Source organism: Triturus cristatus, chromosome 7 (assembly GCF_964204655.1).
Source record: "Triturus cristatus chromosome 7, aTriCri1.1, whole genome shotgun sequence".
Classification (NCBI taxonomy): domain Eukaryota; kingdom Metazoa; phylum Chordata; class Amphibia; order Caudata; family Salamandridae; genus Triturus; species Triturus cristatus.
The window spans coordinates 1,778,220,567-1,778,292,655 of record NC_140590.1 but is presented as its reverse complement, the minus strand read 5'-3'; the positions used below and the strand labels follow the sequence as shown (position 1 = coordinate 1,778,292,655).

The 72,089-nt window shown below is 47.7% G+C and overlaps 1 protein-coding gene across 1 annotated transcript; it reads left to right on the top strand.

The window, feature by feature from the left end:
- The first annotated feature begins 34,744 nt into the window (after positions 1 to 34,744).
- On the top strand, positions 34,745 to 63,480 carry LOC146813087 (DELTA-thalatoxin-Avl1a-like). The gene is made up of 2 exons (XM_085614701.1): positions 34,745 to 35,071; positions 62,921 to 63,480. The coding sequence occupies exons 1-2, from the start codon at positions 34,962 to 34,964 to the stop codon at positions 63,333 to 63,335; spliced, it is 525 nt and encodes a 174-aa protein (XP_085470827.1). The 5' UTR covers positions 34,745 to 34,961; the 3' UTR covers positions 63,336 to 63,480.
- The last annotated feature ends 8,609 nt before the right edge of the window (positions 63,481 to 72,089 follow it).

Genomic DNA, 72,089 nt, shown 5'->3' with positions numbered 1-72,089 from the left:
TTCGATTCTGCGTGGATTACCGGGGGCTCAACGACGTTACCCGAGCCGATGCCCACCCCATCCCACGAGCGGACGAACTTATTGACCGGCTAGGGGCAGCCCGGTTCCTCAGCACTTTCGACCTCACCTGCGGATACTGGCAGATTGCGCTCACCGAAAGGGCCAAGGAGCGGTCCGCCTTCTCCACCCCCGACGGGCACTACCGCTTCCGCGTAATGCCCTTCGGAATGAAAAATGCCCCGGCCACTTTCCAGCGACTGGTGAATCGGGTCCTGGCCAGGTTGGAACAATTCAGCGCGGCGTATCTGGACGACATCGCTGTCTTCAGCTCAGAATGGAGTGAGCACCTCCAGCACCTCCGGAGGGTGCTAACCGCCCTGCGCCAGGCCGGCCTCACAGTAAAAGCCAGCAAGTGCCAGATCGGGCAAGGATCCGTAGTCTACCTGGGGCACCAGGTTGGGGGCGGCCAGGTCGCCCCTCTACAGCCAAAGATCGACGCCATCCTGGCCTGGGAACCACCCACCACCCAGACGGAGGTCCGAGCCTTCCTGGGACTCACAGGCTACTACCGAAGGTTCATTCGGGGGTATGGCAGCCTTGTCGGCCCTCTCACCGAACTCACATCTAAAAGACAGCCCAAGAAGGTGCAGTGGACGGCTGCCTGCCAGGAAGCTTTCGAGGCGCTAAAAAAGGCCATGTGCACTGCCCCCGTCCTCCAGGCTCCCGACTATGCCAAGGAGTTCATAGTCCAGACCGATGCCTCCGAGCATGGCATTGGGGCCGTCCTGTCCCAAGTGAATGACCAAGGCCTAGACCAGCCCGTCGCCTTCCTCAGTCGGCGGCTGTTGCCCCGAGAGCAGAGGTGGAGCACCATCGAGCGCGAAGCCTTTGCCGTGGTCTGGGCACTCAAAAAGCTACGACCCTACCTATTCGGCACACACTTCCGAGTCCAAACTGACCACCGGCCCTTGCGATGGCTCATGCAGATGCGAGGAGAAAACCCCAAGCTACTGCGGTGGTCAATCTCCCTCCAGGGGATGGATTTCACCGTAGAACACCGCCCTGGTACGGACCACGCCAACGCTGACGGCCTCTCCCGGTTCTTCCGCCTCAGCGAAGAGAACCACCCAAGCTGATGGGCAGTTCTCTCCGGCTTTCAGCTGGGGGGGACGCGTGTTGGACCCGGCCTCGTAGAGTGGCCCTCCGTGCCTCCGCACCACCGCAACCTGGTACCCGCAGCCCAAACACACGGCCTAGCCGATCCTTCCTACCAGAACACCCGCACCCGACCCGGGCATCCCCGTCCATGGCCTCTCTCCTTTCAGCCACCCCGGGCCCGCGTGCCCACTTCATGCACCAAGATGGCCGCCCGGCCCCAGCGCGACCCCGAGCTAGAGGCGCCACTCCGGCTGGAGGACATCACGCTTCCAGGGGATGAGAGAGGGAGGAGCAGTTTCTGTCGCACCTCTGAACCCCCCTGGGACGATGGGTTTCGATCGGCCCTCCGGCCTCCCTGCGGGCTGGCTCCGTGCCTGCTGGGTGTCTGGGACTCCTCCCGGCCCGGCCCTGAAGGGATCAAAAGACACTGGCAGGAAATCCCGACAAGTGACCCCCAGGTGACAAGACCCCTGCCTGCACAGACTCCGGACATCAAAGAGGGGTCGACCTATAACAAGGGGTGCTCTGGGTCTGTCCGGCAGATTCGACGCTGGAACCACGAGAGCCTGCCGACGTGGTCGCGGCTCCTGGAACCGAACCCACCTGAGCCTGCTGAGTGACTCGCGGCCCCTGGAAGATCGTAACAACTCCGAACTGGTACCTGAGCCTGCTGAGTGACTCGCGGCTCCTTGAAGATCGTAACCCCTCCGAACTTGCACCTGAGCCTGCTGAGTGACTCGCGGCTCCTTGAAGATCGTAACACCTCCGACTTGCACCTGAGCCTGCTGAGTGACTCGCGGCTCCTTGAAGATCGTAACACCTCCGAACTTGTACCTGAGCCTGCTGAGTGACTCGCGGCTCCCCGAAGATCGTAAGACCTTCGAACTTGTGCCCAAGCCTGCTGAGTGACTCGCGGCTCCACCAACGCTCACGGTCCCGCCGGACCCCGACTACAGCAACGTATCCCCCAGCTCGAGGATTGTGAGCTGTGCGCCGGATACATCCCTGCTCTGAACCTTTACCAGAGACTGTCCCGCTACCCCCTACCTCTCCGAGACTCTTGAGCCCGTGCTCACCTTGTACATATTTGCAGTGAAACTTACTTGATAAAGATTGTTTTCTGAGAAAACCCGGTGTGGTCACTCTGTGTCGTGTGGTGCTAGAAGTACGATCCTAGCTGCGAGATTCCTCCCCCTGGGGAGTCTCCCGCCAGTGCCCGGCTACGATACTACGAGGGTGGGTCTCAGGGTAGTCAGGACCCCTTCCGGGCTCCTCTGAGGTCGCCGTCTAACACTAACCCCTCGCCAATTCTGGCGACGGGGTTAGCATTTCACCCTTCTAGAGGGACACGACATGTACAGTACCTGAAACCCGGGTAAAATCAGACATAGCCTCAGCTCCACAAAATGGATGCTGCCACCATAGACACAAGTCTGCCCTCCTGCTGCTGGGAGTCCTTCCAGCTTGGGAGATGTGGACAAAGGGTTTCCTGCCAGGGGAGGTGCTAGCACCATCCCAGACAGGATTTTGTGTATTGGTCAGGTAGGGCTTGAATAGAACTAGACATGCCTGTGGCTCACAAGGAGCCTCGGTGCATATGCCAGTTCAAACCGGTCCTGGGGCACACCAGTCCCGGGCCTGGGGCGAGCTGGACAAAGGATTGGGGGTGTAACCACCCCCCTTCCTGGTCCAACCCATAGGGAGGGACCTAGCAGGTAGTCCGGCCCCTAGAATCCGAATAAAGGTAGGAGCTGTGTCCTAAGACTTCAGACATCCTGGAATCAACTTACAACAAGGAAGAAGAAAGGAACTTCGACGCTCTGCTGCACAGAGGACTGAAGGACAATCTCCCCTATGGTCAGGGAGTGACCATCTTGCTAACGCAAGCACCATCCAGCAACTCGACGTCTGCTTTGCCGCCGCCTCCCGCCGGAGCCCGAGCCCAGAGACTGACCAGACCTGGACCTCCAGACCTCTCACCGCCCGATCCACAGTCCCTGAAAAGAAGGAACCTGTGGAGGCACCGAGACACGTGGAGCCAGCCACCCTGGGAAGACACCCGACGAGCTGAAAGCGCATCAACAGAGGCTCCCTCCAAGTTGTGCTTTGGGTCCTGAGAAGCCCAACATCCGAGCAGCATCTGCACCAAAGGTGAGCCTTCCAGCATCTCCACGATCTGCGTGGGGCCCCTCTGCATTTTGCCACTCGACGCGCCTAACCGGTTGCTGGCCCGTTGGCTAGTGGCCATCTTGGCGACCTATTTGAAAATCAACACTGCTGTGGCCCCTGCTCCCCTCCAAAGGAGCAGCCCCTCTGACCTTGCTGGTCAAAACCAACAGCTTACTTTAATCTCGACCACAATTGCTTTTGCCAAGGCTTGTTTACTTCGATCAAGTCGCCGACACCGCCGACAGCGAGAGCCTGCGTGGGACAGCTCGTGAACCGACTCCTGGACGTCGTCAACCTTCAGGGACCACGTGGCTGCAGAGACAAGCTACACTTCTTTGCCTGTTTGCACCCGACATCAGCTGGTACCCACCTGGTGCCACCCTGGTCACTGGCTAGTGACTGTGAACACTGTCCCCTCTGCTTACAGGTCCTCTACAACTCCGATCCACCCTTGGATCCACCGCATCAGTTCTGAACTGACCGCCTGCAGCATCTTTGTCATCAGGCTCCATTGAATCCATAGGAGAAACCCGACGCACTTTGAGACCTATGCACCCGCTTCCTGTGGGTGAGGTAACGTTGGCACTCCGGTGCCCAAGTGTAGTGATACATCTCTAGTGCCTGTGTTTTAACTCCTAGGTTCGTAGTCTACCCAGAAGACCCTCTTTGCAGTAACTTTGTAACTTTTACGCACCCATTGTAAACCTATGGGAGCCCGCGTGTGACTTTCCTCACTGCACACGCGACCCGTGGACCTCCTGGTCACTAACTGAAGTTAGCTCCTTGTAGGCCCAGCGATTCTACAGGCCCTAGGCCTTTTCCCTTTCCTATTCGTGGTTCTTATACCACTATTTTAGTATATGGTTTGAGTGGCCACCAGGGCCCATCCATATAAAGTGCAACTTCTGTATATTTTAACACTGTCTTGTTTTAACGATTTGTGACCCTGTGCTCATAAAGAGTCTAGGGGATACTTTGAGAAATAAATACATATATATTTTGAATATATATCTGTGTGGTGTCCTTTCATTGGTATAAAAGGGGGTTACATATGGTAAAACAGCAGCTTCACATGCCAAAACGAGTTTAGCCTGAAAGACTGCTTAGCCTACGCTACCACTAGGGCAGCTGGTCCGAAAAGGTTGACTTACAACCACACCATAAGGGTTGCTTGGCATGGTACAGGGTGGTTGTGAGAAGTTGGCCTGGTATATGATGTTCACTAATTAAAGTGACCACCTTGTACCATGCCAAGCAACCCTTATGGTGTGGTTGTAAGTCAACCTTTTCGGACTAGCTGCCCTAGTGGTAGCGTAGGCTAAGCAGTCTTTGAGGCTAAACTCGTGATGCGTGTTAAGCCAGCTGTTTTACCAAATGCAACCCCCTTTTATACCAATGAAAGGACACCACACAGATATATATTCAAAATATATATGTATTTATTTCTCAAAGTAACCCCTAGTCTCTTTATGAGCACAGGAGCACAAATCGTCAAACAAGATTATCACAGAATACACAGAAGTTGCACTTTATATGGATAGGCCCTGGTGGCCACTCAAACCATATACTAAAATAGTGGTATAAGTACCACGAACAGAAAAGGGAAAAGGCCTAGGGCCTCTAGAATCGCTGGGCCTACAAGGAGCTAACTTCAGTTAGTGACCAGGAGGTCCACGGGTTGCGTGTGCAGAGCAAATAGTCACACGCGAGCTCCCATAGGCTTCAATGGGTGCGTAAAAAGTACAAAGTTACTGCAAAAGGAATCTTCCGGATGGGCTAGGAACTCAAGATTTGGAACACAGGCACTAGAGATGTAATACTACACTTGGGCACAGGAGTGCCAGCTTTACCTCACCCACAGGAAGCGGGTGCATAGGCCTCGAAGTGCGTCGGGTTTCTTCTATCTGTTCCGTGGAGCCGAAGACAAAGATGCTGCAGGCGGCCGGCCCGGAGGAGATGCAGTGGATCCAAGAGTGGATCGGAGATGTTGAAGACCTGTAAGCAGAGGGGACAGTGTTCACAGTCACTAGCCAGTGACCAGCGTGGCACCAGGTGGGTACCAGGCGATGTCGGGTGCAAACAGGAAGAAAGGTGTAGCTTGTCTCTGCAGCCACGTGGTCCCTGAAGGTCGACGACGTCCAGGAGTCGAGTCACGAGCTGTCCCACGCAGGCTCTCGCTGTCGGCGGTGTCGGCGACTTGGTCGAAGCAAACAAGCCTTGGCAAAAGCAATTGTTGCAGGATTTGAAATAAGCTGATGGTTCTGACCAGCAAGGTCAGAGGGACTGCTCCTTTGGAGGGGAGCAAGGGCCAGTCTGGAGCAACCAGACCAGTGGTGTATTTCGTAGATTTCGTCGCCAAGATGGCCCCTAGCCAGCGGGCCAGCAACCGGTTAGGCGCGTCGAGTGCCAAAATGCAGAAGGGCCCCACGCAGATCGTGGAGATGCTGGAGGGCTCACCTTTGGTGCAGATGCTGCTCGAGGGTCGGGCTTCTCAGATCCCAAAGCACAACTTGGAGGGAGCCTCGGTTGTTGCACTTGTCAGCTTGTCGTGGTCGTTTCAAGATGGCTGGCTCCACGTGTCTCGGTGCCTCCACGGGTCTCCTCTTTGCAGGGACTGTGGATCGGGCGGTGAGAGGTCTGGAGGTCCAGGTCTTGTCAGTCTCTGGGCTCGGGCTCCATCGGGAGGCGGCGGCAAAGCAGACGTTGATTCGCTGGATGGTGCTTGCGTTAGCAAGGTGGTCACTCCCTGACCACAGGGGAGATTGGCTTCAGTCCTCTGTGCGGCAGAGCGTCGAAGTTCCCGTCTTCTTCTTAGTTTCAAGTTGATTCCAGGATGTCTGAAGTCTTAGGACACAGCTCCTACCTTTAAGCGGATTCTAGGGGCCGGACTACCTGCTAGGTCCCTCCCTAAGGGTGGGACCAGGAAGGGGGGTGGTTACACCCCCAATCCTTTGTCCAGCTCGCCCCAGGCCCGGGACTGGTGTGCCCCAGGACCGGTTTGAACTGGCATATGCACCGAGGCTCCTTGTGAGCCTCAGGCATGTCTGATTCTATTCAGCCCTACCTGACCAATACACAAAATCCTGTCTGGGGTGGTGCACGCACCTCCCCTGGCAGGAAACCCTTTGTCCACACCTCCCAAGCTGGAAGGACTCCCAGCAGCAGGAGGGCAGACTTGTGTCTGTGGTGGCAGCATCCATTTTGTGGAGCTGAGGCTATGTCTGATTTTACCCGGGTTTCAGGTACTGTACATGTCGTGTCCCTCTAGAAGGGTGGAATGCTAACCCCGTCGCCAGAATTGGCGAGGGGTTAGTATTCCAATTCGTATGACACCTTACTCGACATGTTTTGATAAAGCCAAACCAAAGATAGCATTTAACCGCGAGGTTCATAATGCACTTAAGAGTATATGGTATGACGATATCTGGAAACAGTAGAAGGAAGTTGTTCCGACCACTGCAGACAGGCTCAGCTCATGCCAGAGCACCATCTCACATGGAACCAAGCACTCTGCCTTCAGGATTGTTAAGGCCTGCCATAGGAGTGACTTATAGGTTACCAGGTGTCCCATTTAAGGTTAGGTATAGGTATACTACACCTAAGTAAGAGGTGGTTACACCAACTTACCCCAGCTGAGTGATCAGCCAGTTGTGTCAAATTTGTTAGGCCAGGCCAGGGGTGGCATAATACATGCTTCAGCCCCTGGCAGGCCTTAGATACACCAATGCCCTGGGTACCTAGTGTACACTGGTACAGGGGCTCACAGGGTGATCCAACCAATTGGGTATGTACCTAGGGTACATGGAGTCCATTTTAAAGAGAGAGCAGATAGCCTGAGAGCCTGAATGGCAGGATCTCAGGCCAACTAAGTCGAAAAACCAGCTAGACACTAGGCAAAAAATTGGGGGTAACCATAGTCAGATATCCACCTTCCTACAGTGGTCACTTTAACTAGTGAACATCATATACCAGGCCAACTTCTCACATTGGTGAGCAGCGGTTGGATTTGAGCTTGCTGTGTTTTACCTCTGTAATCTCTTTGTTACCAATTGAAAGATCATACAGGTACCTTTAGGTACATATAAAACAAGATAGATATACTTAAGTTCTACTGAACTTAGTTGTTGTAGAGCAAAGGGAGTAGCACACCCTGACTACAACTCCTAGTAAGGTTTAGTAGGAAAACCCAAGTGTAGGTAGTTGCAACACATCCACCCACACTTAAGAGCAATGGCTGGGGCAGAGGGGTCCAAGGTACCCATCTCTGTTGAGAGTGACCCCAAGAGGGCACCATCCATCTTTGCTACCCTAAATCAGAATGAGCTCAGGCATTTGGCAACTCTTAGAGGCCTTAAACAGCCCAAGAACCCAAACTCAGCTGAGCTCAGAGAACTCTTGCAGAATGATGAGAATCAAAGAGAACTCAAAAGAGCTTCCCAGTTAGGCCCCTCAGGGACTGGAACAGGAGGCCTTCCTTCTGAAGATGCCACTGAAGCACCCCTTCCCAATAGCAACCCCTTAGATGATGAAGATCAGCATAGGGATGAGGAGGACAAAGGGGGTGAGTCTGACAGTAGCAGTAGTTCAGATGGGAGAAACAGCCCAGTGCCAAGTGTTATACTTGGCACAGCTAACCTAAGAACATTGGGGAATGACAGTGGGTTTCCCCCACTAACTCTCCCCAATGAGCTTAACCAGGGGTTTGGGAGGCAGAGGAATCACTCAGGTGAGTCTAATACCTCTCATGCCTCTAGAGGCTCTCAAGGTCACTCCAGAAGGAGACTGACCAGCCCTCAGAGGAGGGAGCATGAGGCCAGAATGCAGGAAGCTCAGTTGAGGATCAGGAGGCAGGAGCTAGAAGTAGCCCTGATGGAAGAGAAACTGATCAAGGCTAGGCAACCTAAAGAGAGTGGGTCTATACCCACTGGTGGCAGCATTGTCCCTAAGGACAAAGATAGGGTGTGAGAAGTTGGCCTGGTATATGATGCTCACTAGTTAAAGTGATCACCTTGTACCATGCCAAGCAACCCTTATGGTGTGGTTGTAAGTCAACCTTTTCGGACTAGCTGCCCTAGTGGTAGCGTAGGCTAAGCAGTCTTTGAGGCTAAACTCGTGATGCGTGTTAAGCAGGCTGTTTTACCAATAGTAACCCCCTTTTATACCAATGAAAGGACACCACACAGATATATATTCAAAATATATATGTATTTATTTCTCAAAGTAACCCCTAGTCTCTTTATGAGCACAGGAGCACAAATCGTCAAACAAGATTATCACAGAATACACAGAAGTTGCACTTTATATGGATAGGCCCTGGTGGCCACTCGAACCATATACTAAAATAGTGGTATAAGTACCACGAACAGAAAAGGGAAAAGGCCTAGGGCCTCTAGAATCGCTGGGCCTACAAGGAGCTAACGTCAGTTAGTGACCAGGAGGTCCACGGGTGGCGTGTGCAGAGCAAATAGTCACACGCGTGCTCCCATAGGTTTCAATGGGTGCGTAAAAAGTACAAAGTTACTGCAAAAGGAATCTTCCGGATGACCTAGGAACTTAAGATTTGGAACACAGGCACTAGAGATGTAATACTACACTTGGGCACAGGTGTGCCAGCTTTACCTCACCCACAGGAAGCGGGTGCATAGGCCTCGAAGTGCGTCGGGTTTCTTCTATCTGTTCCGTGGAGCTTGAAGACAAAGATGCTGCAGGCGGTCGGTCCGGGAGAGATGCAGTGGATCCAAGAGTGGATCGGAGATGTTGAAGACCTGTAAGCAGAGGGGACAGTGTTCACAGTCACTAGCCAGTGACCAGCGTGGCACCAGGTGGGTACCAGGCGATGTCGGGTGCAAACAGGTGATGAGGGGTAGCTTGTCTCCGCAGCCACGTGGTCCCTGAAGGTCGACGACGTCCAGGAGTCGGCTCACGAGCTGTCCCACGCAGGCTCTCGCTGTCGGCGGTGTCGGCGACTTGATCGAAGCAAACAAGCCTTGGCAAAAGCAATTGCAGGAGGATTCGGAAATCAGCTGTTGGTTCTGACCAGCAAGGTCAGAGGGATTGCTCCTTTGGAGGGGAGCAAGGGCCAGTCTGGAGCAACCAGACCAGCGGTGTTTGTCGTAGATTTCGTCGCCAAGATGGCCACTAGCCAGCGGGCCAGCAACCGGTTAGGCGCGTCGAGTGGCAAAATGCAGAAGGGCCCCACGCAGATCGTGGAGATGCTGGAGGGCTCACCTTTGGTGCAGATGCTGCTCGAGGGTTGGGCTTCTCAGGACCCAAAGCACAACTTGGAGGGAGCCTCGGTTGTTGCACTGGTCAGCTTGTCGTAGTCGTTCCAAGATGGCTGGCTCCACGTGTCTCGGTGCCTCCACGGGTCTCCTCTTTGCAGGGACTGTGGATCGGGCGGTGAGAGGTCTGGAGGTCCAGGTCTTGTCAGTCTCTGGGCTCGGGCTCCGGCGGGAGGCGGCGGCAAAGCAGACGGTGATTCGCTGGATGGTGCTTGCGTTAGCAAGGTGGTCACTCCCTGACCACAGGGGAGATTTTCTTCAGTCTTCTGTGCAGCAGAATGTCGAAGTTCCCGTCTTCTTCTTAGTTTCAAGTTGATTCCAGGATGTCTGAAGTCTTAGGACACAGCTCCTACCTTTAAGCGGATTCTAGGGGCCGGACTACCTGCTAGGTCCCTCCCTATGGGTGGGACCAGGAAGGGGGGTGGTTACACCCCCAATCCTTTGTCCAGCTCGCCCCAGGCCCGGGACTGGTGTGCCCCAGGACCGGTTTGAACTGGCATATGCACCGAGGCTCCTTGTGAGCCACAGGCATGTCTGGTTTCTTTCAAGCCCTACCTGACCAATACACAAAATCCTGTCTGGGGTGGTGCATGCACCTCCCCTGGCAGGAAACCCTTTGTCCACACCTCCCAAGCTGGAAGGACTCCCAGCAGCAGGAGGGCAGACTTGTGTCTGTGGTGGCAGCATCCATTTTGTGGAGCTGAGGCTATGTCTGATTTTACCCGGGTTTCAGGTACTGTACATGTCGTGTCCCTCTAGAAGGGTGGAATGCTAACCCCGTCGCCAGAATTGGCGAGGGGTTAGTATTCCAATTCGTATGACACCTTACTCGACATGTTTTGATAAAGCCAAACCAAAGATAGCATTTAACCGCGAGGTTCATAATGCACTTAAGAGTATATGGTATGACGATATCTGGAAACAGTAGAAGGAAGTTGTTCCGACCACTGCAGACAGGCTCAGCTCATGCCAGAGCACCATCTCACATGGAACCAAGCACTCTGCCTTCAGGATTGTTAAGGCCTGCCATAGGAGTGACTTATAGGTTACCAGGTGTCCCATTTAAGGTTAGGTATAGGTATACTACACCTAAGTAAGAGGTGATTACACCAACTTACCCCAGCTGAGTGATCAGCCAGTTGTGTCAGATTGTTAGGCCAAGCCTGGGGTGGCATAATACATGCTGCAGCCCCTGGCAGGCCTTGGGTACACCAATGCCCTGGGTACCTAGTGTACAGTGGTACAGGGGCTGACAGGGTGATCCACTTCCAATTGGTTATGCACCTAGGGTGCATAGTTTTAATTTAGTAGAGAGAACAGCAGGCTGGGGGTCTGATTGGCAGGCCCACAGCCTCAATATGTCAAAAACCAGTGAAGCAAAAAGCAAAAATTTGGGGTGACCATAGGATAGCAGACCCTACTCTCCTACACAACCCCCCCCCAAACGCTGGGACATTAAACTAGCCTTGACCAGTCTCGTCTTCATGTCCTAAGTGGAAGTACCTGGAGAGACCATCTGCATTCCCATGGTCAGTACCTGGCCGGTGCTCCACTGTAAAGTCCATCCCCTGTAGGGAAATGGACCACCTAAGCAGTTTGGGGTTTTCACCCTTCATCTGATTTAGCCACAAGAGGGGCTTATGGTCGGTCTGAATCTTGAAGTGAGTGCCAAACAAGTATGGCCTCAGCTTCTTCAGGGCCCACACCACAGCAAAGGCCTCCCTCTCAATAGCTGACCAATTCTTCTCTCTGGGGGTCAACCTTCTGCTAATAAAAGCAATGGGTTGGTCTTGACCATCTACATTAAGTTGTGACATCACAGCTCCCACACCCAACTCAGAAGCATCTGTTTGGACAATAAACTCTTTGGAGTAGTCAGGACTTTTCAGGATAGGTGCAGAGCACATGGCCTCCTTCAGGTCATCAAATGCCTTTTGACAGCTTACTGTCCACTGAACCTTTTTGGGCATCTTCTTGGATGTCAGATCATTAAGAGGAGTCACAATGGACCCATAGTTCTTAACAAACTTCCTGTAATACCCAGTCAAGCCCAAGAAAGCTCGAACTTGAGTCTGGGTGGTTGGAGGGGACCAATCCTTGATGGACTGTATCTTACTCTCCAGTGGTTGAACTTGGCCCCCACCTACAAGGTGGCCCAAATACACAACCTTACTCTGCCCTATCTGGCACTTAGTAGCCTTGATAGTGAGGCCTGCCCTTTGCAGAGCCTCAAGAGCCTTCTTCAGGTGGATCAGGTGATCCTCCCAGGTGGAACTAAAGACAGCAATGTCATCAAGATATGCTGCGCAAAAGTCATCCAACCCAGTAAGGACTTGGTTCACCAGCCTTTGGAAGGTGGCAGGTGCATTCTTCAGACCAAAGGGCATCACCACAAACTGATAATGCCCACCTGGGGTTGAGAATGCTGTTTTGGCCTTAGACTCCTCAGCTAACCTGATTTGCCAATAGCCAGCTGTCAAGTCAAATGTGCTCAAAAACTTTGCAGAAGCTAGTTTGTCTATGAGCTCATCTGCCCTTGGAATAGGGTGTGCATCTGTCCTGGTGACAGCATTGAGTCCTCTGTAGTCCACACAGAACCTCATCTCTCTCTTGCCATCTTTGGTGTGAGGTTTGGGGACCAGAACCACTGGGCTAGCCCAGGGGCTCTCTGAGGGTTCAATGACACCTAATTCCAGCATTTTATGTACCTCAGCCTTTATACAGTCCCTGACGTGGTCAGGTTGTCTGTAAAGTTTGTTCTTTACAGGCAGACTGTCACCAGTGTCCACAACATGGGTACACCAGTCAGTTTGACTAGGTATCAAGGAAAACATATGTGAAAATGATTGTAGAACCTGTCTACATTCAGTCTGCTGATGGGCAGTGAGGTTGCCCCCAAGGGTCACTCCTTCAACTGAGCCATCTTCAGGGTTCTGAGACAACAGGTCTGGGAGAGGGTCACTCTCTTCCTCCTGTCCCTCATCTGTAGCCATGAGCAAGCCCATGTCTGCCCTGTCAACATATGCTTTAAGCCTGTTAACATGGAGTACCCTGTGGGGACTCCTGGGAGTTCCTAGGTCCACCAAGTAGGTGACCTCTCCCTTCTTTTCCAGGATTGTATGGGGTCCAGACCATTTGTCTTGGAGTGCTGCTGGGGCCACTGGCTCCAACACCCATACCTTCTGTCCTGGCTGATACTCAACCAAGACAGCCTTTTGGTCATGCCAAGCTTTCTGTAAGGCCTGGCTTGCCTCAAGGTTTTTAGATGCCTTCTCCATATACTCAGCCATCCTGGAGCGGAGACCAAGTACATAGTCCACTATGTCTAGCTTAGGCTTTTTGAGAGGTAACTCCCATCCTTCCTTCACCAAACACAGTGGGCCTCTCACAGGGTGCCCAAACAACAATTCAAAGGGGCTGTAGCCAACTCCTTTTTGTGGGACCTCTCTGTAAGCAAACAGAAGGCAGGGTAGAAGGATATCCCATCTTCGCCTGAGCTTTTCAGGTAATCCTTTGATCATACCCTTTAGGGTCTTGTTGAATCTCTCAACAAGCCCATTGCATTGTGGGTGATAAGGGGTGGTGAACTTGTAGTTGACACCACATTCCTTCCACATAGCTGTCAAGTATCCTGACATAAAGTTGGTACCTCTGTCAGATACTACCTCCTTAGGAAACCCCACTCTGGAGAATACTCCCAGCAGGGCCCTGGCCACAACAGGTGCTGTAGTGGTCCTAAGGGGAATTGCCTCTGGATACCTGGTGGCATGATCCACTACCACCAGTATAAATCTGTGCCCAGATGCAGTGGGAGGATCCATGGGACCCACTATGTCTATTCCCACTCTTTCAAAGGGAACCCCCACCACAGGTAGTGGTATCAGGGGGGCCTTTGTTGTGCCACCTGATTTGCCACTGGCTTGGCAGGTAACACAGGAGCGACAAAACTCCTTTGTATCTTCATTCATATGAGGCCAGTGAAAGTGAGGGACAAGTCTGTCCCAGGTCTTGTTCTGGCCTAGGTGTCCTGCTAAAGGAATGTCATGGGCCAAGGTAAGAAGGAAGCCCCTAAATTGCAGAGGTATAACCAACCTCCTGGTTGCACCAGGCTTGGGGTCTCTAGCCTCTGAATAAAGGAGCCCTTCATCCCAATACACTTTATGGGTACCTTGAGCATTCCCAGCAGCCTCAGCAGCAGCCAGCTGTCTGAGGGGTTCAAGAGAGGGACAGGATAACTGAGCCTGCCTCAAGTCAGCCCTTGAAGGTCCCCCTGTCCCCAGAAACTCAACCTGGTCAGGTTCAAGCTCTTCAGGGACAGTTCCTTCAGGGTCCTCTAGATCAGCTTCCTGGGAAGGCTGATCATCACTCTGAGGCAGGGGGGAAGGCACAGCCTTGACCCTCCTGTTCTTCTTCTTGGTAGGTGCTTGGTCCATTGTTCCAGGATCCAAGACCTGTGGTTCAGTGAGGCACTTTTTGGCCTGTGACCTGGTCACAGCAAGGACATGTGATGATATACCTAACATCTCTGCATGAGTCCTGTACTCCACTTCTGACCATAGAGAACTCTCTAGGTCATTGCCCAACAAACATTCTACTGGGAGGTCTGCACTAACCACAACCCTTTTGAGGCCAGTTACCCCTCCCCATGAGAAGTTAACAACTGCCACACTATGTGAAGTAGTGGCATTGCTGGCATTGGTCACCAGGTAGTTCTCACCTGGTATGTACTGTCCAGGATCCACAAAGCCTGGTGTCACCATAGTGACACTGGCACATGTGTCCCTGTAGGCTTGAGCCACTTTGTCATTAATTAAAGGGGTCTGTCTGTACTTGCCCAGGTTACTGGGGCTCACAGTCAGGGACAAATCAATGTCCCCATCACAGATCAAGACTGCCTGTGTAAGGGTTCTGTCTAAGTCAGAATCTCCTTCAGTTCCCATAGTGATTCCCACTACACCCTTTGTCTGGGGACCAACACTGCTAACAGTAGTACTGGGAGCAGGTGCCTTAGGGGCAACAGTGTTGGGGGCTCCACCCTTTTTGCAATCACTAGTCCAGTGAGTTGTATTTTTACAATGATTGCACCAGGGTTTCTTCTGACCTTCTTTCTTCTTCTTGGACTGTTGGGACCCACCCTCCTTAGCAGTAGTTTGGGGCCCTGTTGAAGACTTCTGGTCTTTAGGTTTCTGATCTCCACCCTTTTGGTCTGTCTTCTTCTGATCACCCCCTTGGCCCTGGTTCTGGTTCTTTTGCTTAACCCTGGTTCTGACCCATTTGTCTGCCTTCTTTCCCAATTCTTGGGGAGAGGTCAGATCAGAGTCAACCAAGTGTTGATGCAGTTGCTGGTTTTGACAGTTATTTAAAATCTGTTCTCTCATCATCAAATTATACAATCCTGTAAAATCAGATACCTTACTTCCCAGCAACCAACCCTCCAAAGCCTTAGTGGCACATTCAATGTATTCAGACCAGTCCTGAGTCTGTGTCTTTTGGGTGTCTCTGAACATTAACCTGTACTGCTCAGTGGTTAAGCCTAACCCATCAACTAGAACACTCTTCAGGACTCTGTAGTTTCTGACATCCTCTTCTCTAACAGTGAGGAGTCTGTCTCTGCCTCTTCCCTCAAAGGAGAGCCAGAGGATTGCTGCCCACTGATCTTCAGGAACCTGCTGTACTTTGCAGGCTCTCTCAAGAGCAGTTATCCACTTGTGGATGTCATCCCCACTTTTGTAGGGGGGCACAACCTTAGACAGGTTTCTATTGTCGAAAACCCTATCTTTGTCCTTAGGGACAATGCTGCCACCAGTGGGTATAGACCCACTCTCTTTATGCTGTCTAGCCTTGCTAAGTTTCTCTTCCATCAGGGCTACTTCTAGCTCCTGCTTCCTGATCCTCAGCTGAGCCTCTTGCATCTTGGCCTCATGTTCCCTCCTCTGAGGGGTGGTCATCCTTCTCCTGGAGTGACCTTGAGAGCCTCTAGAGCCATGGGAAGCATTGGAGTCACCTGAGCGATTCCTTTGCCTTCCCAGCCCTGTGTTAAGTCCACTGGGGAGATCCAGTGGGTTGACCCCACTGTCAGTCCCCAATAGCCTTGGTTTAGCTGGGCCAAGTATAATACTTGGCACTGGGCTAGTTCTCCCTTCATCCTCACTACTGTCAGTATCCTTTTCACTCTCATCCTCTGTGGTAGGCATCCCATCTAAGGGGTGACTATTGGGAAGGGGTACTTCAGTGGCATCTTTAGAAGGGGGGCCTCCTGTTCCTGTCCCTAAGGGGGCTAACTGGGAAGCTTTCTTGAGTGCTCTCTGATTCTCATCATTCTGTAAGAGCTCTCTGAGCTCAGCAGAGTTTGGGTTCTTGGGCTGTTTAAGGCCTCTAAGAGTTGCCAAATGCCTGAGCTCATTCTGATTAAGGGTAGCAAAGCTGGATGGTGCCCTCTGGGGGTCACTCTCAACAGAGATGGGTACAGTGGACCCCTCTGCCCCGGCCATTGCTCTTAAGTGTGGGTGGATGTGTTGCAATCTACCTACACTTGGGTTTACCTACTAAACCTATCTAGTAGTTGTAGTCAGGGTGTGCTACTCCCTTTGCTCTACAACAACTAAGTTCAGTAGAACTTAAGTATATCTAATCTTGTTTTATATGTACCTACAGGTACCTATGTGATCTTTCAATTGGTAACCAAGAGATTACAATGGTAAAACACAGCAAGCTCAAATCCAACCGCTGCTCACCAATGTGAGAAGTTGGCCTGGTATATGATGCTCACTAGTTAAAGTGATCACCTTGTACCATGCCAAGCAACCCTTATGGTGTGGTTGTAAGTCAACCTTTTCGGACTAGCTGCCCTAGTGGTAGCGTAGGCTAAGCAGTCTTTGAGGCTAAACTCGTGATGCGTGTTAAGCAGGCTGTTTTACCAATAGTAACCCCCTTTTATACCAATGAAAGGACACCACACAGATATATATTCAAAATATATATGTATTTATTTCTCAAAGTAACCCCTAGTCTCTTTATGAGCACAGGAGCACAAATCGTCAAACAAGATTATCACAGAATACACAGAAGTTGCACTTTATATGGATAGGCCCTGGTGGCCACTCGAACCATATACTAAAATAGTGGTATAAGTACCACGAACAGAAAAGGGAAAAGGCCTAGGGCCTCTAGAATCGCTGGGCCTACAAGGAGCTAACGTCAGTTAGTGACCAGGAGGTCCACGGGTGGCGTGTGCAGAGCAAATAGTCACACGCGTGCTCCCATAGGTTTCAATGGGTGCGTAAAAAGTACAAAGTTACTGCAAAAGGAATCTTCCGGATGACCTAGGAACTTAAGATTTGGAACACAGGCACTAGAGATGTAATACTACACTTGGGCACAGGTGTGCCAGCTTTACCTCACCCACAGGAAGCGGGTGCATAGGCCTCGAAGTGCGTCGGGTTTCTTCTATCTGTTCCGTGGAGCTTGAAGACAAAGATGCTGCAGGCGGTCGGTCCGGGAGAGATGCAGTGGATCCAAGAGTGGATCGGAGATGTTGAAGACCTGTAAGCAGAGGGGACAGTGTTCACAGTCACTAGCCAGTGACCAGCGTGGCACCAGGTGGGTACCAGGCGATGTCGGGTGCAAACAGGTGATGAGGGGTAGCTTGTCTCCGCAGCCACGTGGTCCCTGAAGGTCGACGACGTCCAGGAGTCGGCTCACGAGCTGTCCCACGCAGGCTCTCGCTGTCGGCGGTGTCGGCGACTTGATCGAAGCAAACAAGCCTTGGCAAAAGCAATTGCAGGAGGATTCGGAAATCAGCTGTTGGTTCTGACCAGCAAGGTCAGAGGGATTGCTCCTTTGGAGGGGAGCAAGGGCCAGTCTGGAGCAACCAGACCAGCGGTGTTTGTCGTAGATTTCGTCGCCAAGATGGCCACTAGCCAGCGGGCCAGCAACCGGTTAGGCGCGTCGAGTGGCAAAATGCAGAAGGGCCCCACGCAGATCGTGGAGATGCTGGAGGGCTCACCTTTGGTGCAGATGCTGCTCGAGGGTTGGGCTTCTCAGGACCCAAAGCACAACTTGGAGGGAGCCTCGGTTGTTGCACTGGTCAGCTTGTCGTAGTCGTTCCAAGATGGCTGGCTCCACGTGTCTCGGTGCCTCCACGGGTCTCCTCTTTGCAGGGACTGTGGATCGGGCGGTGAGAGGTCTGGAGGTCCAGGTCTTGTCAGTCTCTGGGCTCGGGCTCCGGCGGGAGGCGGCGGCAAAGCAGACGGTGATTCGCTGGATGGTGCTTGCGTTAGCAAGGTGGTCACTCCCTGACCACAGGGGAGATTTTCTTCAGTCTTCTGTGCAGCAGAATGTCGAAGTTCCCGTCTTCTTCTTAGTTTCAAGTTGATTCCAGGATGTCTGAAGTCTTAGGACACAGCTCCTACCTTTAAGCGGATTCTAGGGGCCGGACTACCTGCTAGGTCCCTCCCTATGGGTGGGACCAGGAAGGGGGGTGGTTACACCCCCAATCCTTTGTCCAGCTCGCCCCAGGCCCGGGACTGGTGTGCCCCAGGACCGGTTTGAACTGGCATATGCACCGAGGCTCCTTGTGAGCCACAGGCATGTCTGGTTTCTTTCAAGCCCTACCTGACCAATACACAAAATCCTGTCTGGGGTGGTGCATGCACCTCCCCTGGCAGGAAACCCTTTGTCCACACCTCCCAAGCTGGAAGGACTCCCAGCAGCAGGAGGGCAGACTTGTGTCTGTGGTGGCAGCATCCATTTTGTGGAGCTGAGGCTATGTCTGATTTTACCCGGGTTTCAGGTACTGTACATGTCGTGTCCCTCTAGAAGGGTGGAATGCTAACCCCGTCGCCAGAATTGGCGAGGGGTTAGTATTCCAATTCGTATGACACCTTACTCGACATGTTTTGATAAAGCCAAACCAAAGATAGCATTTAACCGCGAGGTTCATAATGCACTTAAGAGTATATGGTATGACGATATCTGGAAACAGTAGAAGGAAGTTGTTCCGACCACTGCAGACAGGCTCAGCTCATGCCAGAGCACCATCTCACATGGAACCAAGCACTCTGCCTTCAGGATTGTTAAGGCCTGCCATAGGAGTGACTTATAGGTTACCAGGTGTCCCATTTAAGGTTAGGTATAGGTATACTACACCTAAGTAAGAGGTGATTACACCAACTTACCCCAGCTGAGTGATCAGCCAGTTGTGTCAGATTGTTAGGCCAAGCCTGGGGTGGCATAATACATGCTGCAGCCCCTGGCAGGCCTTGGGTACACCAATGCCCTGGGTACCTAGTGTACACTGGTACAGGGGCTGACAGGGTGATCCACTTCCAATTGGTTATGCACCTAGGGTGCATAGTTTTAATTTAGTAGAGAGAACAGCAGGCTGGGGGTCTGATTGGCAGGCCCACAGCCTCAATATGTCAAAAACCAGTGAAGCAAAAAGCAAAAATTTGGGGTGACCATAGGATAGCAGACCCTACTCTCCTACATAGGGTCCTTGACAATAGGAACCTGTCCAAGGTTGTGCCCCCCTACAAAAGTGGGGATGATATCCACAAGTGGATGACTGCTCGAGAGAGCCTGCAAAGTGCAGCAGGTTCCTGAGGAGCAGTGGGCTGCAATCTTATGGCTCTCCTTTGAAGGAAGAGGCAGAGATAGACTCCTCACAGTAGGAGAGGAGGATGTCAGAAACTACAGAGCCCTGAAGAGTGTCCTAGTTGATGGGTTAGGCTTAACCACTGAGCAGTACAGGTTAATGTTCAGAGATACCCAGAAGACACAGACTCAGGACTGGTCTGAATATGTTGAATGTGCCACTAAGGCTCTGGAGGGTTGGTTGCTGGGAAGTAAGGTATCTGATTATACAGGATTGTACAATTTGATGATGAGAGAACAGATTTTAAATAACTGTCAAAACCAGCAACTGCATCAACACTTGGTTGACTCTGATCTGACCTCTCCCCAAGAATTGGGAAAGAAGGCAGACAAATGGGTCAGAACCAGGGTTAAGCAAAAGAACCAGAACCAGAACCAAGGGGGTGATCAGAAGAAAACAGACCAAAAGGGTAGTGATCAGAAATCCAAAGACCAGAAGTCTTCAACAGGGCCCCAAACTAGTACAACTGAGGGTGGGTCCCAACAATCTAAAGGAAAGAAGAAAGAAGGTCCAAAGAAACCCTGGTGCAAATCTTGCAAGAATACAACTCACTGGACTAGTGATTGTAAAAAGGGTGGAGCCCCCAACACTGTTGCCCCTAAGGCACCTGCTCCCAGTACTACTGTTAGCAGTGTTGGTCCCCAGACAAAGGGTGTAGTGGGAATCACTATGGGAACTGATGGAGATTCTGACCTAGCCAGAACCATCACACAGGCAGTCTTGATCTGTGATGGGGACATGGATTTGTCCCTGACTGTGAGCCCTAGTAACCTAGGCAAGTACAGACAGACTCCTTTGATAAATGCAAAAGTGGCTCAAGCCTACAGGGACACATGTGCCAGTGTCACTATGGTGACACCAGGCTTTGTGGATCCTGGACAGTACATACCAGGTGAGAATTACCTGGTGACCAATGCCAGCAATGCCACTACTTCTCATAGTGTGGCTATTGTTAACTTCTCATGGGGAGGGGTAACTGGCCTCAAAAGGGTTGTGGTTAGTGCAGACCTCCCAGTAGAATGTTTGTTGGGCAATGACCTAGAGAGTTCTCTATGGTCAGAAGTGGAGTACAGGACACATGCAGAGATGTTAGGTATATCATCACATGTCCTTGCTGTGACTAGGTCACAGGCCAAACAGTGCCTCACTGAACCTCAGGTCTTGGATCCTGGAACTATGGACCAAGTACCTACCAAGAAGAAGAACAGGAGGGTTAAGGCTGTGCCTTCCCCCCTGCCTACAAGTGAGAATCAGCCCTCCCAGGAGGATGATCTAGAGACCCTTGAAGGAACTGTCCCTGAAGAGCTTGAACCTGACCAGGTTGAGTTTCTGGGGACAGGGGGACCTTCTAGGGCAGACTTGGGGCAGGCTCAGTTATCCTGTCCCTCTCTTGAACCCCTCAGACAGCTGGCTGCTGCTGAGGCTGCTGGGAATGCTCAAGGTACCCATAAAGTGTATTGGGATGAAGGGCTCCTTTATTCAGAGGCTAGAGACCCAAAACCTGGTGCAACCAGGAGGTTGGTTATACCTCTGCAATTTAGGGGCTTCCTTCTTACCTTGGCCCATGATATTCCTCTAGCAGGACACTTAGGCCAGAACAAGACTTGGGACAGGCTTGTCCCTCACTTTCACTGGCCTCACATGAATGAAGATACCAAGGAGTTTTGTCGCTCCTGTGTGACCTGCCAAGCCAGTGGCAAATCAGGTGGCACAACAAAGGCCCCCCTAATACCACTACCTGTGGTGGGGGTTCCCTTTGAAAGAGTGGGAATAGATATAGTGGGTCCCATGGATCCTCCCACTGCATCTGGGCACAGATTTATACTGGTGGTAGTGGATCATGCCACCAGGTATCCAGAGGCAATTCCCCTTAGGACCACTACAGCTCCTGTTGTGGCCAGGGCCCTGCTGGGAGTATTCTCCAGAGTGGGGTTTCCTAAGGAGGTCATTTCTGACAGAGGTACCAACTTCATGTCAGGATACTTGACAGCTATGTGGAAGGAATGTGGTGTCAACTACAAGTTCACCACTCCTTATCACCCACAATGCAATGGGCTTGTTGAGAGGTTCAACAAGACCCTAAAGGGTATGATCAAAGGATTACCTGAAAAGCTCAGGAGAAGATGGGACATCCTTCTACCCTGCCTTCTGTTTGCTTACAGAGAGGTCCCACAAAAAGGAGTTGGCTACAGCCCCTTTGAATTGTTGTTTGGGCACCCTGTAAGAGGCCCACTGTGTTTAGTGAAGGAAGGATGGGAGTTACCTCTCAAAAAGCCTAAGCAAGACATAGTGGACTATGTACTTGGTCTCCGCTCCAGGATGGCTGAGTATATGGAGAAGGCATCCAAAAACCTTGATGCAAGCCAGGCCTTACAGAAAGCTTGGCATGACCAAAAGGCTGTCTTGGTTGAGTTTCAGCCAGGACAGAAGGTATGGGTGTTGGAGCCAGTGGCCCCAGCAGCACTCCAAGACAAATGGTCTGGACCCCATACAATCCTGGAAAAGAAGGGAGAGGTCACCTACTTGGTGGACCTAGGAACTCCCAGGAGTCCCCACAGGGTACTCCATGTAAACAGGATAAAAGCATATGTTGACAGGGCAGACATGGGCTTGCTCATGGCTACAGATGAGGGACAGGAGGAAGAGAGTGACCCTCTCCCAGACCTGTTGTCTCAGAACCCTGAAGATGGTTCAGTTGAAGGAGTGACCCTTGGAGGCAACCTCACTGAACATCAGCAGATTGAATGTAGACAAGTTCTACAATCATTTCAGCATATGTTTTCATTGATACCTAGTCAAACTGACTGGTGTACCCATGTGGTGGACACTGGTGACAGTCTCCCTGTAAAGAACAAACTTTACAGACAACCTGACCATGTCAGGGACTGTATAAAGGCTGAGGTACACAAAATGCTGGAATTGGGTGTCATTGAACCCTCAGAGAGCCCCTGGGCTAGCCCAGTGGTTCTAGTCCCCAAACCTCACACCAAAGATGGCAAGAGAGAGATGAGGTTCTGTGTGGATTACAGAGGACTCAATGCTGTCACCAGGACAGATGCACATCCCATTCCAAGGGCAGATGAGCTCATAGATAAACTGGCTTCTGCTAAGTTTTTGAGCACATTTGATTTGACAGCTGGCTATTGGCAAATCAGGTTAGCTGAGGAGTCTAAGGCCAAAACAGCATTCTCAACCCCAGGAGGACACTACCAATTTTTGGTGATGCCCTTTGGTCTGAAGAATGCACCTGCCACCTTCCAAAGGTTGGTGAATCAAGTCCTTACTGGGTTGGATGACTTTTGTGCAGCATATCTTGATGACATTGCTGTCTTTAGCTCCACCTGGGAGGATCACCTGATCCACCTGAAGAAGGCTCTTGAGGCTCTGCAAAAGGCAGGCCTCACTATCAAGGCTACTAAGTGCCAGATAGGGCAGAGTAAGGTTGTGTATTTGGGCCACCTTGTAGGTGGAGGCCAAGTTCAACCACTGGAGAGTAAGATACAATCCATCAAGGACTGGTCCCCTCCAACCACCCAGACTCAAGTTCGAGCTTTCTTGGGCTGGACTGGGTACTACAGGAAGTTTGTTAAGAACTATGGGTCCATTGTGACTCCTCTTAATGATCTGACATCCAAGAAGATGCCCAAAAAGGTTCAGTGGACAGTAAGCTGTCAAAAGGCATTTGATGACCTGAAGGAGGCCATGTGCTCTGCACCTATCCTAAAAAGTCCTGACTACTCCAAAGAGTTTATTGTCCAAACAGATGCTTCTGAGTTGGGTGTGGGAGCTGTGCTGTCACAACTTAATGTAGATGGTCAAGACCAACCCATTGCTTTTATTAGCAGAAGGTTGACCCCCAGAGAGAAGAATTGGTCAGCTATTGAGAGGGAGGCCTTTGCTGTGGTGTGGGCCCTGAAGAAGTTGAGGCCATACTTGTTTGGCACTCACTTCAAGATTCAGACCGACCATAAGCCCCTCTTGTGGCTAAATCAGATGAAGGGTGAAAACCCCAAACTGCTTAGGTGGTCCATTTCCCTACAGGGGATGGACTTTACAGTGGAGCACTGGCCAGGTACAGACCATGGGAATGCAGATGGTCTCTCCAGGTACTTCCACTTAGGACATGAAGACGAGACTGGTCAAGGCTAGTTTAATGTCCCTGCGTTTGGGGGGGGGTTGTGTAGGAGAGTAGGGTCTGCTATCCTATGGTCACCCCAAATTTTTGCTTTTTGCTTCACTGGTTTTTGACATACTGAGGCTGTGGGCCTGCTAATCAGACCCCCAGCCTGCTGTTCTCTCTACTAAATTGACACTATGCACTATAGGTGCATAACACATTGGAACTAGATCACCCTGTGAGCCCCTGTACCAGTGTACACTAGGTACCCAGGGCATTGGTGTATCTAAGGCCTACCAGGGGCTGCAGCATGTATTATGCCACCCCTGGCCTGGCCAAGCAATTTGACACAACTGGCTGATCACTCAGCTGGGGTAAGTTGGTGTAACCACCTCTTACTTAGGTGTAGTATACCTATACCTAACCTAAATGGAACACATGTTAACCTATAAGTCGCTCCTATGGCAGGCCTTAACAATCCTGAAGGCAGAGTGCTTGGTTTCATGTGAGATGGTGCTCTGGCATGAGCTGAGCCTGTCTGCAGTGGTCGGAACTACTTCCTTCTACCGTTTCCAGATATTGCCATACCATATACTCTTAAGTGCATTATGAACCTCGCGGTTAAATGCTATCTTTGGTTTGGCTTTATCAAAACATGTCGAGTAAGGTGTCATACGAATTGGAATACTAACCCCTCGCCAATTCTGGTGACGGGGTTAGCATTCCACCCTTCTAGAGGGACACGACATGTACAGTACCTGAAACCCGGGTAAAATCAGACATAGCCTCAGCTCCACAAAATGGATGCTGCCACCATAGACACAAGTCTGCCCTCCTGCTGCTGGGAGTCCTTCCAGCTTGGGAGACGTGGACAAAGGGTTTCCTGCCAGGGGAGGTGCTAGCACCACCCCAGACAGGATTTTGTGTATTGGTCAGGTAGGGCTTGAATATCAATCAATAAAACTTTATTTCGGTTTAGTTTCAAACCATAAAAGTACACATATTAGCATCACAAACAAATACAATAAAAGCCATAATACATGACCAAACAGGTCTCGCAGAAGCCATACAAAAAATTCATAATCACTAAAGTACAAATAGGCAGACATGATCAGATCAAATAGATTCTTGGGAGGAATGACAACTAGTACAGTCAAACAATACGTAAAAACACCTCAATGGTCCATGCAGATTCTCATTTTAACAGAGAGTTTTAAAAATTCAAGTATATGGAGAACACTATCACTATGCAGAAGTTGTAAATATATTAGTGCTGGTCTTATCTGTTTAAAATGAAGTTTCTTTAAAAGAGCAATCAAATAACATTTGCGGGGATATTCATAAAATTTACATAAAAATATAAAATTCAGCATATCCTGAGGAGACTTTCCGTCGCAGCCACAGGAGGCTGCAGTCTTATTAAAAATGTCTTTTTTAGGTCTCATTAACAGATGATGGAAAATGTTTAGTCTGAATCTCGTCAACAGGAATTTCTCGTGAGAACTGAGTGAGCCCATCAAATAAGGCTCCATAGTCTCACAAGTTTTTAACAGTACATATTTTCTAATGCTGGGTTTCAGTAACTCCTCTTCCTCTCGTTGAACCTTTCTCCCCATAAAAAAGGACCGCTTAATTGCCTCCACATCCCCTTTTACAATTCCACTTGGATTTTCAAATAGATCCAAACGACCAAGTCGAATAAAGCAAGATTTCAAATATTTTAACCAAGGGGAACACATAGCCTTATCGAGAGACAGAACATCTTTCACGATCATATGGGTTAGAGGAATGTCCTTGTTCAACCAGAGTTTTACCCAGCAAGTCAGAGGGCGCAAAGAAAAAACGTCACATAGATATTGGGCCCCCAATTCGTCATGTACGGCCAAGTTAGGAGTGCCAGATGGTACACATAGAAGACGTTTCATAAAAACATTTTCAACCACCTGAAGCTGTTCTCCAGCCACATAGCCCCATAATTCACTGCCATAGACAGCAGTTGCCACTGATTTAGCATTATAAAGTTTCATCATGGCATTAATGGGCTTCTTCCCCAATTTCGATGCAAAGTTAAAAATAGTAGCGTTAACCCTTGCCAATTCCCCTTTCTTTTTTTCCAAATGAGGCCCCCAGTTTAATTTATTGTCAAATAGGACACCAAGATACGAAAAGGTTTTTGAAATGGGGATAGATACGTCATCTAGTTTAAATATAAAATTCCTTGTTGGCTTTATTCCAACTTGCATAATAAACGACTTAGAATTATTGACCAGTAAATCTCTTTCTGTCATGAAGGAATTAAAAGTATTTATTAAAGCTTGGAGACCCTTCTCAGTTCTAGAGATTAAAACCGCATCATCTGCATATAAAAGAACTGGAATATCCCGCCTGCCAACCCTAGGGCAGTCAGCCTGTACCGTCTGTAAAACGGAATCTAACTCATTGATATAAAAATTAAAAAGAAAGGGGGCCAGAATACATCCTTGTCGCACACCCCTCTTAATGTCAAAGTTACCCGTGGTACTTAAGTCCAACGAGTATCTGACATTAGCACTAGTATTGCTGTGTAAATCTATCAAGATGTTAATAATCCCACTGTCCACACCCTTCTCTCGCATGGATTGCCACAGCCTTCCCCTGTTAACACAGTCGAAGGCTGAGGACAAATCCATGAATGCAAGATGGACAGTTCCCTTCCGGACAACGGTATATTTGCTTAATATTAGGAAAAGATTAAGACATTGGGTTATCGTGGAACGACCACTACAGAAGCCATATTGGGAGATGGACATAATATTGTTTTCTAACGCCCAATTTGATAGTCTCTGAAGCAGGATTCTCCCCATGACCTTAACCTTCGAATCTATTAATGAAATCGGCCTGTAACAAAGAGGACTGCCCCTGTCACCCTTCTTAAAGACTGGGACAATCGTTGAAATTCCCCATGCAGGGGGACAGCCAATTTCAGCAATAGCGTTAAAAACAGACACTAGGATGGAAGCCCAAAAACTTGGGTCAGACTTATATAAGTCTGGTGGGATCCCATCAGGACCGGGCGCTTTCCCGCCAGTGAGTCCATCTATGGCCTCTATAACCTCGTCTTTCTCAAACATAGTGATTCCGTCCCCGTTTCCAGAGGGCAAAATAACATCTTCCACTGTAACACAGCTATAAAACTGTTTAAAATGTAATTCCCATTCTTCCTTAGTTATGAAGCATTCTAGACCGTCACCCGGGTCCTGAACTAAAAATGGTTTTTTAACTACCATCCAGAATCTAGAGCTACATTTTAAGGTAGCGGGATCAAGGATTTCTTCCCAAGCCTCCCCTCTTAAAAACTCCTTACGTAAGGCAATGGCAGACTTATATTCTTTACGACACAACTTTATATCTTTCTTTATTCTAGGATTGACTGCCAGTGCTGTCCTTAAGTTACGAGCTGCCTTGGAACAGTCATGGTTAAACCATCTCGGCCCCTTATTATCTAGGATCTTTACTGGAGCCGACATCAGCTCAGCAACTTTCTTCTTCAATCCTTGAAAAGCACTCAAAACCTGAGTTGGATCTGCCCCTGCTTGACTACAGGTCATAATATCCTGTGTACAGTTATCCCTAATATCCTTATATAGGAGGTCAGGAGTAATCATTGACCATCTAAGGCGGCGTCTCCCATCAGTTGTACTCATCCTACCATTAATACAATTCTGAACAGCATTAACCATCCAAGGACCCTTCAGATGAACAGTGAGTGGATTATGATCACTAAATTCACTTTGTTCAATAGTGAAAGAGTCTACGAAAGTCTGCATAGGTAGAGAGAGCAACACATAATCAATAAAGGTACCCTTTCCATGACCCTTAAAAGTTGGAATATTAAAACACAATGTTGGATCCCTCAGTGACATAGCTAGAGAAAGATCCAAACAAATCAGTAGGTCATTGAAAGATTCCCCCTCCATTGTGTGTTCCAAATGCAAACCGTCACGGCGATTACACTGCAAATCATTTAAACATTTCGATAGTGGGTTGCCACAGGGATGAACATTAAAATCACCCATTATCATAAGGTTATGAAGACAATCCCACAATGAGGAGTTAATAAATACATTTAAAATAGATATTTGGCTAGTTCCTATATTATCATTGACAGCATTATAAAAATTGACCAGACCTACCAAGCAATTTTCACCATTTAATACTAAGGCCATAAAGCCAGTATTTGCTGTTGAGATTCTGCGGATTATACATGAAAGTTTAACCGAAATAAAAATTACCAGACCTCCCTTAGGCCTGCCTCTATTTGATACTGTTGCGGGGACATAAAATGCCTTATATCCCTCAAAAAAAAAATTGCATTCCACCGACCAGGTCTCCTGGAGGCAGATGATACTGAATTGCTTAATATACATAATCCAGTTATCATCCACCATCTTTGATGCCAAACCTGCAATATTCCAGGAGATAACATTATTGTGACTAGTCTTTGCCTGATTAATATTAGTAGGCGATGACCCAGCTGATATTACGTTACCCTGACCCGCAGACACCTCCTGTCAATCACATGCCTCCAAGTCAGATAAAACATTAAATCTATTCTGTGTCTCCACATTAAACCCATTGTTACAATGACCAGCAAAATTAGATCTATTCAATACTTCTCCAATAAACCCATAACCACCTTGGTTAACGTTATGCACATAAGGTGCATTAAAGGCAGGGGGCTGAAGAAAATTTGCTGGCCTAATTCTTTTTTGTGGGAGTGGATCTTTGTTTAGATGCGCATAAAAATAGCCCAGGGGGTGAACCGATATGCTATCTTTTTTACCCACTAGTAATGATGCTCTTAGTAAAATTGATGCCACATGTTGGGGATACCTAAGGTTGACAACAATACAGTCCCCACTACTTGTTTTCCTAAACGGGCCAACCCAATTCACCCTTCTTACAGTTAATATTTGTTCAGAGTATGCAACAGGGAAACCACAGTTTTTACTAAGCCAGGCAACTGTCTTGTTTTTTAAAGAAGTGTGGGATTCCTCCTGTTGAGTAGTTGAAAGGGCTTCACAAGGTGGGACATTTGTCAACACCACCACATAGGGAGCACAGTCAGGTGGAAGATTAAGATAGCGGCTTTTATGCATATCCCTGTAAGCGTGTCTACCCTCCAGAACTGCTGTAGGGTGAATAGACGGCGGGGGTATATTTAATATTGGAGGCAAAACAGGTAGTGCTACGGCCATATGCTGTGTGCACCGAGGGGCATTCGCCATCATAATTTCCTGCCCCTTTTCCGCAGCCATAGCTCCAGCCGGAGCAATTGAAGCCAGGTGAGTAGTTAGCAGACCACCAATTCTGTCTACCTCCAAAGCCAGAGTATCAAGCCTGGTTATCAGAGGATTTATTAACTCCTCAAATTTGACCTCCAACTTTGTTACCAAGGTATTAATCAATAGGGTGAATTGTTCTGAATTTAAGTTAGCGTCACCCTCTCCATTTCTACTGGTAGAAGAAGATCTTGAAGTATTGCAAGCCGGCTGTGTTATGTCTGCTCTTTTTTTACTGTGCCTCCCAACCCGTTTTAAGTGTGCCTTCCTACAAGCACGAATCGGCCTTAATGCTAGAGTTGCCTCAGCTATTTCCTCAACTATTTCTTCAGAGATGACAATTGAATCTTCCTCTAACTCTGCGTGCATCTGCGCAGAGACCAGTATCTCCGCCCTATCTCTGAAGACCTCGTCAATGCCCTCGTCTATATCAACTACTGGTGGAGTCGAGAGTTCCTGCTCCACTAAAGTGTTCTCCAGTCCTAGAGAGGCCCTGCGATCATTGTTGATCTTATGTATTCGTTTCACTAAGTAATTGTCTAGAGTCCCTGTCGCGGAAGCGGTCTTGTCTGGCTTCTCTTTAGGCATAATAACAAGTATATATAAAACGAAACATAAGACGAATATCACAAAACACTAATACAAACAAAACAAATCCAAAATAAGAAATAACGACTCCAGGCGCGAAAAGCATAGACAGTTTGCCTGCCACAGGGATAAAAGATTCACTTTCCCTTCGCTGAGGCCGTTCAAGTCAGTAATTGCAGTTTCATCAGCGGGGACAGGAGACAGGGGCAGGGGCAGATAAAGTCACGTACCCAGTCCAGAAGAGTGCAGCAGGTAAACCAGAAAGAGAGGTAACAGCCGTCAGATCTCCATTGGGACCGCAACATTAGGGGCGTGGCCCTGCCCTGACTATGCCTGGCGATGACGGGCAAGAACGGGCCCGCCCTTGGCCCGGGTTTCGCCCGGGCGCTGCCCGCGCGCGTCCCGCGCTGCGATCTTTTAAGTGCCTCCTCCCCTCAGCTGTGACAGATTAACTGGCTGCGCAAAGCCCTCTGGGTGAAGTAGTCCTGGGCAACCTGAATCCGTTCCCCTCACGGCTTAGGAAGTGCTGGAGCGGCGAGGCAGAGAGAGCAGAAACACACTCCACAGTCAACCGTTCCCCTCACGGTATGCAGCTCACTTCAGGGCGCATTGGAACTAGATCACCCTGTGAGCCCCTGTACCAGTGTACACTAGGTACCCAGGGCATTGGTGTATCTAAGGCCTACCAGGGGCTGCAGCATGTATTATGCCACCCCTGGCCTGGCCAAGCAATTTGACACAACTGGCTGATCACTCAGCTGGGGTAAGTTGGTGTAACCACCTCTTACTTAGGTGTAGTATACCTATACCTAACCTAAATGGAACACATGTTAACCTATAAGTCGCTCCTATGGCAGGCCTTAACAATCCTGAAGGCAGAGTGCTTGGTTTCATGTGAGATGGTGCTCTGGCATGAGCTGAGCCTGTCTGCAGTGGTCGGAACTACTTCCTTCTACCGTTTCCAGATATTGCCATACCATATACTCTTAAGTGCATTATGAACCTCGCGGTTAAATGCTATCTTTGGTTTGGCTTTATCAAAACATGTCGAGTAAGGTGTCATACGAATTGGAATACTAACCCCTCGCCAATTCTGGCGACGGGGTTAGCATTTCACCCTTCTAGAGGGACACGACATGTACAGTACCTGAAACCCGGGTAAAATCAGACATAGCCTCAGCTCCACAAAATGGATGCTGCCACCATAGACACAAGTCTGCCCTCCTGCTGCTGGGAGTCCTTCCAGCTTGGGAGACGTGGACAAAGGGTTTCCTGCCAGGGGAGGTGCTAGCACCATCCCAGACAGGATTTTGTGTATTGGTCAGGTAGGGCTTGAATAGAACTAGACATGCCTGTGGCTCACAAGGAGCCTCGTGCATATGCCAGTTCAAACCGGTCCTGGGGCACACCAGTCCCGGGCCTGGGGCGAGCTGGACAAAGGATTGGGGGTGTAACCACCCCCCTTCCTGGTCCCACCCATAGGGAGGGACCTAGCAGGTAGTCCGGCCCCTAGAATCCGAATAAAGGTAGGAGCTGTGTCCTAAGACTTCAGACATCCTGGAATCAACTTACAACAAGGAAGAAGAAAGGAACTTCGACGCTCTGCTGCACAGAGGACTGAAGGACAATCTCCCCTATGGTCAGGGAGTGACCATCTTGCTAACGCAAGCACCATCCAGCAACTCGACGTCTGCTTTGCCGCCGCCTCCCGCCGGAGCCCGAGCCCAGAGACTGACCAGACCTGGACCTCCAGACCTCTCACCGCCCGATCCACAGTCCCTGAAAAGAAGGAACCTGTGGAGGCACCGAGACACGTGGAGCCAGCCACCCTGGGAAGACACCCGACGAGCTGAAAGCGCATCAACAGAGGCTCCCTCCAAGTTGTGCTTTGGGTCCTGAGAAGCCCAACATCCGAGCAGCATCTGCACCAAAGGTGAGCCTTCCAGCATCTCCACGATCTGCGTGGGGCCCCTCTGCATTTTGCCACTCGACGCGCCTAACCGGTTGCTGGCCCGTTGGCTAGTGGCCATCTTGGCGACCTATTTGAAAATCAACACCGCTGATCTGGTTGCTCCAGATTGGCCCCTGCTCCCCTCCAAAGGAGCAGCCCCTCTGACCTTGCTGGTCAGAACCAACAGCTTACGTTAATCTCGACCACAATTGCTTTTGCCAAGGCTTGTTTACTTCGATCAAGTCGCCGACACCGCCGACAGCGAGAGCCTGCATGGGACAGCTCGTGACCCGACTCCTGGACGTCGTCGACCTTCAGGGACCACGTGGCTGCAGAGACAAGCTACACTTCTTTGCCTGTTTGCACCCGACATCAGCTGGTACCCACCTGGTGCCACCCTGGTCACTGGCTAGTGACTGTGAACACTGTCCCCTCTGATTACAGGTCCTCTACAACTCCGATCCACCCTTGGATCCACCGCATCACTTCTGAACTGACCACCTGCAGCATCTTTGTCATCAGGCTCCATTGAATCCATAGGAGAAACCCGACGCACTTTGAGACCTATGCACCCGCTTCCTGTGAGTGAGGTAACGTTGGCACTCCGGTGCCCAAGTGTAGTGATACATCTCTAGTGCCTGTGTTTTAACTCCTAGGTTCGTAGTCTACCCAGAAGACCCTCTTTGCAGTAACTTTGTAACTTTTACGCACCCATTGTAAACCTATGGGAGCCCGCGTGTGACTTTCCTCACTGCACACGCGACCCGTGGACCTCCTGGTCACTAACTGAAGTTAGCTCCTTGTAGGCCCAGCGATTCTACAGGCCCTAGGCCTTTTCCCTTTCCTATTCGTGGTTCTTATACCACTATTTTAGTATATGGTTTGAGTGGCCACCAGGGCCCATCCATATAAAGTGCAACTTCTGTATATTTTAACACTGTCTTGTTTTAACGATTTGTGACCCTGTGCTCATAAAGAGTCTAGGGGATACTTTGAGAAATAAATACATATATATTTTGAATATATATCTGTGTGGTGTCCTTTCATTGGTATAAAAGGGGGTTACATATGGTAAAACAGCAGCTTCACATGCCAAAACGAGTTTAGCCTGAAAGACTGCTTAGCCTACGCTACCACTAGGGCAGCTGGTCCGAAAAGGTTGACTTACAACCACACCATAAGGGTTGCTTGGCATGGTACAGGGTGGTCACTTTAACTAGTGAACATCATATACCAGGCCAACTTCTCACAGTTAGGTATAGGTATACTACACCTAAGTAAGAGGTGGTTACACCAACTTACCCCAGCTGAGTGATCAGCCAGTTGTGTCAAATTGCTTGGCCAGGCCAGGGGTGGCATAATACATGCTGCAGCCCCTGGTAGGCCTTAGATACAACAATGCCCTGGGTACCTAGTGTACACTGGTACAGGGGCTCACAGGGTGATCTAGTTCCAATGTGTTATGCACCTATAGTGCATAGTGTCAATTTAGTAGAGAGAACAGCAGGCTGGGGGTCTGATTAGCAGGCCCACAGCCTCAGTATGTCAAAAACCAGTGAAGCAAAAAGCAAAAATTTGGGGTGACCATAGGATAGCATACCCTACTCTCCTACACCTTCCATCTGTGTGCCCATCCATATCCAAACCTTTTCAACCATTTGCAAACCTATCCATCCATCCATCATTTCACTCATACATTCCTTCATCCACCCTTTCACTCATCCATCATCCATCCACCCTTTCACCCAATCTATCCTTTCACTCATCCATCCACTCTTCCACCCATTAATCCATTCACTCATCCATGCTACCATTTACCCTTTCACCCAAGCCATCCTTTCACTCATCAATCCACTCTTCCACCCATTCACCCTTTCACTCATCCATCCATCCATCCTTCCTTACTTCCAGTTCTCCACCCTCCTTTCACTCATGTATGCATTCTTTCACTCATCCACCTTTACATTCTTTTTTCACTCATCCATGCACCCATTCGCCCATCCATTCAGTCAATCATTCATCCATGCTTTCACTCATCCATCCTCACTTTCTCTCTCCATTCCCCTTTCACTTAGCCACCCATCCTTCCATCCACCCTTCATCCATCCACCCACCCATCCAGTTGCGGACAGAAGAGGACCATCAAGAACATCACCTTCACTGTAGTTCCTAACGCAAGGGGTGGGGTGGAGAAGGGTTCACCTTGCCCCTGCTCATAGGCAATCTGAAAACTTCGAAGTTGAATCATGCCTGATGCACAGTGCCAGGACGTGAGGCGACTGTGACATGGTGTTGTTTCCAGGGCTTTAAGTAGGATGAAAAAACTGGGGGTCTCTCTAAGGGGAGTGTCTGATGTAATTAAGGGTGTGGCTTAAAACCACTCAGCTAAAAATATGTGCTGAGCATAATGTGCCGCCCGACTGGTATTTTCTATTATTGCATCCAATAACATTACGCCTACAATAAGCCATGACTATTGGCTTTGTCAATGAATGTTAGTTGCATAAAATAAATTGAAAAAGCAGCAACAATGGCTTAGTTTTAAAAAATAAAAATGCTTCAGCTCTGAAATAAGAACTATAACCTCTTCTTTTTAACTTTGTACATTTGTTTTGTTAATTTCTTCCCTCTAACCCTAACAGAATTCCCTGCCCTAGACCCCAGCAAGAGGAGGCCACCACATGCTGTAACAGCTCAAACTGGCCCATTGTCATCCTGTATGTGGCAATCAGCCGGCATAGAGCAGGACAATGGGCGGGGGGGGGCTGTTCTTGTGCTCCCAGAATGAGTGTGATGCGGCCCATCAGCGAGCTGAGGCCTCTCATAGGGGAACGGCTCTGTTTCCTGAAAGGCCCAAAATTACGGACAAAAGGCGTCTGTAAAAGGGATCCTTACGGACAACGGACGTGAGGTCCAAATTACGGACCGTCTGTGAAATTTATGGACAGTTGGTCACCCTAGTAGTGTGCTAGAGGAAGAGCTTGGGAAGAACCAGGAGACAAGGCCTGGCCATTGCAGCCGCCGAAGCCTCGTGTGATCTTTACCAGGTGGAATTACCGGCCAATAAAATCGGATCCAGCGGTCCGGAAAACTACAGAAAACCACACAGGGCGTAACTGCTGCTCTAAAGAGCCGTGTAACTTAAAACTGTACTTTTATGTTTAAAAGAGAAAAAATAGCATAGAAAAGATAAGTCCTAGCACGCCCACATAAGTGAATATCAAGGCACATCTACTCCAGCTGCGCCGCATTGCTGCCCTTCGTCTATTCGGATCCTATTACAGGTTGATGGACAGGTCCTTGGCCTGTGTCCAGCGCACTTCAATATCGTGGGCGTGGTCTTGGAAATACCACGTGGCCCCTGTTCTGGAAGGAGGTTGGGCTGAAGCCTCGTGGCGGCTCCTCCTGGGAGTGCTGCGGGGCGGTGAGGCCGGGCGGGGGAGGGGCAGGGTGGAGGGTAGTAAACTCCGGCTTACGGCTGAACGGAGTTAAGTACATAAATAAAACGAATTACATTGCTCGCGCTGCAACTCCGTCCAGCCGTGAGCCGTAGTTTACTGTCCTTCACTTGGCCCCTCCCCCGCCCATCGCCCTGCAGCACTCCCACGAGGAGTCGCCGCTGCAGTCTCACCTACCTTTGCCACTCCACCAACTTCACCCAAGAGAAGAGAGTCCAGAGAGCGCTCAGTGACACCCAAATAACACCAGGTCTTTAGTGAGGATGGCCAAGGGCATGTCCATCGAGGAGATGGTGCTGAAGCTTACCTGCACCAGGTGTGTGGGAATCGAGATCACCAACGTCACCAAGTCTCTCGCCCTGAAAGGCGCCAGGTGAGCTACACGTGGCCACCAGCGGAACCTCTGTTCCTTGAGACCCAACCTTCCTCTGATCCCTTAACGTTTGCTGCAAAGCATGTTATTTTACTGGGCTTTTACACTGTGCTCTATACCAGGAGTTTGCTATCAATGTACAGTAGTTGATACAGTGAAAACAAGCATTGACAAAGCCAATAGGTCTGGCAGATAATCATAAGTGCTGACATTTACATTCAAACACTGACTCTTCGCTATGTGCATGCTCTCAATCGCTCCTCATCCATGCTATAGGTCACACGTCCTTGAACTCAAGTCTCCATTCATTGACTTCTGTTTACATTCTTCCAGTAGCCAACATGTTAACCAATCAAGAGGTACGTTTAATTATAAGTGAGCTGTTGGTTTTGCCAGTGCTTGTTTGGAATGTGACAAAGACCTCCACCACCGTAGCCCAGGTGAAGATATTTAACAGTGTCATCTAGATCACAATACTGAAGACCGTGTGAGCACTTTTAATATTTGTATGTTTGTACATTTCGCAGTATTAAATGGAGATGCACTTCAAAGGAAAGTATATGAAAACCCAGATTTCCTTTTGTTTGCATGTTTTAGTTGCATGTGTTTCTTTTCGCTGTAGTTGATTTTAACAATACTATGCATGCAACAGAATTGGTCCTTCAACCTGAGCAATGAAAAAAACTGTAAAATAATTTGCTCTCAGGAGAGCATTGATGATTTTCTTTGCAAACTAATGTATTCAGTTATGTCTAAAAAATTATCAGGAACTTACAGATAAAGGAAGAACACTACAGAAATCTAAATGTGTAGAAATGTATACCATCGTTCATTGAATAATTTAATGGCCTGAGCCCCAACTTAACATAATATTCTCTCACAATTGTTGCGTAAACTTTTAACATTTGCGCGCGACCAGAAACATTGCAGTGGGCTGTGGGCCATTTTGTCTAAGAAAGTGAAAAAAGACTATCCTATGCTCGGTACAGACCTGGGCAGCCTCTTTACTTAAACCACTGGGAGGGCGCTGGTCTCACCATACAAGCGTCTGACGCTGATTGAAAGACATTCAGGTCCCTGGAACTCTCTGAAGCAGAGGTCCAAGTGGACCGGATCTTCCCACACTTTTTAAATTTACAAAAAGAGTTCATATAGAGCTTGTTAAAAAAGCAACCGTTCATGCACGGTTAATGACACCTGGAGTGCCCCCAGCTGAAAGGCTGGAAGGGAAGGAGGGTGTCTGCTGTGTTGTGAAGGGAGGTGGGGGGGCGGTAGACTGCTAAGGAAGAAACAAGCCCTCTCTGTCTCCAGGGTGCCTGACCCCTGGAATCCGAATGTGTGCAGCTGGTTAATCAGTAAATCTCAAAAGAGCCAGTTTGGCTTTAGCCGAAGGAGTCATTTCAAGCTTCAAGGTGACACAGTCAGATTCAGAGTTTGGCAAAGAAGGTACTCCGTCACAATCTCAGAGGAGTACCCTCTCCGCCAAACTGACGGTCCCCCCGCCTCATTTCGAGTCGGGAGGACCTACAGAATGTCAGCAATGGAGACCACTCTATCCCTGTCACAGACAAACTCCTCCCACGTAGGTTTGGCCATTGGACGCCCGCCTCATTCAGAGAAGTCAGTCAAATGGCCAGTTTCTATTTTCACATACAACCATCAACAAGCATTGGCATAGCCAATAGGTCTCACCTTTGGGACCTTATAAGGGCTTGGTTATCCAGCACAATATCCTTGGTGCAACAACATCAACTGTTGCATGGCTAAACACATATAATGCCCCAAAGGCGAGACCTATTGACCATGCCAATGCTTATTCCTCTTTGCAGTATATGTCCCTGTGCACCTTCCGGATTTTGTTCTTTTGCCCCCCCCCCCTTTCTCCCATTCCTCATTTATTTTAAATATAAAATGGGTTTCTATTATTTTCAAGTATTCCCCCCTCCCACCCCTAAGGCCCACATTATGAGTTAGCCAGTAAAGTGGGGTGGTAACACCAGGCCTGATTACAGCCGGGATCAGCATCGATTTACCAGTTATTTCGAGATTTTGTATGAGAATGGGGAATAACATATGGGTCATGAAATTACCAGACCCTTAACAACAAGAGACTCACGAATTTAGGGCTCTTCTCACTCAAATTTCCACCTGCTGAGATGGATATGGAGCGTTTTGTTTTCTACATGTAGATTTCAGCAATTATTGTAATAATAATTCCCTAATAAAGCAGGAGCATGACTCCGCAAAACTCTGAATGGGGATCCAAATGTTTATCGACAAGACTCTTGGCTTCCATAATTTTGTATTGTCATGATAGTAAAATTTTCAAGTCACTGTGGGCACAAAGACGACAGATTAAACAAAATTCGAAAGTGCTTAGATCTCATCGGACAACTTTACACACGGTACGTTAATGATAATGAAGGTAGAGGTTTTTAAAGTCAGTGTAATTTTATGTGATCAAAAAGCACAAGACTACCGCAAAGATGGAGAGACTAAAAATGTGTTTTTTTAGGCGGCTGATTGATGATACTTTATTTCCCTAGAGACCTGGAAGAACATACACTTGAAAGGGTACTGAAAGCGTATGAAGCTCATGAAAATCACATTCTAGGGAAAAGTCGCCCACAAACCATGTAGTCCTGGAATGCTGACAAATTCTTCACAGGTCAGATTACCAACAAATTTATTGTGAGAAGTTGGCCTGGCATATGCTGTCCACTAGTTATAGGGGACACCTTGCACCAATCCAATTCGACTCTTAAGGTGATAGGTTAAAACTCAACCTTTAAAGAAAGCTATCCTAGTGGTAGCTGTGGAGAGCAGCCTTTAGGCTAAGTCTTGAAGGAGTGTTAAGCTTATTGTTTTACCATAGATAACCTCTTGAATGACCAAATGAAAGAGTAGTCCACACAGGTATATATTCAAGATATATGTATTTATTATAAGAACAAAGCCCACTAGTCTCTTATGGGGCTGGAGGTAAAGATACAATTCAATAAAGCATTTATAATAGCAATAAATAGCACTGGAATCACAGGGCCCCAGGGGGGGACCAAACCATATATTAAAGTGGTATATGAACCACGACAGTTCTGCAGACAGTGCCTAGGGCACTTAGGATCGCTGGCCCCTTACGAAACCACCCAAGGTAGTGAGAAAGGGGACCCACGGGAAGCGTGTGCAGTGTTTAAACTGTAGTCGGGATCCCTATTCAACCCTATGGGAAATGTCGCGGTTGGAAATTACAAGAATCTGGACACTTCTAGCAGGAGTTCAAGTTCAGGAGTTTAGAGTTAAGCTCTTGGAGGGCCCACACCCACGATATTACCGAGGTACCACTGTTACCTGCCCCAGGGAAGCCGGGTGCATAGGTCGTTTTTGGTGTCGGGTCGATGTCTCGTTTTCAATGGAAAAACGTGAAGAACTGCTACTGGCGTGAAGCGTCGTCGATGTCGTGCAGATTGAAGATGTAGATCTTGAAGGAAAGGACCTGAAAGCAGAGGGGACAGAGTCTGGGTCACTAGCCAGTGACCAGGGGCCTTAGGAGAAAGAGCCCTTCAATGTAGGGTGTTTTCAGGTTGAAGACGGGTAGCTTGGATCAGCAGCCACGGGGTCCAGGAGGCTTCAAGGAAGGCCAGCTGCTGGAGGGCGACTGTCCCACAAAGGATGAAGGCCACTGCAGTGTTAGTGTCTGGATTGGGTCCACTAAGCCTTGGCAACTGCAACCCACGCAAGGATCAAGAAACGGCTACGGTGCAGACCCACGAGGTCTGAGCAAGATCTCCAGCAAGGAGACTGTAGAGCAGGCCTGGAGCAACCAGGGGAGCTCTTGGAAGTGAAGATTGACCTCCGCTAGGGCCCACCAGTTGAGAGACAAGGGACCACAGGAGGCGGCAATTTGGAGTGCGTAAAGATGAGCCCACGGGTCCCCGGAGCGGGCTGGAGCGTTGTCCTTTGGCACAGGTGATGCTGAGAGGTTGGCTCAATGATGGGCCAAAGCACAACTTCCCCACTTATCGGGTTCGTGTGCTGTGCAAGAGGTGGCCGGTGTCCTGGGGTATTGGGTATCTCGGCACCCACGGGGTCCACGGTGCTGAGCTTTGCTGTGCACACTCACTGGCCTCTGGGATGCTTTGGAATCCACCTCAGGGTAGGCAGAAGTCTTCGTTGTCCTGCCAAGCAGGGGGATAACTCCTTTACCCCAAGGGAGATTTCTTCATTCAGCAGAGCGGCAGCTCGTCGAAGGTTTAAGTCTTTGAAGCAAAGTTCTCGTCCAAGATTAATCTGAGGCTCTGGGGACCCTGCACCCACCTTTATCCAGGGATTAGGGGAGTGTCTGAATCAGAGCCCACCAATGGGAGTTCAGGCGGGAAAGGGTGGCTACACCCTCTCCCCTTTGTGTGTTTCCCGCCGGGGCAGGGGACAGGATACCCCTGAACCGGTCTGAGACGGTGTATGCAGAAGTAGGCACTGGAGAAGCCTACGTGCAAGTTTGAAAGACATCCTAAGGTGCACCCACCCAGTTCCAATTCACATAGTCTGTCTGGGGAGGTGGGAACACCTCCCTGCAACAAGATCCCTATTGTCCAGCTGCCGTGGCTGGAGTTCTGCCCAGCAACAGGCAGCCAGAATCCTGTGGGTGGCGGGTAGCATCCATTTTGTACTACGTGGGCTCTTTTAAATTGGTGTCTAAAATCTGCCGCTTTTACCATATCACCTCTCTAGCAGGGGGGAATCATGCCCTCACTCCCATGGCTGGATTGGGGGTATGATTCCACGATGTTTGACACCAAACATGACATGGTTCTGTGCAGCCACTCTCGTTATCACGCTATCGCGATTACTTATAATGCGGTTAAGAGTATATGGTATGGCTGCACTACAAACAACCTCGCAATAGATTTAACAAAAGTTGCAGGGGGGCCCTACTCGGGTAGGGGTTCCCCTCACTCATATCTCAGCACCCTGTCTTGTAGGATTAGCAAGGCCTGCCTTAGGGGTGACCTTGAGGATATATGTGTTGTATTTAAATGGGATACAGGATACCTATATCCCTGTAAGGGGTGCAAGCACCACCTTACCCAGACTACAGTAGTGGTCTGGCGGTGTCAGTTTGTATTGCTGTAAATTGAAACAACGATGTGATTAAGCATTTACCGAAGACATGAATTCTCCTTCCTTAGAATATGTGTCTTTCGTTATGTTGACTAAAGTTTGGACTCCATTTTGTATTGTCATGTCTCCACGTGCTCAACACGAGAAGAGTCCTACCCTCATGTTAGTTACTCTTGTAATCTGCCTAGTAACAGTCTATAAATAGCTCCTTTGTCCATCTAGCGCATGCCCAGACTTGACCACATCTGTTATCAGTTAGTCCTTGCTTGACCATGTTTTCGCGGGCTCAGGGAGTGTGTTGGCTCCGCCCATATATTGATTCTGTATCAAAGATGACCATAAAAGGTAACATTCTTTGCCTCATGTTGTCTCTACCCACTTATGAGCCCCTCTGTTGTGTATAAAAGGGGACCGTGTATGCAAGTTCTGTGTGCTACTCTATGCAATACTGAAGGGTGTTGTATGGATTGTAGGACCACCCTTAAGGGTTAATAAACGTTGTTTTTGTACTTTGCAGTTTCCGTGCCAACTTCCTTATAGATTCCATTGCAGGAGAGCGAACCCTTGTGTCCTGCGGGCCTAGCTGGGGCCTATATTCATCAATTGGCGCCCGTCACGTGGGGCTCATCGGCGACTCGGATGCTCGAAGGACTGGTCGCGACGAAGGTGAGGAATTTGGCCGGGGATGTGATCACTGCCAGGGGCATTTTAGTCCTGGCATCCCGAGGTTTTCTTCCTTCCCTTCCGAGCTGACCATCTGGGTGGCGCCGGTCCTCGACTGAGACCTCTTCTGTCGGTCCTGCCGTGACAGCCGTTTGGGCGAATTTTGGAGCTTGGCAGTTGGAATCTGGACACTCTTGATTGGTAAGAACCGTTGTACGGTGCTTGCTCCGAGTTTTTGAAGCCTGGATTGGCTATTTGAGTTTGATTTGTGATGACCGGTCATGTCTTGTATTGGTTATTGTGAGAATATATGCGTTGCAACACATATAGGCAGGTAATGTGGAGATATTTCTCCGGAGCTGTGTAACTTTGAACGGCGCAACGTTTAAGTGCCATTTTTGATAATACTGCACATTTTGCATTATTTTTGAGCATGCCTGCTTTTAGCGCACTCCGTAAGTGGTGTTGCTGCTTTGGACACCGGTTAAACCTCGAGGAATCTGCTCCAGCTCCCCCAGAGGGGACTCCTAATAGGGATATGTATGTGAAGCATGGTCTTTCTTCCATAATGTACAGCACAGTATGGAGGAAATATACCAGGAAGGATCCTGAGTTACGATGGCCTTTGTATGGATCGTTTGATATGCGTAAGATTGAGTATGTGGAACAGTGTATGTGCAAACGGCGTGCTCGTCAAGATATGTTTGAGTGTGTGCGGTTATGGGTGAAGGAAGTCCGTGAGCGAGAGAAACGTGAGAAAGCGCTGTTTGATAAAGAGCAACGGAAGAATGATCATGTGCGAGCACAGGAAGCGAAGCGTCGGGAGGAAAGAGAACAGGCGGAGAGACAGGAGAAGGAGCGTAGGCTACAAGTGTCGGGTCAATATGCTGTTCGGCAGCCTCTTTATCCTGTCCTTAATAATATTGAGGATGATTTTTCCCTATTAGATCGTTCTCCGCCCCCTTATGTTGGCGCGTCTGCCCCGAGGCCACAAGATTCTGGATCGGTTCCGGGTAAGGTAGACACGCGGTCCATGTTATCGGTTGACCGGATGGGTGAGCTTCGGACACTTTCTTTCCGTGCACTTAAGGGCAAGTTATCCCTTGCTGAGTTGATGGATTCTTGGGAAAAGTGGCAGGACAGAGAGAAGTTGTATTTTTTGGGACACTTTGCTGATGAGGTGATTTCTGCATTTCGGCAATATTCGAACGTTTTTGAGCCTGATGATGTGGTTTTAGATGCTAAGGCATTGCGTAATGGTGTTTTTCCTCCTTCTAAGGCGCCTGATGCGGTTCGACGGCTGTTTGCATTGCGGGACGTGGTGAGGAACCTTAAAGAGAAAGCGCGCCAACAAGCTGAGGAGGAGAAGCAGTCGGATTTGCATACCGGAGATGGCCACTCATCCACCTTCCAGTCAGATAAGAGCGACCTAGTGCATGCTAAACCAATGCGAGAGGCGGCGCCTTTGTATGTTCCTCCTAAAGGAGCGGGGACTAGTTCGGACATTACCTCCGCCGATGCTAAGGGATATTTTGTGTATAATTGGGTTTATACTCCCTGGCATAGAGCTGATGTTATGGCATTAAAGAATGCATTGCCTGACCCCCGCAAGAATCCAGCGGCCTTTTACGAAGAAGTCGAGGGGGCCTTGAATTCTTGTACTATGACCTTAGCAGATATCGATTTGTTCTTTGGCCTTATTTTACCACCGGATATGTGGCGATCTGTCCGGAAGGTGGATGATCATGCCGCTTTTAAGGCCCGGTGGTCTGAACTTGAGGATGCGGATAGGGAGAGAAAGCCCGCGCAGAAACCACCTCAGATTATCTTGGATCTCCCTGCTGCTATTCTTACTAAGTTGAAGACAATTATTCCCCCTAAAAAGATTGACTGGAATATGTTAGCCTCGTGTAAGCAGAAAGTTGACGAGTCAGTTGCAGATTTCTTCACGCGCTTTGAGGTGACGTTTCATGATTTTAGTGGTCAGTCGCTTACGGATGATACGGGTCGACACCTCTTTGCTGATAAATATGTGGCGAATTTACTACCGGCGATTGCGGCCCGTCTAAAAGCGAGTGAAAGTTCTTGGTCCTCTGCGACCCCGACAGCCCTCCTGACTATAGCTCAGTATTATGAGCGTCAGGAGCAAGAAGCGAAGGGACAGGAGGAGAAGAAATCGAAAGATTTAAAAACGAAGGTGATGCTAGCGCAAGTATATGGTCCGCCCCGCCGAGGTGGTAATAGAGGTAGGGGAGGATTTTATGGTCCTCCCTCGGGCCGATCTGATTTGAATAGGAACCAATGTGCGTATTGCAAGCAATCGGGACATTGGGCCAGGGATTGCCCGGCGTTGCATGCTTCGCGTCAGGGGCATAATCAGGGTGGCCCGAGAGGTAGAGGGGGTTTCTCGAATTTTAGAGGGAATTCTAACGATTACGCTCGTTTTGACCCTGCCGGGCAGCAACGAGATAGACCTAATGTCTTTGATCGACAAAACCAGTATCAAGTGTCAGGGAGTGACCGCTCTGGGTACCATGATTCTCAGCATGCATAGGAATGCGTTGGATGGGGGTTAGAATCAGTTGAGGTGCCGGTTGATCAGAAGGGTCCTTATGTATTCGCTGAGGTTTTGGGTTCTACTGATCAGTTCCTAGTAGATACAGGAGCGACTCGTAGTGCGCTGTCTAAACAATTGGTTCCGAGGGCTCCCCCATCTGGCTTAATGGTTACATCGGTAGGGTTCGACGGTACACTCTCCCGAAGCCCTCTTTCTCGGCCCCTCCCATTTCAGGTTGATTCTTTTTCTGCACCCTGTCCGTTTTTGCTTGCCCCGAACACGCCGGACAACATTATGGGCCTTGATATGCTCAAGCACTTCAGAGCTACGATCCGCTGCTCCCCTGCTGGAGTGCGGGTGATACTAAATGACAATTACCCTCGGTCTGAACGGATGTGTGTGGTTGTAGAGGATGCTGTGTTAGCGACCCTCCCTCGTACTTTGTGGGCCACTTCGGATACTGATGTGGGACAGATGGTGATTCCGCCTGTTCACATTAGTGTCCAGGAGGGGGCGGTGTTACCACGCCTCCCACAGTATCGTATTTCCCAGGAGGGGGAGGAGGCTCTTATACAGATTGTGCAGGATTTGATTAAGGTGGGAGTAGTGGAGGAAGTTCCCTACAACGTCTGTAATAGCCCGATTCTACCCATTTTGAAAAAGGATACGGATGCCAAAGTTTATCGGTTTATAATTGATTTGAGAGAAGTAAATAAAATTGTGATACCCCAGTACCCAGTGGTTTCTGATATCACGACGTTGCTTACTTTGGTCCCGCCTACGGCGACCACGTTTTCAGTCATTGATTTGAAAAATGCTTTCTTTTCGATTCCTATTCATCCCGATAGCCGATATCTTTTTGGTTTCACTCTGAATAATAGGTCTTATCGATTTTGTAGACTGCCTCAGGGCTACACAGAAAGCCCTAGCATTTATAGTCAGGCTTTGAAAAGACAATTGGACTCCTTTGTTCTGCCCGAGGGTGTCGCCCTCATTCAATATGTCGATGACATCTTGCTGGCGGCTGACACTCCGGAGTTGTGTGAAAGGAGTACGTTATCCTTGCTTTCCTTTCTGGCATCCCACAATCACAAAGTATCTCGGAAGAAATTGCAGTTCTGTAGACCTAAGGTGACTTACCTGGGTCACCTTTTGTCTAAGGAGGGGCGTGCACTCACACCAGATCGTATCCAAGTAATTCTGGACACGCCAACGCCGTCCACACAGAAGGACGTGCGTGCATTTTTGGGTCTTGTTTCTTTTTGTAGGCAATGGATATTAGGGTTTTCACACATAGCTAAGCCATTATTAGCCCTTTTGACAAAAGACACACCTATTCCGATTCCTTGGTCAAATGAGTGTGACGCTGCTTTCCAACAATTACGACAGGCCCTTTGTTCAGCACCAGTGTTAGGGACCCCTGATTATACAAAACCCTTTTCGTTGTATGTGCATGAGAGAGATTGATGTGCATTATCAGTTTTAGTGCAGATGCACGGCGACAAGCAGCGCCCTTGTGCATACTTTTCGGCCGTACTTGATCCTGTTGCCCGAGCATTGCCTGGTTGTTTTCGCTCGGTTGCGGCGACAGCTGTGTCAATACGCCAAAGCGAGGGAATTGTGTTATCTCACAAACTGTTGGTATTAGTCCCCCATGCTGTTGATGCCCTGCTTAATCAGACAAAGACGCAGCATCTGACCAGTGCCCGTTTAACGGGATATGAGTTGACGCTTTTGGCTCCTCACATTACGTTAAAAAGGTGCGCAACGTTAAATCCGGCTACATTGTTGCCGTTTCCGGAGACTCAGTCTGAAGCACAAAAGGCACATGATTGTATTCTTGTGACTGAGGAACAGACAAAGGGTCGTATTGATCTCCAGGATACGCCCTTTCCAGATGTAGATGGAGAACTGTGGGTGGACGGATCATGCCTGAAGCTACCAGATGGTACGACTTCAGCCGCGTATGCAATTACCACATTGCAAACAATAGTGGAGACAGCACGCATACCGCAGAAATCAGCTCAAGCAGCGGAACTGATAGCATTAACACGAGCATGTGAGCTCAGTACAGGATTGTGTGTGAATGTTTATACAGATAGCCGCTATGCCTTCGGAGTAGCGCATGACTTCGGCCTACTCTGGAAGGAGAGAGGGTTTTTAACGTCACATGGAGCACAGATAATGCATGGAGAGTTAGTCCACAACCTTTTGACTGCATTAACATATCCAAAGAAGATTGCTATAGTTAAATGCAGTGCCCATAAGAAAGTAGTGGATAAGGTTGGAGAAGGGAATGCTTTGGCAGACCGGGTGGCGCGGGAGACTGCAATGCAGCCCGGTACTACTGCCATGTATGTAGTGAAGTCGCAGGTAGAAAGATGGCACGATGCAAAGAGAGAAGTGCTGGAAATACAGAGGACCGCTTCTGACAAGGAGCGGGAGCAATGGTCCAGTGATGGAGAATTGGATGATGAGGGTTGTTGGAGAAATAAGCAGATGGATAGATGGAAATTACCCACAGCTTTTGTACAACCTATGGTTCAGATGGCACATGGGCTAGCACATGTTGGAGCTTCCGCAATTGTAAAATTGCTTACTCAAGTCTGGGAGCATCCAGAGATTGCTAGCACGGCAAAGAGGGTAGTGCAAACCTGTATGATTTGCCTGAGGTACAACCCAGGAAAGGGTACTCGAACTCCAGCAGGAGGATTTGCGACACCCACTGCACCCTTTGAGGTTTTACAGATGGATTACATCCAGCTTGAGCGCTGTAATAATTTGAAGTATGTTCTAGTAGTGGTTTGTGCCTTCAGCAAATGGGTTGAGGCATACCCTACGAAAGACAATACTGCAATGACTACAGCCAAGATGCTATTGAAGGAGTTCTTCCCTCGATATGGCGTTTGTAGACTGCTGTGGAGCGATAACGGACCTCACTTTATAGCGGATGTTATAAAGTATATCTTGAAGGGTCTGGGTATTACCCAGAAGTTCCACGCAGTGTTTCATCCTCAGTCTGCGGGATTGGTTGAGAAGTATAACGGTACGCTGAAGCTCAAGATCGCTAAGATCCAAGCTTTGACTTCTTTGACTTGGCCAGATGATTTACCACTGGCATTATTGTCAATTAGATCGATACCGCACTCTCGAACCGGTCTTACACCATACGAGATTGTTTTTGGACGCCCAATGAATATTTGGGGTCCACCTAAACCAAAGTCGGTGTATGATGTACCTTGTGTAATGATGAATGATTATCTGGCACAGTTAACGGATAACTTGGTTTCTATTCATCAACAGGTCCGAGAGGCGCTCCCTGATCGGTCCACAGGCGAAGGTCATAGTCTCCGACCCGGAGACTATGTGATGGTGAAGGTTTTCAAAAGGACGAACAGCTTGGAGCCGAGATGGGTTGGTCCTGAGCAGGTCCTACTTGCAACGAGGACGGCTGTGCGAGTTTCCAACAGAAAGAATTGGATCCATTCCCTGCACTGTCGCAAAGTACCGCCCGGATTGGTGGAGCCTGCTGTATTGACCGACCATCAAGAAGTTCTGACTGCGGAGAAAGGCCGTGCTGTGGAACCGAACGACACTGAGGAGCTCTTTCCGGACCACGTGATTCCTGGAGGAAAGTGATATCATCTCAGACCGAGGAAGTGAATTCTTCAGTATCAGGACATGTTGTCAGAACGGCCCTTAGGTTGGTGAAACGGAGAGCCGATGTGGCAAGGGGGGGGGATCAGCCCTGCATTAGTGTAGCGACACCCGTCTTGGCCCGCTGGTGAAGAAACCAACCGCTGCCTAAGGGGTAGAGTTCTGACAACCTCTTAGTTTCAGGAAGATATCAATTTTTCATTCTGATATGGAGAAAAAGAAAATCCTTTGTGCAACTGGGTTCATGTTTACAGTAGCTATTGTTGGGATAGCCACATGGTTTGTGGAGGATGTGACTCCTGCTCGAGAGTTACTTGTTTTGACTACTCCAGTGCCCGAGGAGCACTATTTTTATACATTACCGTATCAAGAGTTGAAGCATCGCCAGTCTTATTTGAATAACACTTTTATCCAGATGTTGCATCATACGCATGTTGCCACCAATGCTACGAACTGTTGGATATGTGGCATGATGCCAGCTCACCAGAAGAAAGGAGGAACCCCGTTCATACCTCTTCCTTTCTCTCATAATGGCTCTTGTAGAGCATGGTACACTTTGCTTTTTGCCACCCGGAAACCCACAGTGGGACGATTGCTCTTCAGACTTAATAAAGAATGTCATCAGGATAAAGATGGATATCCGCAAGCGAATGGGACAATTTGGGAGTGGGAAGAGTACCGACCGGACAATGAATCGATTCCCTATATTTTCACGAACACTAGAGACACTGTGGGAAAAGACAGATTTGTGATTCAAGTGGCACAAGCTCAAGCGGACCTGTGTGTCCAGAGTGTGGGTCATATTCCTGTTGGTGTTAGTGATTGCATTACCGTTTTAAATATTGATGGGTTGAATAACAGTACCTTCTTAGCCTCCCATAATACATACTTTGTATGTGGAAATAAAGGTTATTACCGCTTACCAGCCGGTTGGTCTGGAGTATGTTATGTGGCATTCTTATTACCTTCTGTATTCCTAGCACCAGCATCTTATCATAAAGATTTGAAATTGTTGAACAATGTGACTGTAAATAGGTATAAACGTACTCTATCAATTGATGACGTGGATCAGACTGACACTAGTCTGCAGCAGTATATTGATTTTAATTTAGGATTGTTCTTCTTTGTTGGAGCTGCCCTAAATAGTAGGAAAGTTCGGAGATTAACAAGAGTTGTAGAGGCTGTGACAAATCAAACCGCTGCTGCCCTTGGGAATATTACGGAAGAATTGCAAATTACTAGAATTGTTGCATTGGAGAATCGTATGGTGTTAGATGTTATGTTAGCTGACCGAGGTGGAGCTTGTAAAATTATTGGAAGTAGTTGTTGTGTGTTTATTCCCGATCACACGCCATCAGTTTATAATGCCATTAATAAACTGCATAAGATCGCAGCTGAAATCCATACAGAAAACGGCACTTGGACCTTTTCTGGATGGTTTTGGGCATTGATCACCACATGGGGATGGAAAGTTTTAACTGGTCTCTGTATCATTGTAGCAATTTTGTTTTCCTGCTGCATCTGTGTTCAGTGTGGTCCCTTGCTCTGTTCTTTATGTGTATCATTCTGTATTCCCGATAAGAAAGCTATTGCTGATGTCACTTATCAGAAACATTTAGCTAAAGAAGTAGAAGGAATGATGACAATTGACATATACGATGACTATCCTAACAAACCGGATGTCTTCAGTAAATGCTGAAAGGGTCGTCTGTTGTAAATTGAAACAACGATGTGATTAAGCATTTACCGAAGACATGAATTCTCCTTCCTTAGAATATGCATCTTTCGTTATGTTGACTAAAGTTTGGACTCCATTTTGTATTGTCATGTCTCCACGTGCTCAACACGAGAAGAGTCCTACCCTCATGTTAGTTACTCTTGTAATCTGCCTAGTAACAGTCTATAAATAGCTCCTTTGTCCATCTAGCGCATGCCCAGACTTGACCACATCTGTTATCAGTTAGTCCTTGCTTGACCATGTTTTCGCGGGCTCAGGGAGTGTGTTGGCTCCGCCCATATATTGATTCTGTATCAAAGATGACCATAAAAGGTAACATTCTTTGCCTCATGTTGTCTCTACCCACTTATGAGCCCCTCTGTTGTGTATAAAAGGGGACCGTGTATGCAAGTTCTGTGTGCTACTCTATGCAATACTGAAGGGTGTTGTATGGATTGTAGGACCACCCTTAAGGGTTAATAAACGTTGTTTTTGTACTTTGCAGTTTCCGTGCCAACTTCCTTATAGATTCCATTGCAGGAGAGCGAACCCTTGTGTCCTGCGGGCCTAGCTGGGGCCTATATTCATCAGTATGGCTGTCCCAGGGGTGGCACAATAAGTGCTGCAGCCCCTGGTAGACCTCTGAGGGACCCATTCCCTGGGTACCTAGGGTACCATCTACAAGGGCTCACAGGGTGTCCTCAGTATCCAATTGGTATGTACCTAGAGTACTCGTATCAGTTTAGAGAGGAAGCAGATAGGCTGGGGTCCTGGATAGCAGGGCCACAGCCTGGCTAGAGTAAAAAACATCAGCAAAAAGTTGGTTGCAACTATGCAGTCGATGCCACTCTCCTACACTTATAGTCAAAGAAAACAGTAGTTGCCAGGTGGAGGCGAACACTGCATAACGAGGAAAGAATGCTGAGGTCAGACCACTGGATTTGAATCATTTCAGTCTGAAACCAACAGTGTCTGAATCCTCTTTAGTGAAAGGAAAAAAAAAGCAGAATAGGAGACCTGTACAAAGCTCAAACAAGAACAAGTTACATCCGTGGGCCCCCCAATAACGGCTTCATTTAAGGATCGGAGGTTTTGCAAAAACGGAGGCGAATGAATGTGTGCCCATTTTTACACAGATACCACTTAGGAGTTGAGACAATTGCGTTTGCCACCATCTGTTAAACAAGCATTTAACACTCAAAAAGTAATAACAGTTACCATCTGGTTTGCTGCTCCAGACATGCCTCATTTTTTCTGCAATAGTTTACATCGGGTCGGAAAGCTGGCCAATCGCTTGGTGAAGGCGGTTTTTACGTCTTGGAATTTTTGTACCTGATTATACCATCAAATTTTAAATAAGCTCCAATAATTTCTACGCCATGGGCAGCTTCTTGCCCCTTCACCGTTTGATTCAGGTTTGTTTCAAAGAGGCTTTTCGAATGTCAAATTCATCCGAAGAGTTAATTTCAATGTGCAAGCAGCAGGTACCTCGAAGTAGCAAACTGTAAAATGATTGTAAACAAGCTAAAATGCAATAAAAGAACGCCGCCATTTGAAAATATGCATGCACTGCAGCCGTGTCAAGGATTTCAGGATGCCTCAATGTCAAAAACAATGTTTCCTGTGCTCAGCAGTTCACAATTGAACTTTCCGCATTCCTTGTCAGATCGGTTGTCTGAAAAACTAAACAGAGGTGTGTACCATAAACCTTTCCATGGTATTAATCACTAGATATGGATAAACCCTGAATCTGTGATTAGCAAGCTCTGCGCTGTCACTTGTGAGAGTGAGATGTCTGCTGACTTTGAGTATAGTTTTCCACTCTCGGCTCTTGTACTACAATTGCTCACAAATTATGTGACGGCACACACGCATACAGGCCAGAGCACAGATGTTTCCCTACAAACAAGCATTGGCCGTAAAAGTAATGAAATGAAAGCCGCAAAATGAAATAAAAAAAATTAAACGCGAGTGGTGACGCGAGTTGTGCGCGCGACGGGAAAAAGTGCTGTGCACGTCGCGTGCGATTGTGCGCGTAATAGCAAGCTGGTGGCCGGCCTGAGTAGCACTTTTAAACCACCTACTAAATTTCTCGCAAGAGCAGCGCTGACTCTAGCGAGACCTAAAAACGTGGCAGCAATTGAAAGCAAAAACTTTTTAACGACCCCCACGTCACAGGGGAGCACTTCAGTGGTGAGGGAGTCATTAGTTTTTCATTTTCGAAAAGAAAAAGAAAATCCCACTTTGGGGTTTTCTTTTTAGAAAATAGAAAAACGTATTGAAAGTGTCCCGGATGGCACCATCATGTTGGCCACGGCGCAAGGGTGCCTGCGTTGGCCCTAGGCAGCCCATTGCGTGCCAGTGCAAGTAAAGGACAGGAATGTGCCATGGCACACTCCTTCTTTTACCTTTCACGCGGCGCACCAAGGGGGTTTGCTGCGTTGTTCTGCGTGAAAGTTTGATAAATGTTCAGTTAAATGTGGAAAATTGAGCCAAAGAGCTAGCTTGGTTCTGAGAGCTATAACATGACCTAAGCCATTTGGCATGTAAATTGTGCAACGCACATCATGTAAAAATATCATAAAAGACTCTTCAATTTCAATAAGTGTGTTTCTTTAACAAGAAGAGGCATTTCACTTTACTACAGTTGATTGTTTTACTTCATTGAGTGGCATTTATTAGAAGTCATAGATTCTAAATATAAACTTAGAAACATTCATGCCCCTCCACCATTGCCCTGATGATGATGATGCCATTGGTGAACCAAAAAGCAAGTAATGTTGTGTGTACCCTATGCGACGTAGGGTGTTATCAAGGATGGAGCTACATTGTTGTCTATTAAAACAAACACAAGAGATGTTTTTGTACAGCACACAGTTTGAACTGATGTATTTCAAAAGTTAAATACAGTAATTGCCTAGGGGTTAGGGAGGATATTGCCCATGTTTTATTCTTCTGTCTCAAATACGTAAATCCCAGAAGAAAATGGATAAAACCTCTAGGTAGAAGTTTGAACATCAGGCAAAATAATGATATTTTGCACATACTAAAAACTGATTTCTCAAAACTCATCGTCTTCGTTGTTAGCAGATATTTACAGACTACAAACTTTATAAGAAGGAAGGAAGGGTTAAAATTATTAAGACAATATAAGCTATTTTAAATAGGGTTATTCTTAGGGATTAGTATCTAGGTATTGGGATGTGTATTATAAAAAGTGGATTTTTGAAGGTATATTTTATTGACTCCTAATCATAATGAATTCCTTGTTATCATCAAAGCATTGTCAATATTTTTAATAGCGTATATTTAATAAGTAGCACATGCAAATTTGCACTTGGCACTTTGTGGAATCTATTGTTAAAAGTTGTATAGGGGGACCAAAAGTTTTGCCACAAATTTAACCGAAGACTTCCAATTGTGTAAATGTAGCGTATGCCATAAAATCGTGCCAGTTTATGTTGTAATACTGTAAATAATACGATGATCAACATATTATAAGTGCTTTTAGTAAGGTCGAGGAACACTTGGCACTTTATGGAACTTAATGCAAAAAAATTGTACATAGGGAATATAAACTTCTGAGACAAAATCAATTGAAGATTCCCAACTGTGTAAATGTAGCATACTGTTATAATTTTGCTGCTGCTAACTGTAAATATTATAAGGATCAATGCACTGTATGTATTTTATTTAATAATGTTTTTAGTATTTTAATCATGCTTTGATGATTCTGTGAATCGAATAAAGTACTTTTGATGATGATGATGAATTACCTAGGATCACACAATTTGGACAAGTGGGAAATGCTTTAAATATTTTCTTTATGTTAAGCGTGCCTGCTCTGCTGTTGGTACCAGGATTTGAGCCCAGGTTTACATATTGTAACTCTGTGTTGAACCCAACAAGAGTTTGGGCTAGTTACCTGGGAAGGTAATAAGTTGCATCCTCCCCAACTGATAGTCCACTTTAAAACAATCTTCTGTTTCTGTTGCCTTCTGGCTCCTATCTCTTCCCCCCCCCCCCCCGTTGCCACATGTCACTGTCCAATGCCTACTGACTCTACTTGCATGTGCATATCTTCTACAATTTCATCTGTATTTACTTTACCAATTTCATTTTTATTTAGTTTCTATGCTTACTTGGGTCTCTCCTAACTCCTTGGTCACTCTCTGCTACCCCTTCTCTTCTTAACTGACAACTACACTCCTCCGTGTTACCCCTACTTCTCCTGCTCACCCTATTCCAATACCTGTCTCCACCTCTAATCCTCTAAGGCCTTATACTCCCTGACACTTCTCTCTCTGATCTAGTCCTATATTACATCCCACCTCATGCTTCTGTACATCTCTGTCCCTCAATCCTCTATTATGCCCCATACGAGAGAGACATTCTCACCCCCTCATGGAGGTTTGCTCATGGCGGTGCCGAGAATTGTATGCAAAAACGCTGCTAGTTTAAAAACGCTGCCTTTTTTAACAAATTGAAGGAATCCTCTTTTAATAACTTGTATTTTGCACTGTGTTTAGTTCATTCGTGCTCAGCGCTCCCTCATTTCCGCCACCCCAGTGCACCTCCACTTTATTTCGACGGTCTAGTGCTCGGGGACGGTCAGCTGCTGCGCTTCGGGGCTGATTGGTGGGTGGGAGGAGTTGACAGCTTATCTACGGAGCTGGAGCAAGCGCGCAGGTAGAGAGATGTGCTCACCACCTCGTGAAGGTTTGCTCGTGGCGCTGCCGAGAATTGTATGTAAAAACGCGGCTAGTTTAAAGGGACTACGGGTGGCTACCCTCAACACCCGCTCCTTACAGAAACACAATCTTGAGGTTTTCTCGTTCCTTCAAGATGACCCTTAGGACATCCTGGGTGTCACAGAAACTTGGCTCGAGGAGTCATCAGCTCCGGACCTAGTAGCAGCCATGCCCCCGAAACATGCCGCCCTCTGTTATAACAGACCAAGCAGCACTAGAGGGGGTGGAGTCGCACTCCTGTACAGTTAATGACAGAAACCCTATGCGCAGAGAGCATTGAGGGGGCTGATGTGTTGGTAGCTAAGTTTTGCTCCCAGACCACCTGTCTAATCATTCTAATAGTCTATCGCCCACCTCGAACGCCACCCAAATTTGTTGAACTTTTCACCGAATTAGTCAACGACATCCGCTCGCGGTATCAATGTATCCTGGTGAAGGGGGACTTTAATTTCCACTGGGATCAGGTACCCAAAGATAGCCAAGCAAAACAGCTGGAAGAGGCATTGGTCTCCCTGGAACTTAGACAACTGGTGAATGCACCTACTCATGAGAAGGGCCATACACTCTATTTGGTCTGGACGTTCCATCCACTAACTAGCCTGTTAGAGATTAGGTCCTGCGCCCGGTCCGACCGTTATTGAATCGGAGGCCTATTTTCAACCACAGGACAAGCGGACCGTCACCCCTGGAGTGGAAAGTGTTGCGAGAATGGAATAAAATTAGAGCAGAAGACCTGGTTAACACTCTACATAAATCAGCCCCCGAAGCCCAGCGCTGGGAAACCTGGAACTAGAAAGCGCCACCCTTTCCATAAGGCTGAAGAACGCCGTTGACATAGTTGCCCCCACACGCAGGGAAAGAATAAGGGACAAAGGCAAGGGGGCCCCTTGGTTCAATGAGGCTCTAAGAAATAAGAAACAGACTTTACGCTAGTGTGAGAGAGCCTGGCGTAAAGCTTATGACCCAGGTGCCCGGTTAAAATATAAAGCAATGTTTGCAGTTTATAAGAAAGCGATCTTAACAAGGAAAGCAGAATTTTATGAAGCTAGGATCCTGACCGCTGACAATACACAAAAAGAAACCTTTCGGATTCTAAAAGAGCTGAGACAGACTCAGGAACAGAACCCCTCTTTCTGCCCTGAAGATTGTAACACATTCCAGACCTTCTTCTCAAGTAAAATGAAGGACCTACTGACGGAGATTCACCTTACTTCTACTATCCATTGCCCCCTAGCATCAGAATCCCTGCCACACGCATATGATAAACCACTTACCATCTTCCCCATGCTTACACATGACTCCCTGTTACCCTTAATGAGCCAGGTTAAGTCGGGGTCACCTGCGGACCCCTGCCCACCGAGGAATTTCAATATGGCACTACCAGGGATAGAAAGCGAGGTCCTCACGCTACTAAATTAATCTCTCGAATCTGGCCATGTCCCCATTGATTTCAAGGAGGCTCGAGTTATCCCCTTTTGAAGAACCCGGGGGCAGACGTGAAGAACCTTAAAAATTTTAGGCCAATCTCCTAACTCCCCTTCCTGGCGAAAGTGCTAGAACAGCACGTGCTGAAATCCCTGTCACACCACATAGAAGCAAACCACCTCCTGCAAACCAATCAGGCAGGTTTTAGGGCCCACCATAGCATGGAAATGGTAATGCTGGCAGTCCTGGATGAACTTAGGGCCGATAAGAAAAAGCCATGTGCCCAGGTTTTGCTGGACCTATACGCGGCATTTGATACGGTCAATCACGACCAATTCTTGTCGCTGATCTCGGAGCTAGGCATCCAGGGTATGGCCCTTAAATGCTCACGTCCTTCCTCACTGACCGATCACAGAGAGTACAGTTGGCTGATCAGGTGTCTGATACTGGCAAACTCACATGTGGGGTACCACAGGGCTCGGCCTTGTCCCCCCTCCTATTCAATGCCTACCTCCAGCCCCTGGTAGCCGCACTAAATCTCATGGAGTGCCAGATCTATAACTACGCTGACGACACCCAAATTATCATTCAGATAGACAACTCCTCAGCTGCCCACTCACGACTGCAAAACATTTTAAAATTCACAGTCAACTGGATGACGGCCAACTCCCTCAAAAACAACCCTTATAAGACTGAGGTACTGGCCATCACCATGGACACTAACCCCTGGAGCAACCTCTTTTGGCCACAAGAGCTAGGTGCAAATCCCGAACCGGCGCAGGCCATAAAAAGCCTGGACATGAAAATCGATGCCAAACTCTCCCTGACCCATCAGGTATCGGCCGTTGTAGGAACATGTGTTGACCTGCTAAGACCGTTACGGAAACTAGCTTCCCTTCTCACATTCGCAACACTCCGAACAGCAGTATCGGCCATGATAGTGTCACAACTGGACTATGGGAACTCCCTGTACATCGGTCTCCCAGAAAAAATCACTTGCTAGATTACAGGTCATCATGAATGACGCTGCCAGACTGATCTTTAGACTGCCTAGGAGGGCCCACGCCACCCCTCTCCTACGTCAGCTACACTGGCTTCCGATCAGGCAGAAAACCAAGTTTAATGGCCTTTGCATTGTGCAGAAAGCCATTTATGGCCAGGCCCCAACCTACATTAAAGATCGTCTAGTAAACTACACCTCTAGCAGGTCTCTCCGGTCCTCGGATGCCGGCTTGCTGGCCTGCCCCCGCGCCAACATGGAGGCAGGGCCTTCTCAACCTCAGTTCATCTACTATGGAACAAGCTGCCAGAGAATCTGTGTAAGGAACACGCCCTCCTACCATTCAGGAAGAAGCTAAAAACACTCCTTTTCTCGGAAGCCTGGGGCACTAGCTAATCTATTACATCCCCTTTCACGTGCTAGGGTAGGGCTCTCTCTCACAGCGCTTAGAGACCTGACGGTGATTATGCGCTCTACAAATGACAATTACAATACAATACTTAACTCTGCAACTTACTCGGTCTCCCTTTGCTTCTCCTCTCATCTGACTCTCCCTACTTTCATCTTTCACCTTGTACCTGCTCACACTTTCCACCTCACTCTGTTCATCACTTTGCCCTCCTTATCACCCTATGTCCCTGCTCCTTTTGCTGCCCTTGCTCCCCCTCTTTTAAGGTAGCTGATAAAACAAATACCATTACAGTAGACTTTTACACATTAAGCCACACAGCATACAGGGACGCATGCATACAAGGCAAAACAAAGCCAAAAGTTCTGGCTTATAACTGAAAAACAATGCTAGACATGTTAGCTTTCTCTGTATTTCTGTAGCGCAAATGGAGCCAAATGACTGTGGAGCACTATATAAGGTCAAAGATTAGAATAAAGTCAACAAACAAAAGAAGAAGTAGTTGGCTTTGGACTATTAATTATTTGTGATGTAGGGTTCTTTAAAGAGATGTGTTTTCCACTCTTTCCAAATTGAAGCAGCATTTTCGGCGGTACTGATGGATACAGGAATGTGGCTCGGGGTCCTGGATACATAGATTGCAAAGGCCTGCTGCCTTGTTATTTCCGTTTTACACTTCTTACTCTGCAGTCTGACAGGGTCCCTGCTGCAGATTTGCTGAGAACCACCAGAGATGGTGAGCTTGTCTACAAGAAAATCAGGGATGCTATTTGTGATAGCTGTGTAAATGATGCAGCTAGTTTTGAAGATGGTTAGAGTCAGCAAGGGGTGCCAATGGTGCCAATGGAGTTCCATCAGGTTGGGGGTGATGTGATCATACTTTTTCAGGACCTGGATGAGACTTGCTGCAGCATGTAGGATGCCCTTAAGGGATACCAGTGCAGCGAATGAGAGCCCATGGAGTTGGGCTTTATAGACAATCCAGATGCAAGAGTGTGAGTGCTCGAAGAGCAGTCTGAAGTCGCTTTCTGGAAGAATCTGTTTCCCTTTCTTTAGCAGTGTTGGTACAAGGCTGTCTTTTGTATTTTGGCACTTTGTTCCTTGAGTATGAGGTTGGTGGTCAATGTGAATCAAAGTGACTTGGCATTCAGCGAAGCTGGTGTTTGGAACTATCGAAATTCATGTAATTACGGCCGATTTCTACTGATTCTTGATTGTTGTTCCTGGCAAATAACAGGAATTCTGTCTTGGTTGGGTTCAACTTCAGGTAGGCAATGGACATCCAGGTTTTGATGATGTGCAGGTAATGTCTAAGGCATTGGATGTCTGAAACAGAGTAGACTTTTTACATCTTGATGCTGGTATCTGTGAGTAGAGCCACAAGTGGTTCCATGTAGAGGTATCAAACCCTGAGGCAATCTACCGGTGATAGGGATCTTTTTGGACCTGATGGTGTCAATGTGAATAAATGTGTTGGTTTGAAAGGTAGAAAGAGAACCAGTGAAGGACAGTGCTGGTGAGTTCCATTTAACACTCTGGTGTTTGTATGAGGGTAGGATGGTCGATTGTGTAGAAGGCAGCTGAGTGATCCAGCAATATCAGAGAGGCAAGGGCCATCCTCCTCTGTGGTTAGGTCGGGATTGCCCACAATGTGTAAGGTAGCAGCCTCTGTGCTGCAGCATGATCTGAAGCTAGACTGTTAGTCATGCAGGAGATGGTTGGCATGAATGTGATCTAGAATTTGAACACAGGCTGCTTTTTTAATAAGACCGATGACTGGTAGGTGAGAGATATGCTGATAGTTGGGGACATTATCAGGGTCTATTGTAGGGTTCTTTAAGAGTAGGAGAATTTGGCCTGTCTTAAGAGCTTTTGGGAATATACTGAAGAGAGGTATTTACAATAGTTAGTAGGAATGAGTGAGTGTTTCTAGGGAGCTTTTTAAAGAAGAACATGGGTTCGACATCATCTTCATAAGAAGTGGCTTTGAGGGAGTTGAAAATGTTGGCGAGATGTACAAGATGTAGGGCTTTGTAGGATGGCCATTGTGGGAGTCTCTGGAGTGTGTGTAAGAGATGAAGCAGGCTTGGTGTTGTCAATGTGCTGTTGGATTTTCTTTATTTTTCACCGAAGAAGAGGTTGATGGCATTGTACTTTTCTGGGGAGGGAGGTATAGGTGGGTCCAGCAGGGGATGCAATGCTTGATTGCCTTGAAATGATTTTTGCTTTGGTGGTGGTGTTGGTGTATTTTAAACTTGGCAGCCTTGGTGTGGGTTTAAACTGCTTTTTTTTCCTTTGCCTCCTGTATTTTTACTGTGTGATGGAAGTCATTTTGCTGGTCTAGATGCTTTGGGCACTTTGCGACTGCTGTTCAGTGCCAAAGTGCAAATGCTCCCTTTGTAAATTGTTGTTATGGATTGGTGTTTCTATAATTGGGTTATTTGGTTTACTACTACTACTAAGTTCCCAGTACAGTGCACACTATGTGCCCAGGGCCTGTAAACCAAATGCTGCTAGTGGGCTTGCAGCACTGATTGTGCCACCCACACGAGCAGCTTTGCAACAAGGTCTCCAGCCTGCCATTGCAGTGCCTGTGTGCAGTCTGGTACTGCCATGTCGACCTGGCATGTGCACCCACTTGCCAGGCCCTAGCCTTCCCTTTTCTTACATCTAAGTCGCCCCTAAGGTAAGTCCAAGGTACCCCTGTGGGCAGGGTGCAGTGTATGTGAAAGGTGGGACATGCCCTGATATGTGTGGCATCTCCTGATCGTGAAATACTGCCAATTTCATTTTCACTATTGTAAGGCTATCTGCCTCCATAGGATAGAATGGGGAGTTTACTCATATCTTATGAGCACTACTGCCCATGGGAACAAGATAGGAAAATAAAGTTTGATATTCCTGAACTCAGAATGCTAAGATGCATCTTTTAGTGAGGGTGATTTTCACATTCTGGGTTTGAAAATACCACTTTTAGAAAGTAGGTATTTTCTTGCCTAACCATCCAGTGTGCCTCCGCTAGGTTGTGTATTGACTGTCTGGCTTTGGAGGGGCATGGACTGGGGATGTGCATTCTGTACAGCCACTTGGGGGGGTTAGGTGTGTCCTGCCTTTCCAGGGTGAGTCAGGGCTGGGTTGAATAGACCTGGGCTGCATTCAGAGTAGGGGGTGGAGATTTCTTTCACACCTGAATGGGCCTGGTCTGCCAGGGACAATGCTGTCTCCACCTTCTGCCAGGAAGCTGCACGAGTGAGGACAGAACTGGTTTTGGCTGGACAAGGACAGTCTCTGCCTCCAGAAAACAAATGATTTTGTATTATAAAAAGAGGGCTCCAGACGCCTGAACTTTAGATCATTCTGGAAATCAAGAGGAACCTTTGCCAAGGAGAAGAGCCGGAGAAACTGAGGAGAATACTGCCCCTGTGCTGTTTGCTGTCTGGGGTTTGACTGCAGTGGCTGCTGCTGCCAAGGAAATTACTTTGCTGTGTGCTGTGTCCCCTGCTTGAAGATCTCCAAGGGCCTGAAAAAGAGCTTTCCTCCTGTTCTGAAGTCTCGGGGACACAAAGACTTCACCACTAGCTCCCCTGAACTTTCTTGCTGGGAGTTCTGATCTGCTAAGAGGTGCCTACTGCTGTTTTGGACCTCTGGGGGCTGTTTGCTGCTGGGAGCTGGAAAAGTAACGCAACTTTGAGAAGCGTGACGCACCCGCACCTGTTTCATGATGCATCGCTGAAGATATTGTCGCCGAGTTTGCTGCGGCTCGAGAAATCGCTGCACGCCGCATCAAGTGCAGCGATCTCGGAAGTCCGAGGTCTCCGCGCCGATTCTGACGCAGGCCCTGCTGTGAGACTGCAAGTCCCAATGCATCGTGAGATCGACGCATCCCCGATCCTCACGCATTTTACCTGGGCACGACGCTGGCAAGAACACCGAGGCCGCAGTAATAAACCAACGCATCACCTCCGCGCACAGTAAGAAACAGACGCATCACCTCCTCTTCAGTAAGGAACCAACGCATCACCGCCCCTGCGAGGCAGTAAGGCACCGATGAATCCCCTCCCCTGAAGTAAGGAACCAATGCATCACCTTCCCTGGGCGTAAGGAACCGACGCATCATTTTCCCTGAGACAGTTTTTGCTTGTGTGCGCGACGCATTTAAGGTACTTTGTATGAAAAGTGTCACATCTGTAATTTGCTTTGAACAGAACTATTTCTACCAGTTTAAAAGTCATTTTTGATTACTGTATCGTGGATTTTTGTAGTTTGGTCTTGTTTTGGTTTAGATGAAGTTTACCTATTTTTCTAAAATGGTGCGGTGTCCATTTGTAGTGTTTTCATTGCATTACTGTATGTGTTCACACATGCTTTACACACTGCCTCTGAGATAAGCTTGTCTGCTCGTGCCAAGCTACCAAGGGGGTGAGCAGGGGTTATTTTAGAAGTGTATCCCCCTTACCCTGACTAGGAAGAAGGGTCCCTACTTGGACAAAGGTACCTACCTCTACCAACTAGAGACCCCCATTTCCAACAATGTAGAACTTTGCATTAACTGATGTGATGAGCTGTCTGAGTGTTGGTTGGAGGGAGTTCAGTATCAGGTCTGCTTTCTTTAATTTTCTCTCCTGTCTGTAAGTAGATCACTTGCTGTCAGCAAGGTCTTTAGAGTACCAGGGTGCTAAATGCTTTGGCTTTCACTTGTGATGGTGTTCAGATGTATAGTTGATAGGGTGAGAAATGAATTCAGGCATTAGACTTTCTATGGAGAAGTCTTTAAAAGAATCTGAAGGTTTGGTCTTTCCTTCAGGTTGACCACGATTTGTCTTAGGACATTGTTGGTTTGCATTGGATTGTTGGTAATGTTAAGAACACAAGGTCAAAGATGTGACCTTAGCGTGTATTGGCTGTGTGACATGCTGTTCCAAGTTGAGTGTATTGATGATGTTGAGGGGGGTGTCCCTTTTTTTTTATTTCCGGCTGTCTGGGATGTTGAAGTCATCCACCAGTGTGGTGTGGGCAAGTCAGATAGATGAGGTGGTGAGGAGATTTGAGAATGCATCAATGAAGTCCTTGTTCTACCTGGGAGGCCTCTAGATGAGAATGAAGGTGGCAGTGTGAGTTGCACAGAGTGAGGTGTGGAAGGATAGCAGCTCCATTGATTAAAGTGTTACTTACTTGCCTATAGTGCAGAACCGGAAGGACTTATGGATGACAGAGAGGTCTCCTCCATTCTTATGTGCACAGTACACTTAATGGATGCTATAGCCTGTGAGAAGAAAAATGTCTAAGAGGACGTCAAGCTTGTGATGGATGATGAGGTCTCCGATGTCTGGTGCAGGGAGTGCTGCAGAATGAGTGTTAATGAGCATGAGTTGGAATGTGTGTTTTGTAGTTTGGCGGGGTGGTAGTTAGTGGGATGTGTAAAAGGTTGGGGCTATGTATTGTGAGAATGCTATGTGAGTGTTTGGGTCATCTAAGTCTGTGTGTGATTGTGGTGATTGGCATTTTGGGGCATTGGGTGTAGGGTTCGGCAGAAAACGGGTTCCGGTCCAAAATCCTTCCTTGCCCTAATAGGCCAAACAGGTGATGCCCTTGTGTTTGCGTGCCCTTTGCCAGGGACTGCCAGGTAATGGGATGCCCTGAAGAGTTGATTAAAGTAAGAAGAAAGCAGGAAGTGAATTCACTTCCTTCAGATGGATGATGGAAAATGAAGAGATGTCTCTATCTGTGGAGACTGATGGTGAGGAATGAAGTCTTCATGGCTAACTTCTTTGGTTTTGCTACTTTGTGTTTTCCTCATTGTATTCTGTCCAAGCAGACATAGGTGTCGTGTTTTACAATGCCAGCTTAATAAATCCCCAAAGTAAAGGAAAAAATTAAATATCAGGCCTGGTTGAAGCTAGAGTATGGACCAATTGAGAAATGCATGCCACTCAGAGTGCTGCACTGTAATATCCAAGGCGCCTGGAATTGTGCAATTCTGCCGCCGCAGAGTTTTATGCACAATTAAGGAGCTGCCTCGTTTGCCAAATAATCCACCATCCGCTGCTAAACAGAAAGGAATTGTGTTTCTAGTTCAAATGGAACAAAAGTTACTAAAAATGCAACAATTCATTTTGCTACAAAGGTCACCTTTTCAGTTGTTTATTGTTATATTTGGGTGTTAAATTCGTATTAATGATGTGAAACCTTTGCTCAGACAGTTTAAACATTTGTAAAAAAAAAATAGAATGAAGTACTCCTATCACAAAATAAGCTGCATTACGCTGCACTATTTGCCTTGTCTTGATGCATAGAACCCTTCTGCATAATTTGGTCCCTGCCGCATAATTCCAGTGGCGCTGCTTACAGCTCAGGTTTGATGATTACCTGTGAGCTTTTATTTGGCATGTCTTCACAGAGTTGAAAAGCATCTTTAGAAAACCACAACACACATTGTCCTTCATAATAGTGTAGTCAGTTTCTGATTGCTGTGTTGTACTTGCTTATAATGACATGATATGATATGAAGGTTCATCACAAGTAATGTATTTTTATGACCACTTCTCCCAACAGGACATTCTGTAAAAGTGGTTACAACTCTATTCCTCCAGCACCGACCATTCTTCCAGGAGAAACTCAAAACTGCGTCTTCGTTAAAAGGCACCTGGCTGTCACCGGGACTATTGGTCTCCTGACCTACGACTGTGGGAACTTTTCACTGGGTGTAATGTTCTCCAACCCATTTGATTACAACATCCACAGGGTGTGGTATGGGCTCCACATCTCGGAAGACACCAAACAACATCAAGATTTGGAGACGCTCTATAATGACATGTACTACAAAATGTCCAACAGCACGTTTTTTCAAAAAGCTGAAGTGTCAAAAACCACTAAAAGCATTGAGCTCCATTACGAAGGGTGGCGCGTAACAGCCACAATGTCCTATGACCACAAGGCCATCCTCAAAGTAAGGATTGAAGATGTGTGAGGTCAAGAGGAAGAGAAAAATGGAGGTCTCCAAGAAAGGGAGCCACCCACCTTTTGAGAATTTTGTCCTATGATCATGTCTGTAGATTTACCACCCTTGTCTTAATTGTCTGTGAATTGTCAAATAAAATGGATACTTAACTACATGCGGTCTCCAAAGTTCCATTCTCAGTACCATCTCTTTCATACGTGTGGGGAAGAGATTCATTTTCTTAGCTTTCGAGCTCTGCCATTTTCTGAAAGAGATTCTGAAGGATGAAATCTCCTCAACTTCCTTTAGCAGAAATTGGCTGCTGAGAGTGGGAATGGTGGGTGTGGTGGGGGAGAAGGGGAGAATCGGAGATGATTTAGGCAGCTAGGGATTCTGAAATGTCTCCACAGAGGCTAAAGTGAAACAAGAAAATGTAGAGTTACAATAACTTTTCTACAGATCGCCTGATGGCTTCAGTGAACTACCGTGAATGTGGATTCTCCAAAGAAGAAAGTGGGTGAAAATAAAAAAGGGACAACTTTGATTCAGAATTAACAAGCCTTAGTGCCTTCTGCTATACATTCAGAAGATGGGGGTCCAAGGTTTGCTCTACAGAGGTGGATTCACCTAGACCACAGTTTGTGGGGAGGCAAGGAAGTTGGGATAGCCTGATCGACCATGCCTGTTGTCTCAAACAAGTAGCCTCAAAAATGTAAATGCACGAGTGATGCGACAACTGGTAAATAATTAGCTAAATTATTTTTCCTACATGGTGGCTGTCGCTTAGAAAATTCCCCTTGATTGCTTAAATATACTTGTACCAGCACCCTGCCATCTCCTCTCTGTACCCCTCAGATGGTAATCCACCCTCCTTGCCCAACCCCAAGCTCTGCAATGCTTCCTTGCACTTTACTGTGGAAGGGTTTGCAAAAGTGTCATGTTGTTGAGGTCGGGCATTAGCGAATACCTTCTTGATTTTACAAAAATTACATACATAAAGTAGTTATTTACAGTAGCTTTAGGCACACCCCATTCATCCATTGGTCTGTTGTTGTTTCATTCACATTTACCTTCCACCTACTACAGCATACAGCATGGAGCAGTGGATCATCCCACATCCCACATCAGCAATTGGATAACTCAGAATGGAGCAGTGGATCATCCCACATCAGCCATTGGATAGCTTTACTATAAGTGACAGAATGCTGCTCTTTCACAAGGTCAATAACTAAAAACCATGGTTCTGTCGCATATTCTGTTTTCTGCATTTTAGATGTTTTCCAATTTGAACGAATACATATTCAAAGATTCTCCCCTCAGCCCAGCAAGGTTATCATAGCGATGCACACATGCACATTGATCTAAAAAAACTGTTTGATTTGTTGAAAAGATATTGTCTCAAAATAGTTACTTTCACTAGCAAAACATCATTACTTGATCGGGTGCTCTGTGCACGGGTATAACAAGTGCTCGTGAAAAGAAAAGTATGTGTGAATGGAAAAAATATATACAATAGATGTGGATTCATATTTTACAGCCTGCCCACTCTGTAGTATACAATAAGTCCATTCTTTATTTGTCAGTCTTCAAATGTGGTCCATATGATTGTTTTGTTGACGTTTCAACCCCTATAGTTCAATGTGACAAGTCATCATCAGGCGGAGTCTTCATCGGGACAACATTTGGGGACACCCTGTGAGTTGAAACAGATATTTGTGTCATTGCAAAGGGTAGTCATTAGAAGGTAGTATATTCCTGTGAGTTATATTTATGCAATTGCTGTATATATCAATCAATCAATCAGCGAATTTGTACAGCGCGCTACTCACCCGCAAGGGTCTCAAGGCGGTCTCAAGGGGGGGGGGGGTCGCTACTGCTCGAACAGCCAGGTCTTGAGCTGTTTACTGAAGGAGAGATGGTTCTGGGTCAGCCGTAGGTGGGTTGGGAGGGAGTTCCACGTTTTGGCCGCCAGGTAGGAGAAGGACCTTCCCCCGGCGGTGGTCTTGCGAATGCGTGGAACGGAGGTGAGGTCGAGGCTGGCGGAGCGGAGCTGGCGGGTGGGTGTGTGGAACGTGAGGCGGCTGTTGAGGTACTTCGGGCCCATGTCGTGGAGGGCCTTGTGTGCGTGGGTGAGGAGTCTGAACGTGATCCTCTTGTTGACGGGGAGCCAGTGCAGGTCTCTCAGATGGGCGGAGATGTGGCTGTGGCGGGGGACGTCCAGGATGAGACGTGCTGACTCGTTCTGTATGCGTTGGAGTCTTTTCTGAAGTTTGGCAGTGGTTCCGGCGTAGAGGGTGTTCCCGTAGTCCAGGCGGCTGATGACGAGGGCCTGGGTGACTGTCTTCCTGGTTTCGGTGGGGATCCATCGGACGATCTTACGGAGCATGCGCAGGGTGTTGAAGCAGGTTGATGAGACGGCGTTGACTTGCTTGGTCATCGTGAGGGAGGAGTCCAGGATGACGCCCAGGTTGCGTGCGTGGTCCGTAGGCTTGGGTGCGGTGCCCAGTGCCGGGGGCCACCAGGAGTCGTCCCAGGCAGAGGGGGATGGTCCCAGGATGAGGATGAAAAGATGTATCTCAGGCTGGACAGAGTCACAAGCTAAAATGTTTTTAAAAAAAGAAAAGGGGCAGGGTAGAAACACACTGACCCCCTTGGCCTGTTCAGGGGATCCCACAGGGACCCCCAGGGCCATAAATAGCATTTTATTATTTTAATTTTCAGCCGGAGTCACTTTGGATCCGTGAATCCCGCCCAAAAAAATGTTTAAACGAAGCTTAGTTTCATTAAGCCCCTGGGCCAGGTCCCGGGGGCAATTACAAATAATAATGCATGGCCCGTGTGAGCACCCACAGCCCAGGGGACCGCCACCTACATGGGGCTAATTGATTGACATGCGGGGGCCACACGCCCCCTCTGCAGCCCCGGGGACCGCCACCTCCCAAGGGCTTGTATACTGAAATGTGGGGGGCCATGTGGCCCCCTCGCAGCCCCAGGGACCACCACCTCCCTAGGGCTATATGCCAAAATAATGCGTGGGGGGCTCCAGCTCCCCCACGCAGCCCCGGGGACCCCCCCTACCCCGGGCCACAATGAAGTAATGACGGGGGTCAGTTGCGGACACTCGGTCCCAGGGACCACCACCTCCCTGGGGCTATACATAAGATGGGAAGGGGGTCATGTGGTCCTCCTCCAGAAGTCCTCCATGGCCCTGGGTGATGATATCGGCCTCAGCCAGGGCCAAAAGCATAGAGGGTTCGCTCTTCTATACACGAAGTACTAGAAGGAAGTTGGCACGGAAACTGCAAAGTACAAAGACAAAGTTTATTAACTCTTAAGGGTGGTCCTACAACCTACACAACACTCTTCAGTATTGCATAGAGTAGCACACCGAACTTACGTATACGGTCCCCTTTTATACACAACCGAGGGGCTCATAAGTGGGTGGATACAACATAGAGCAAAATTCATTACCATTTATGGACATTTTCAATACAAGATCAATATGTGGGCGGAGTTAAAATATCCTGAGCCCGCGAAAACATGGTCAAGCAAGAACTAACTGATAACAGATGTCAAGTCTGGGCATGCGCCAGACGGACAAAGGAGCTATTTATAGATTGTTACTAGGCAGATTATAAGAGCAACTAGCAAGAAGGTAGGAATCATCTCATGCACAGCACATGGAAGCATGACCATACAAAATGGAGTCCGGACAATAGTCAATATAAAGTAAAGCACTCGATTCAAACGTGAAAAATACATGTCTTCAGTAAATGCTTAATCAAATCGCTATTTTGGTTTCAACAGACGACCCTTTCAGCATTTGCTGAAGACATTCGGTTTTTTAGGGTAATCATCATATATATCAATTGACATTATTGATTTAACTTCCTTGTCTAAATTCCTTTGGTAAACGACACTAGTAGCAGCATTTTTATCGGGAATACAGAATGAAATACATAAAGAACATATCAGAGGGCCACAGTGTACGCAGAGGCAACATGAAAACAAAACTGCAACAATGATGCAGAGGCCTGTCAGAACTTTCCATCCCCATGTGGTAATTAGTGTCCAGAACCATCCAGAAAAGGTCCAAGTACCATTTTCAGTATGAATATCGGCAGCGATTTTATGCAATTTATTAATGGCTTTATAAACTGATGGCGTATGGTCAGGAATGAAAACGCAACAACTACTTCCTATAATTCTACATGCTCCACCTCTATCTGCTAACATAACATCCAATAACATACGGTTTTGCAAGGCTACAATTCTAGTTATTTGCAATTCTTCAGTAAGATTCCCAAGAGCAGTAGCAGCCTGATTTGTCACAGCTTCCACAACTCTTGTTAATCGTCGAACCTTTCTACTGTTTAGGGCAGCTCCAACAAAGAAAAACAATCCCAAGTTAAAATCAACATATTGCTGTAGGCTAGTATCAGTCTGATCAACGTCATTCATGGATAGAGTACGTTTATACCTATTTACAGTCACATTATTCAATAACTTCAAATCTTTATGATAAGATGCGGGTGCTAAGAATACAGGGGGTAACAGAAATGCCACATAGCATACTCCGGACCAGCCGGCAGGCAAACGATAATAAGCCTTATTTCCACATACAAAATAAGTATTATGGGAAGCTAAGAAGGTACTATTATTAAGCCCATCTATATTCAGAACAACAATACAATCGCTAACACCAACAGGAATATAACCAACACTTTGGACACACAGGTCCGCTTGGGCTTGAGCCACCTGAATTACAAACTTCTCATTTCCAATAATGTCTCTGGTGTTCGTAAAGATGTAGGGAGTTGAGTCATTATCTGGTCGATATTCTTCCCACTCCCAAATTGTTCCATTAGCTTGTGGTTAGCCTTCTTTATCTTGATGACACTCTTTATTAAGTCTGAAGAGTAATCGTCCTACTGTAGGCTTCCGAGTGGCAAAAAGCAACGTATACCATGCTCTACAAGAGCCATTATGAGAAAAAGGAAGAGGTATAAATGGCGTTCCTCCTTTTTTCTGATGAGCTGGCATCATACCACATATCCAACAGTTTGTAGCATTTGTAGCAATATGGGTATGATGCAACATCTGGATAAAAGTATTGTTCAGATAAGACTGGCGATGCTTCAATTCTTGATAAGGAAGGGTATAGAAATAGTGCTCCTCAGGCACTGGAGTAGACAAAACAAGCAACTCACGGGCAGGAATCACATCCTCGACTAACCACGTGGTTGTAGCAACGACTACTATAGCACTAATCAAACCTATCGAACAAAAAATCTTCTTTTCCATGGTACAAAGAACTCCGGTATCTTCCTGAAACTAAAAGTGTTGTCAAAACTCTTTCCCCTTAGGCAGCGGTTGATTTCTTCACCAACGGGCCAAGACGGGTGTCACTACACTAATGCAGGGCTGATCCCCCCCCCCTTGCCTCATTGGCTCTCCGTTTCACTAACCTAAGGGCCGTTCTGACAACTTGTCCCGATACTGAAAAATTCACTTCCTTGGTCTGAGATGATATCGCCTTACTCCTGGAATCATCTGGTCCGAGAAGAGCTCCTCACTGTCATTCGGTTCCACCTCACGGCCTTTCTTCGCAGTCAGGATTTCTCGATGATCGGTCAATACAGCAGGCTCCACCAAACCTGGCGGCACTTTTCGACAGTGTGTGGAATGAATCCAATTCTTCCGATTGGAGACTCGCACCGCTGTTCTTGTTGCCAACAAAACCTGCTCAGGACCCGACCACCTCGGCTCCAAACTGTTCGTCCTCTCAAACACTTTAATTAGGACATAATCTCCAGGTCGAAGAGAATGGCCTTCACCAGTGGATCGGTCAGGGAGCGCTTCTCGGACCTGTTGATGAATAGAAACCAAATTATCAGTTAACTGTGCCAAGTAATCGCTCATCATTATACAAGGTATATCATACACTGATTTTGGCTTCGGCGTACCCCAAATATTCATTTGGCGTCCGAACACGACCTCATATGGCGTGAGACCGGTTCGAGAATGCGGTATCGATCTGATTGACAATAATGCCAGAGGTAGAGCGTCTGGCCAAGTCAAAGAAGTGGAAGCTTGGATCTTAGCGATCTTAAGCTTCAACGTACCATTGTACTTCTCGACTAATCCTGCAGACTGAGGGTGAAACACTGCATGAAATTTCTGGGAAACTCCTAGTCCTTTCAGTACATACTTGATAACGTCTGCTATGAAATGGGGTCCATTATCACTCCACAACAGTCTGCAGATGCCATATCGAGGGAAAAACTCCTTCAGCAGCACCTTAGCCGTGGTAATTGCAGTATTATCTTTCGTAGGGTATGCCTCAACCCACTTGCTGAAGGCACAAACCACTACTAAAACATATTTCAGATTATTACAGCGTTCAAACTGAATGTAATCCATTTGCAATACTTCAAAAGGTGCAGTGGGTGTTACAAACCCTCCTGCTGGAGTTCGTGTCCCTTTTCCAGGGTTATACTTCAGACAAATCATACAAGTCTGTACTACCCTCTTTGCCGTGCTAGCAATCTCTGGATGCTCCCAGACTTGGGTAAGCAATTTTACGATTGCGGAAGCTCCAACATGTGCTAGCCCATGTGCCATCTGAACCATAGGTTGTACAAAAGCTGTGGGTAACTTCCATCTGTCCATCTGCTTATTTCTCCAACAACCTTCATCATCCAATTCTCCGTTATTAGACCATTGCTCCCGCTCCTTATCGGAAGCGGTACTCTGTATCTCTAGCACCTCTCTTCTGGCATCGTGCCATCTCTCTATCTGTGACTTCACAACGTACATTGCAGTGGAGTCGGGCTGCATCGCAGTTTCCCGTGCTACCCGATCTGCCATAGCATTTCCTTCTCCCACCTTATCAACCACCTTTCTATGTGCATTGCATTTAACTATAGCAATCTTCTTTGGATACGTTAACGCAATCAAGAGGTTATGAACTAACTCTCCATGCATTATCTGTGCTCCATGTGACGTTAGAAATCCTCTCTCTTTCCAGAGTAGGCCGAAGTCGTGCGCTACTCCAAAGGCATAGCGACTATCTGTATAAACATTCACACATAATCCTGCACTAAGCTCGCATGCTCGTGTTAATGCTATCAGTTCCGCTGCTTGGGCTGATTTCTGCGGTATGCGTGCTGTCTCCACCACTGTTTGTAATGTGGTGATTGCATACGCCGCTGAAGTCGTACCATCTGGTAGCTTCAGGCATGATCCATCCACCCACAATTCTCCATCTACATCTGCAGAGGGCGTATCCTGGAGATCAATACGACCCTTTGTCTGTTCTTCAGTCACGAGAATACAATCATGTGCTTGTTGTGCTTCTGACTGAGTTTCTGGAAATGGCAACAATGTGGCTGGATTTAACGTTGCACATCTCCTCAGTGTAATATGAGGAGCCAACAGCGTCAACTCATATCCCGTTAGACGAGCACTAGTTAAGTGCTGCGTCTTTGTCTGATTCAGCAGGGCATCAACAGCATGGGGGACTAGTACCAACAACTTATGAGAACACAATTCCCTTGCTTTGGCGTATTGACACAGCTGTCGCCGCAACCGAGCGAAAACACCCAGGCAATGCTCGGGCGACAGGGTCAAGTACTGCCGAGAAATATGCACAAGGGCGCTGCTTGTCGCCGTGCATCTGAACTAAGACTGATAATGCACATCCATCTCTTTCATGTACATATAATGTAAAAAGTTTAGTGTAATCAGGAATGCCTAACACTGGTGCTGAACAAAGAGCCCGTCGTAATTGCTGGAAAGCAGCTTCACATTCATCTGACCAGGGAAGAGGGACTGGGGTGTCTTTTGTCAAAAGTGCTAACAATGGTTTAGCTATGTATGAAAATCCTAATATCCATTGCCTGCAAAAGGAAGCTAGACCCAAAAATACACGCACGTCCTTCTGTGTAGAAGGTACTGGCGTGTCCAAAATTGCTTGAATACGGTCTGATGTAAGTGCACGCCCCTCCTTAGACAAAAGGTGACCCAGATAAGTCACCTTTGGTCTACAAAATTGCAATTTCTTCTTCGACACTTTGTGATTATGTGATGCCAAAAAGGAAAGCAAAGCTAACGTGCACTTCTCACATAGCTCAGGAGTGTCGGCCGCCAACAAGATGTCATCGACATATTGTATAAGGGCCACACCGTCAGGCAAGACAAAGGAATCTAATTGTCTTTTTAATGCCTGGCTATAGATATTAGGACTCTCTGTATAACCCTGAGGGACTCTACAAAATCTGTACGAACGATTATTCAAAGTGAAGCCGAAAAGATACCGACTATCAGGATGAATAGTGATGGAAAAGAAAGCATTTTAAAAATCAATCACAGAAAATGTGGTCGCCGTTGGCGGGACCAGGGTAAGCAATGTCGTAATATCAGAAACCACTGGATATTGAGAGATCACTATCTTATTCACTTCTCTTAAGTCAATAATAAAACGGTAAACCCTAGTATCAGTATCTTTCTTGAGAATGGGAAGAATAGGACTATTGCAAACATTATATGGAACTTCCTCCACTACCACCACATTGATTAAATCCTGCACGATGTGTGTGAGTGCCTCCTCCCCCTCCTGTGAAATGCGATATTGAGGGAGGCGTGGCAACACAGCTCCCCCCTGGACGCTAATGTGGACTGGGGGGATAACCATCTGCCCCACATCAGTATCCGAAGTAGCCCACAAGGTGCTAGGAAGGGAAGCTAAGGCAATATCTTCCGTCATTACACACATTCGACCCT

Coding starts and splice junctions, on each gene's coding strand:
- LOC146813087 (XM_085614701.1), top strand. CDS start 34,962: ATGGCCAAGGGCATGTCCATCGAGGAGATGGTGCTGAAGCTTACCTGC. Junction 35,072..62,920: donor CTCGCCCTGAAAGGCGCCAG/GTGAGCTACACG, acceptor TTCTCCCAACAG/GACATTCTGTAAAAGTGGTT.